The sequence below is a fragment of the Salmo trutta genome, chromosome 2 (assembly GCF_901001165.1).
Source record: "Salmo trutta chromosome 2, fSalTru1.1, whole genome shotgun sequence".
NCBI classification, from domain to species: Eukaryota; Metazoa; Chordata; class Actinopteri; order Salmoniformes; family Salmonidae; genus Salmo; species Salmo trutta.
Window position 1 is genome coordinate 20,918,106 of NC_042958.1, and position 72,089 is coordinate 20,990,194.

The 72,089-nt window shown below is 42.7% G+C and overlaps 1 protein-coding gene and 1 long non-coding RNA gene across 3 annotated transcripts; both read left to right on the forward strand.

Annotated features, from left to right (window-relative positions):
- Positions 1-11,310: 11,310 nt before the first annotated feature.
- Positions 11,311-41,974, forward strand: olfm3a (olfactomedin 3a). Of its 2 annotated transcripts, none has more exons than XM_029698081.1 (6): positions 11,311-11,723; positions 26,826-26,969; positions 34,214-34,369; positions 38,448-38,667; positions 40,109-40,215; positions 40,636-41,974. In XM_029698081.1, exons 1-6 carry the CDS (start codon positions 11,655-11,657, stop codon positions 41,311-41,313), a joined length of 1,374 nt encoding a protein of 457 aa, XP_029553941.1. In that variant the 5' UTR covers positions 11,311-11,654; the 3' UTR covers positions 41,314-41,974. The 2 variants fall into 2 exon arrangements, with proteins under 2 accessions (XP_029553941.1, XP_029553950.1); XM_029698090.1 differs by lacking the exon at positions 11,311-11,723 and adding an exon at positions 12,619-12,649.
- On the forward strand, positions 31,757-34,154 carry LOC115153058 (uncharacterized). The gene is made up of 2 exons (XR_003867630.1): positions 31,757-32,271; positions 32,408-34,154. It is a non-coding gene; the product is annotated as an uncharacterized LOC115153058 (long non-coding RNA).
- Positions 41,975-72,089: the final 30,115 nt, after the last annotated feature.

The window sequence follows — 72,089 nt, forward strand, 5'->3', positions numbered from 1 at the left end:
CCCTGGGGAACCAGTATGGAGGAAAAAAAGAATATTTTTTTTAAATGAAATGTATGCATGCACTACTGTAAGTTGCTCTGGATAAGAGCGTCTACTAAAATGTAAAGGAAGGACGCGTGTCTCTTTGAAGTGACTGGGTGTATTGATACACCATCCAAAGTGTAGCTAATAACTGCACCATGCTTAAAGGGATATTCAATGTCTGCTTTTTTTTTACCCATCTACCAATGGGTGCCATTCTTTGCGAACCACTGGAAAACCTCCCTCGTCTTTGTAGTTATGTCCATGTTTAAAATTCACTGCTCGACCGAGGGACCTTGCAGATAATTGTGTGTGTGGAGTACAGAGATGGGGTGGTCATTTAAAACTAAACGCAACTTATTATGTGACTTGTTAAGCACATTTCTACTTCTGAACTTATTTAGGCTTGACATAACAAAGGGGTTAAATACTTATTGACTTAGATCAGTGACACAAAATCTCAATTTTATCCATTTGAAATGATGTCTGTAACACAACAAAATGTGGAACAAGTCAAGGGTCGTGAATACTTTCTGAAGGTACTGTATTTAACTATCTGAGGGGGAGAATTAGAGTGTCTTCACCGAGAGAACCCCCCCCTCCCTGGACAGAAGACGGAGCACATCTTGCTCACGTTTCAATTTTAATATGACGACAAATTTTCTTATGAAGGCTAGCGGTGAGTGGGTTCATGGCTACCTGATGCCCACAGTAGACATGTATTATTATTATATTATTATTATATCATTATTTCAATTGTACATTTACATTTGAGTCATTTAGCAGATGCTCTTATCCAGAGAGACTTAGAGTCAGTGGATTCATCTTAAGATAGCTAGGGGGGGACAACCACACATCTTAGGCATAGCAAGTACATTTTTCCTCAATAAAGTAGCTATTAGCAAAGTCAGTGTTAGTAGGAATAAAATGTACACATGAAAGAACTGCGAGACACTGGATGCCTCAGCAGTTAAGATGCACAGGAGGTGGAATCAGTGGAATGGTATCAAATACATCAAACATATAATGTACATTCGTTTTGATCCATTCGCTCCGTTTCAGCCATTATTATGAGCCGTCCTCCCTTCAATAGCCTCCACTGTTAAGATGAATTGGCCATTACAGAGTATGTGACCCTAAGCTGGCAAAGTTGACATTTTCATGACATGTTTAAGGGATAATTTGAGCCTTGTGTGGGTGGGTGACAGAAGTGGATGGTCACTTTCCTGCAGAAAGGGCTTTTTGTGAAGAGGAACTGACTTGAACTTCAACACACGCGCACACAGGCATGCACGCACGCACACACACACACACACACACACAGACATGCACACTAACACACACACACAGACACACAGACAGACTCTCTCATGCACTCGCCAAATACACGCACTGCGCGCACACACACACACACACACACACCAGAACTTTGTACGAATGAAAAACACCACAGGTGCAGACTCTCTCATGCACTCGCCAAATGCACACGCACGTACTCACACACTGCGCACACACATACCCACACACACACCAGAACTTTGTACTAATGAGAAACACCACCAGTGCACCTTATCACAGAGAGCTACTATGCATTGTTTGTAGGCCATAGAGAGAAGAAGGAAAGAAGGGAGAGACAGTGAGAAAACAAAAGGAGGATGATGAGTCAGTGTCCCTTACTAAGTTGTGGTGAAGGCCAGTCTCAGTGGGGGAGGTACAGCAGTACTGTTTAACATTAGCCTTTATTGGGACTATAGTACTGGGCGGTATCCCGGTGTTGAGAGAGGGTTGGCCGGTGGACAGTAGATGTATGCCATATGATAGGGGAGAGCGGGGGCATTTGTATCACTTTTAATCTGTACTCTTATTGCTCAGAGACCACTTGAACTAGGCAAGTCATTTTTATATAATACCATTCAAAAGTTAGGGGTCACTTAGAAATGTCCTTGATTTTGAAAGAGAAGAAAAAAAAATGTCCATTAAAATAACATAAAATTGATCTGAAATGCAGTGTAGACATTGTTAATGTTGTAAATGACTATTGTAGCTGGAAACGTCTGATTTTTAATGGAATATCTACATAGGCGTACAGAGGCCCATTATCAGCAACCATCACTCCTGTTTTCCAATGGCACGTTGTGTTAGCTAGTTGATCATTTTAAAAGGCTAATTTATCATTAGAAAACCCTCTTGCAATTATGTTAGCACAGCTGAAAACTGTTGTTCTGATTAAAGAAGCAATAAAACTGGCCTTCTTTAGACTTTGTTGAATATCTGGATCATCAGCATTTGTGGGTTCGATTACAGGCTCAAAATGGCCAGAAACAAATAACTTTCTTCTGAAACTCGTCAGTCTGCTCTTGTTCTGAGAAATGAAGGCTATTCCATGTGAGAAATTGCCAAGAAACTGAAGATCTCGTACAATGCTCTGTACTACTTCCTTCACAGAACAGCGCAAACTGTCTCTACCAGAATAGTAAGAGGACAAGTACATTAGAGTGTCTAGTTTGAGAAACAGACGCCTCACAAGTCCTCAACTGGCAGCTTCAATAAATAGTACCCGCAAAACACCAGTCTCAACGTTAGCAGTGAAGAGGTGACTCCGGGATGCTGGCCTTCTAGGCAGAGTTGCAAAGAAAAGCCATATCTTAGACTGGCCAATAAAAATAAAAGATTAAGATGGGAAAAAGAACACAGACACTGGACAGAGGAACTCTTCCTAGAAGGCTAGCATCCCGGAGTCGCCTCTTCACTGCTAACATTTTAAAATGATAAACTTGGATTAGCTAACACAACGTGCCATTGGAGCACAGGAGTGATGGTTGCTGATAATGGGCCTCTGTACGCCTATGTAGATATTCCATTAAAAACCAGCCGTTTCCTGCTACAATAGTCATTTACAACATTAACATTGTCTACACTGTATTTCTGATCAATTTGATGTTATTTTAATGGACCAAAAAATTGCTTTTCTTTCAAAAACAAGGACATTTCTAAGTGACCCCAAACCCTTGAACGGTGGTGTAAGAAACGATCATCTGTCTCCTATTCATGCACATCATATAAGTCTGTTAAGGAATTAGCATATTATCATAAGCATATGTAATGATTTTGCAGGAAATATACACATTTTTATGAAAGTATGTAACATTTACAGTAACAGCTGTTTGTGCATGGCCAATCGCTTCATTCCAAAACCTCTTGAATAGTCTGAAGGTGCCCGTATTATATATTTTTACAACTTCTATGGCACTCTACACAGGACCCCAATGCTATTTAAAGTTAGTGTTTGTATAATTCATAAAATGTGTATAATTAATGTAAGTTAAAATCACTGGTTTTCATCATTTGACTGCTTGGCTCAGGGTAATTTTAACACTGCGTTACATGTGCCCCCAACCCTAGCAGCCATGACAAAACCCAATTTTCCTAGCAAAATGAAACAATAGTGCCAATCATGACAATGTTTATCCAACATATAGTAATGAAAATGATGCTAGTTTGAATTCTTGTACATTAATGCTCAGAAAAATACAGCTGGTGGGAAAAAAAGACTTTCACACCTAAACAAACATTTGCCTTTAAAGTGTGCAAGTAGTGAGATATTTGGCTTAACAAGCCGGGAGAGAACCTAAATGGACATGTGCTGAGTGATTTTTAATCGTTCTAGCTGGTTTCTGTTTGGAGAAATTCAAGGTGTTACAGTTGCCACCGGTATCCCCTAAGTAATGACATTTCAAACTGCTCATATTATTCTGCTATGTGTAACTGGACAATCAGCATAACCCAGTCTCATTGCCATGTTGGTTCGATACTGACAACATTCTGCCATGCCCCCGTGGAAGCATGGAACGTGACTCGCTGTCTCTTCCTTTCCTTCACAAAGCAGAAACACAAAGACAAACTCACGCTGTTCGTGTTGGCTTCGGGCTGGCACTCCCCATCTGGCCCAATACGTTTAGCTGTCTGGTGCAGACCTGCCCAGCCACCTGCCCCATTACCAGTACCATACTAACAACATGACTGGGCAAGATAATCATCCTTGGCCTCCTAACATTTTCGTCTCCACTCCCTCCCTAGTACAGCGAACGGTTGGTGAAGGCCAAATATACAGCTCTGTCACTCTGTCTCCATGCCTCTGCTGTCCAGGATGATAGAGACGGTTCCAGTGGGGAAAACTGGTTGGAATAACGCAATTACAACCTCATTACTACCATAATGATGTTATTTCAACCAGCTTTGTCTGCTGGCTTCTCTGCAGATGGATGGAGGCATTGGGGTCAGCTGAGGTTCCTGGCATGGGGCATGGCTTGAGGTTGGATGATGCCCTCTAGTTTGTCTTGGCAGGGAATGAAACACACACACACACACACACACACACACACACACACACACACACACACACACACACACTCACACACAGATGTGGGCAAGCATGATGTGAGGTTTAATGATGCCCTCTGGTTTGGCAGGAGATGTGGAGCCTGCCAAGTCTGCTGCCCATCCAGGCAATGTGGCAGCCTCTACCATCTCTACCATCCACACTCCACAACAAATCACCACCCACACTCCACAACAAATCAGATTTTAACAGAGACACTGACAACCGACAGCATCCCGAGACAGTTGAGTGGTCTGGTCAGAAAACCCTGATGACTTCACAGACAAAGAGAGAGAAATTAAGCATTTTTGGGAGATCAAATATTATCGTGATGGAGAGAGTTGAGCAGAGGCATACTGTATGCTTCACATCTGTAGGGTGTGATTTGTATTCAGACTACAGACACTCCAGGAAGGCATTACTTAACTTGAGAGAAGTACTAGAGACTGAGAAGACAATCAGGAGTCTACTGAATGAGGTAATTGACCAGGTACTTTCTGATTGGTCTAGTAGGCTTCTCCATCTTCAAGCAGGACTTGTGTTTCAATGAGAGATGAAGCTGGTGGTCTCTTAAGTATGTATTTTCTCTCATTGCCTTGTCTTTGACTCACCTCTATTCTTCCCCTGTCTCTCTGCCTCTTGCTTTCTCTCGTTCAGCCATGTCTAACTCTTTCTTCCACTGTCTCTCTGCCTCTTGCTTTCTCTTGTTCAGCCATGTCTAACTCTTTCTTCCCCTGTCTCTCTGCCTCTTGCTTTCTCTTGTTCAGTCATGTCTAACTCTTTCTTCCCCTGTCTCTCTGCCTCTTGCTTTCTCTCGTTCAGCCATGTCTAACTCTTTTTTCCCCCTGTCTCTCTGACTCTCCTTCTACCCCACGCTACCCCTTCAATGGCTCCCTCTCTGGCCCTCTCCTGCCCTCCCTCTCTCCCCTGCTCCCTTTAGCTGACTCCTATGCCTCTGCTTTCAATCTCCTTAGCTCCATTGCCTGAGATTAAATATTGAAAGAGATTTAATTTTTTACATTTTAGTCATTTAGCAGACGCTCTTATCCAGAGCGACTTACAGTAGTGAATGCATACATTTCATAAAAAATGTTTTTTCCGTACTGGTCCCCCGTGGGAACAAACAATCCTGGCGTTGCAAACACCATGCTCTACCAACTGAGCCACACGGGACCACTGTTTTCTTTCCATGAGAATGGACAAGTATTGGAAAACTAATTCAAACAACCATAGGAAGCTAATCCCAATGAAACGGAGTTGTCTTTACCTTTTAACCTAGAGTCGATTGTTCGCGCCCGCATGTTAATCTAAATGGCATGATTTACAAAAAATCCGCATCAAAATCCGTCTGTTTAAACCAATGACTGTATATACAGTGTGTGTATGTACAGTGGGGAGAACAAGTATTTGATTCACTGCCGATTTTGCAGGTTTTCCTACTTACAAAGCATGTAGAGGTCTGTAATTTATATCATAGGTACACTTCAACTGTGAGAGACGGAATCAAAAACAAAAATCCAGAAAATCACATTATATGATTTTTAAGTACCGGTAATTCATTTGCATTTTATTGCATGACATAAGTATTTGATCACCTACCAACCAGTAAGAATTCCGGCTCTCACAGACCTGTTACTTTTTCTTTAAGAAGCATTTACATTTACATTTACGCCATTTAGCAGACGCTCTTATCCAGAGCGACTTACAAATTGGTGCATTCACCGTAAGATATCCAGTGGAACAACCACTTTACAATAGTACATCTATATATATTTTTTTGGGGGGGGGGTTAGAAGGATTACTTAATCCTATCCCAGGTATTCCTTAAAGAGGTGGGGTTTCATGTATCTACGGAAGGTGGTGATTGACTCCGCTGTCCTGGCGTCGTGAGGGAGCTTGTTCCACCATTGGGGTGCCAGAGCAGCGAACAGTTTTGACTGGGCTGAATGGGAACTGTGCTTCCGCAGAGGTAGGGGGGCCAGCAGGCCAGAGGTGGATGAACGCAGTGCCCTTGTTTGGGTGTAGGGCCTGATCAGAGCCTGAAGGTACGGAGGTGCCGTTCCCCTCACAGCTCCGTAGGCAAGCACCATGGTCTTGTAGCAGAAGCCCTCCTGTTCTCCACTCATTACCTGTATTAACTGCACCTGTTTGAACTCGTTACCTGTATACAAGACACCTGTCCACACACTCAATCAAACAGACTCCAACCTCTCCACAATGGCCAAGACCAGAGAGCTGTGTAAGGACATCAGGGATAAAATTGTAGACCTGCACAAGGCTGGGATGGGCTACAGGACAATAGGCAAGCATGCTCAAGCCAGCGCATGTCCAGGCCCATCTGAAGTTTGCCAATGACCATCTGGATGATCCAGAGGAGGAATGGGAGAAGGTCATGTGGTCTGATGAGACAAAAATAGAGCTTTTTGGTCTAAACTCCACTCGCCGTGTTTGGAGGAAGAAGAATGATGAGTACAACCCCAAGAACACCATCCCAACCGTGAAGCATGGAGGTGGAAACATCATTCTTTGGGGATGCTTTTCTGCAAAGGGGACAGGACGACTGCACCATATTGAGGGGAGGATGGGGCCATGTATCGCGAGATCTTGGCCAACAACCTCCTTCCCTCAGTAAGAGCATTGAAGATGGGTCGTGGCTGGGTCTTCCAGCATGACAACGACCCGAAACACACAGCCAGGGCAACTAAGGAGTGGCTCCGTAAGAAGCATCTCAAGGTCCTGGAGTGGCCTAGCCAGTCTCCAGACCTGAACCCAATAGAAAATCTTTGGAGGGAGCTGAAAGTCCATATTGGCCATCGACAGCCCCGAAACCTGAAGGATCTGGAGGTCTGTATGGAGGAGTGGGCCAAAATCCTTGCTGCAGTGTGTGTGCAAACCTGGTCAAGAACTACAGGAAACGCATGATCTCTGTAATTGCAAACAAAGGTTTCTGTACCAAATATTAAGTTCTGCTTTTCTGATGTATCAAATACTTATGTCATGCAATAAAATGCAAATTAATTACTTAAAAATCATACAATGTGATTTTCTGGATTTTTGTTTTAGATTCCGTCTCTCACAGTTGAAGTGTACCTATGATATAAATTACAGACCTCTACATGCTTTGTAAGTAGGAAAACCTGCAAAATTGGCAGTGTATCAAATACTTGTTCTCCCCACTGTGTATATATATATATATATATATATATATATATATATATATATAGCTCTCCTAATGTGAGCTATATATATATATAATATATATATTATGACACCATTCATTCCTATGTTAAGACTCAATAGCGCTTTGACTCATGGAGACATTACATGAGCAGTGTGAGCTACTACAGGAAGTGATGTTGCAGGCTAGCTCAGTGCTGCACCCTCTCATTGAGTAACTCAAGTTGATTTGATTTGTAGATTTCATGTTTAATTCCCGTTAGTTGACAATTCAACCAAATGTAAATCACAACTAGACGTTGAACCGAGGTCTGTACCCAGTGGGATCCTGTTTACTGCTAAAATGCCTGCAAGTACCGTGGTCAGCCTTGAACTTCCGGGGCTTCAATGAGAGGGGTTAGTCGTTCTCCCCTGGTTTAAACTATAGAGATCAGTTTTTTTTGGTGTCTGCTGATGTTGGCCCTCCACAGCTGTGGTGGAAGGTGGCAGAGCTACATGTATGAATGTGTTATTCAATGCCTTTCTATGGGCTAATAGAAGTAAGACCTTTTATAAATATATTTTTGGGGGGATACCTACAGGGCTCGTAAGATTTCAAATGGAGTAGCTAAATCATCCATGGTATGACTACTTTAAAACAATATGTTAGCTTAGTAGAACCCCCATCCACCCCATCCCAAAGGCTTAGACGCTTAGTAGAACCCCCATCCATCCCATCCCAAAGGCTTAGACGCTTAGTAGAACCCCCATCCACCCCATCCCAAAGGCTTAGACGCTTAGTAGAACCCCCATCCACCCCATCCCAAAGGCTTAGACGCTTAGTAGAACCCCCATCCACCCCATCCCAAAGGCTTAGACGCTTAGTAGAACCCCCATCCACCCCATCCCAAAGGCTTAGACGCTTAGTAGAACCCCCATCCACCCCATCCCAAAGGCTTAGACGCTTAGTAGAACCCCCATCCACCCCATCCCAAAGGCTTAGACGTTAATGTATCCTGCTGTCCATGATAAAACTCTCAAAGCACAAAGCTGAATGTAATTAGTGGCTGGCTAGATACACATACTCCCACGCTGTAAGATGCAAGTACTGTATGAAAGTACTTTTTGTAGTAAGAAGTGAACAGAGAAAGGACTTCTCAGTCAAAAAGTTATCTGTTCTCCTAATGTGAGCTATCGGACAGAGGGGTGTAATGTTGGGGAGAGGGGAACAGAGAGAGGAATTGGGGAGGGGGAGCGAGAAGGTGGACAGAGACGGGAACAGAGATAGGTCAGATATAAACAGACTGAATGGGGGAGGGGGAGAGAGAGGGTGGACATAGAGGGGAACAGAGAGCGGTCAGATACAGACAGACTGAATGGGGGAGGGGGAGAGAGAGGGTGGACAGAGAGGGGAACAAAGAGAGGTCAGATACAGACTGAATGGGGGAGGGGGAGAGAGAGGGTGGACATAGAGGGGAACAGAGAGAGGTCAGATACAGACAGACTGAATGGGGGAGGGGGAGAGAGAGGGTGGACAGAGAGGGGAACAGAGAGAGGTCAGATACAGACTGAATGGGGTAGGGGGAGAGAGGGTGTACATAGAGGGGAACAAGTTAACGACCAGGTAGTGTGGTCCCTGAAGAGACAGAAGGAAGGTGAAATGGATGACTGTGTGTGTGTGTGTGTGTGTGTGTGTGTGTGTGTGTGTGTGTGTGTGTGTGTGTGTGTGTGTGTGTGTGTGTGTGTGTGTGTGTGTGTGTGTGTGTGTGTGTGTGCATGCGCGCACGGGCGTTTTTGCCCCAGCCAGCTGCTTACTGTGCACTAAGACTGACTCCATGGCAGCTGATCCGCCCTCCCCAGACTGCTCATTAGAACTATGAACCCCCCCCCCCCCCCACCACAACATGCACCTGAGTCACTACCGAGAGAGAGAGAGGTGTTAGCAAAGGCCAATAATACTGCTTTAGCAAAGCCAATACTGTCAGATAAATAGGCAGTAATGGACCTGTGAATTATTCAATAGGTATGTGTATGGGCAAATGGCATCACATCTACAACAACACAGAAGGGAAGGCTCATCTAACACATTTATCTGGGAATGTGGAGGTTGCCCACATGTCTTCAACGCCTCCTCAATATAATTATTTAGTGTGAATCCGTACTCATGTTGCCTTCTGAACCAGGGCTCATAATTAATGGACTCATATCAATGTATTCATTGTAAGTGAGGATGGAAAGGGCATCGTTAAAATACTGATAATAATCAGGAAAAACACAGTTACTGTTCAAATTTGAGGTCGATCAATAACCTTATTCAGTTACGGTTATTGTAGTTATTACGCAGGGAAGAAGCAGTTGGGCCGTTCTGTTGTGCCGTTGTAGTGAGCAGGGGGCCTGCATGGTGGTTCATGGTTGTTCATATAGCCTTTTCTTTTCAAGCGTCACCAAGGACATCAGCTGCCAAGTGTCAATACTATAACAACGCAGAAAAATACTCGAGGAGGCCATTCACATTAGGACACATTCTCTATTATAATGTCTAAAAAGGATACATCTGCTGGTGAACATGAGTCTCTCTCAGGTGTGAGAGGGGGACAGAAGCAGAGCGACGGGAAGAGAGAGAAAAAGGGGAAAGAAGATGGCCATTTAGAGCAGGGGACATGAAGAGAAAGTGAGGAGAGTGAGAGCAAGAGAAACAGGGAGAGATGGAGTGAGAGAGCTGAGAAGAAAGAAATCACGATCTCCCTATATCATATCCATCTGCATATGCAACATAAAAAGATGATTGTGTCCTCCTCTCCTCCCATGTAGGCTATACAATGCATCGTCTCTCAGTCCACTACAGAGCGGCAGGAACCCTTTCATCAAGCCAGCTCAGTACGATGTCTCTCTCCTCCAAGCACCAGATCTTCTCCAGCTGTAACTGTGGTGGTCGCCACTGGCATCTCCCGATCAGCCCTCCCTCCCTCTCTCCTGATGCGCGGCATGCGCAGGCCACATCCCACCTCTCTACCACTGCTCTGACGAATAGATTGAGAAATATCACAGGGAGAGGGAAGAAGGTAACTGTCTGATGTGTGATAGCCCTCCTGCTGCTGCTGCTGCTGTGGTAAACAAACCCCATTGGGCTTCAGCTTCAAACGTCAGTGATTCATGAACACATAATAACACTTCATCTGTTTCAAATGCTACAGTTACACATTTCACCTGCCACACTAAATATGGCTGTTGAAGAAAGAAACTGCTTATCCATTGTAGCATGAGGTATGACCATGGTCTCTCCTCTCATTCTAGTGCCATCCCGCTTCTGGCAGGGGGGGGGGGGCTGACTGGAATTCAAACCAATTTCAGTTTGCTTTCATAGTAGTACTGTAAAGGGAGGTACATGTAGTTTGGTATGTGTGGTATGTGTATGCCTGATTGCACAGTCAATTGATGCACTGCACATTTCCATCTGAAGGTGGTGCGTTCTGAAAATTGGGACACTTGTAATGTATCACTTCATGCTTCATAGGATCGATTCATTTCAATATGGTTTATACCATCCTATACCGTTTGTTATGCACCTGTAATCATTAACAGTCAACGCACATGTTATATTGTCTTGCTACAAGTGGTGTCATGTTTTGGTAGTGAAAGCTCCAACACATACTAGCCTATCACAGAGGAAGGTGTGTGTTTTGTAACTGTTGCCTGTTCTAATCTGTTGCCTATTCTCTGGGCACTGCGTGGGGAGTGGCAGGTCTTGGCACTGATCAACATCAATAAAAATGTCTTCCCAACACCCAGGACACACACCAACTGATGTCATATCCGTTGCGCGACTCCCCTGCAGCCTCGTACATCTGTCTCGTCCCCTGGCATAAACTTTTCTCTGTGGTGTCTCTGGTGTGTGTTGATCAGACCGGCGCGTTGGCTCTGCTTCACACAAGAGTCCTCGGAGCGTTGGGAATGAACGCGGATCTATCCGTCTTGTTCCATTGGAGCGCTCTGAACGGCGGTGGGCACAGCCAATACAGGCAGCGACGCGGACGCATTCCTGCAACCAGGGCTGTGCGTGAATAAAGCGAGAAAAGTGTAACTGTTCCGGATAGACAGAATGCGTGCTCTATTTAGTGTCCTGTACCCGGTGATTTCAATCACGGTCTTCGGATTATATCCGTCAATGGTGAGTTTCCCTCATTATTTTTCGGAATGTCATGCGGTCTTTGCATGTTTCCGTGTCTGTGTTTCAGGATATGCTGTTTTGTTCATAATTGCACCTGTATTAAACATAGCATTGTGTAATTGAGGTAAAGAAAATACATCAAAACAGTTCCAAATGATTTGATGTCCTCAATTATGCATTCTGCGTTTAATGGCATTCGATTTGTTTTGGCTTTGCCTGCAATAACTGGAGAAACAGTGTCGGGAAATATCCAAAATATGTAAACCATTCACAATATGAGTAAGTCGAGAAAATCTTTGTTTTAGAGTGATTGAGAATTAAGGAATAACTCGCATTTGAGTCTCCTGAATGTTTGGGAGAAAACAGTAGGCTCAAGCTGTGCATCCCTTTATGATGTTACGCATCGGAGCGCACCGGAGACAAACTTTACAGTGATTAAAAAAGCTTACTGCGGTATTTAAATACATCTCAAGAATTGAGGCGTATATGCATTATGTGTGCTACATCTAAACCAATCAACGGCCACAGTTTATATATCTAGCTTTCCTTGAATTCCACATTAGGCTGCTGTATTGTCCTCCCTTTCCCAGAGCATTTTGTTAGTAAACAAATACTTGCTTTGATAGTGAATCTGTGTAGTCTATGGAAGCTGTTTTCTTGTTTTATGTCGCATCTAAACCTTCACACACCATTCCCCATGGGGCGTATTCAAGTCTTGGATTTTAGGTAAAAGAGTGACAGTTTGTTTTATCCCCTTCATGGATCATCTCTGTTAAAACTTCCGGCGAAAAAGAAACGCGCTTGTTCTCTCGGGCACATGTTTGCCTGATGCTGTCTGTATGATGATGATAGGTGTGGAACGGTGTGGAGCTGTCCACTACTTCGTGGTGCTGAAACCATTCCCTCGTCAATAGGGGGCGCGGGCGGTGAGTTGTATTTCATGTCGATTCCCTATCTCATTGAAAAATATCAATATTTTCTGCATCTCTAGAGCACCAATTTCATTTTCAACTGAGACACGTCTATGTATTACTCCATACATACATGTATGTTCCCATTAAACTAGCATTTTATTGATAGCCTAATACAAGTGACACTTAACTTTTGGATAGATGAATGAAGGTACTGTATAAGCCTTAGTCAAACAAACGTTTTCTGAAATATGCACCATGAGCCACGTTTTAATATGGGCCTGTATAGTAGTAAAAACATGTCACCATTTACAGCAGGCCTAGTTGAATCATTTGATGGCAATTTTGTGACAGTCAGACCATTCTTAACCAAACCTCTAGCATGATTAAACAACCCAGGGTAATGTGATGATCTTCACCATCAGATGGCACCCCGCAGTGTGCCTAAGTAGATCCCGACACCCACAGAGAATGAAATATAGGCCTAAATGTATTCATTCCCCTCTGATTGTGCGCCAGGCAACTAATTGTAATGTCGCTGATAAGGGTTGGCAGATTCATGATTAAAACGATGCTGGGGAATTTGTGTTTTGATTGCAAATGATATTACCCACCTGGAGGACATATCGATAGCGGGTGATGGGACTTGATTAAAGATTGAAGGGGGCTAATATGCGCACACACACACACACACACACACACACACACACACACACACACACACACACACACACACACACACACACACACACACACACACACACACACACACACACACACACACACACACACACACAGCTGTCAGTGTCTCTCCGTATGTCTCTGTTTTCAAATGTTAATTGACTTATTAGCTGCACAATTTATTGAGACTAGAATACAGCTTATTTAGGTGTAAGGCTGAATGAGATACATGTCTCTCTTGGTACAATAAATCTGTAGATAGGATCAGATGATTGTGTTTTGTCCCTTGAATGTATTTATTAGATATGACATTGGGTTCCTTCATTATACCACAATGTGAGAACATTATTTCATGTGAAAATTGAATGTGCAACTAAGAAGGGACAGAGACTTGCCAACAGATGGTGATATTTTCCACCAAAAAATGGATTATCTTCTGTTCCCTCGTAGACATGAAATATTCATTGTTCAGTTCAGTAGGCTTGGCATGGCAAAGACTTTCATTCAAGCTGAATATGAGATGAGGATGCAGTCGAACAGAGAGGACAGGATACACACACCTTAGGGATGAAAACCCTTGACATGCATCTCTCTCACTCACTTTCTCATGTCTCTCTGTCTCTCTGTATATGTCTTTCTGTCGGTCTGTCTCTCTTGCTCCCCCACTCCTATCTCTCTGTGAGTCAGCACTACAGCTCTCCGTTTTCTTCTGAATTAAATATGACACGCCTAACGATGTGACAACAAAAACAAAACAAACCCACAGCAACACAGTGGCGACAGTGTAAACACAACCATTAGTTATAATACATGTCCGTTTTCTCTGGGTCCTTGTCTTCAAAGCTCAGAGGTATTGGATGGGAAATAAAGAAAATAGTGCATTATTTTGTTACACTGGGGATGGTATGCACTTAGCGTTGTTTACTCTTTCTCCATTTCTTAGCCCTCTCTATATTAGAGTTCTAACAAGATGAGAGTGACAAGCTAGTTGGGAATTTACCCAACATCTTTCACTGTGATGCTTTTTGACAATGTGACAACTGGCCCGAATCACTGCTGTCTTTGTAGTGTGTGATGATGTGTGTGGGGTTGTGTGTGGTGATGTGTGTTGATGTGTGTGATGATGTGTGATGATGTGTGTGGGGTTGTGTGTGGTGATGTGTGTGTTGATGTGTGTGATGATGTGTGATGATGTGTGTGGTGATATGTGTGTGGTGATGTGTGTGGTGATGTGTGTGGTGATGTGTGTGGTGATGTGTGTGATGATGTGTGTGGTGATATGTGTGTGGTGATGTGTGTGGTGATGTGTGTAGTGATGTGTGTGATGATGTGTGTGGTGATGTGTGTGGTGATGTGTGTGATGATGTGTGTGGTGATGTGTGTGGTGATGTGTGTGGTGATATGTGTGTGGTGATGTGTGTGGTGATGTGTGTGGTGATGTGTGTGATGATGTGTGTGGTGATGTGTGTGGTGATGTGTGTGGTGATGTGTGTGATGATGTGTGTAATGATGTGTGTGGTGATGTGTGTGGTGATGTGTGTAATGATGTGTGTGGTGATGTGTGTGATGATGTGTGTGGTGATGTGTGTGATGATGTGTGTAATGATGTGTGTGGTGATGTGTGTGGTGATGTGTGTGGTGATGTGTGTGATGATGTGTGTGGTGATGTGTGTGATGATGTGTGTAATGATGTGTGTGGTGATGTGTGTGATGATGTGTGTGGGGTTGCAGTTGTTGAAAATACAAATCACGCAATGCAGGGGATCAAAGAAAGACATGTAGTATCCCCTCAGTGTCTCCCACTATAGCTCTCCGTATTACTATCCGTATTACTATCTGTATTACTATCCATATTACTATCCGTATTACTATCCGTATTACTATCCGTATTACTATCTGTATTACTATCCGTATTACTATCTGTATTACTATCCGTATTACTATCCGTATTACTATCCGTATTACTATCCGTATTACTATCTGTATTACTATCCATATTACTATCCGTATTACTATCCGTATTACTATCTGTATTACTATCCGTATTACTATCTGTATTACTATCCATATTACTATCCGTATTACTATCCGTATTACAATCCGTATTACTATCCGTATTACTATCCGTATTACAATCCGTATTACTATCCGTATTACTATCCGTATTACTATCCGTATTACTATCCGTATTACAATCTGTATTACTATCCGTATTACTATCCGTATTACTATCCGTATTACTATCCGTATTACTATCCGTATTACTATCCGTATTACTATCAATATTACTATCCGTATTACTATCCGTATTACTATCCGTATTACAATCCGTATTACTATCCGTATTACTATCCGTATTACTATCCGTATTACTATCCGTATTACTATCCGTATTACTATCCATATTACTCACACAATTAAATAGATAAAGACTCCAGTCCATTTACAAATATGAGAAAATTATCCAATTCAAGGAAGTGGTATCACTCTCTAAATTAAAAATGTCACTTCATTCGACATAAGACTTTCTTTAGATTGCAGCTTTACCGACATCTGTGCGATTATGACTCTACAGACAATTCCAGACACAAACAGTCATCACATTATTACGGACACAGGCAGTGTGTTCAGCCCACCACCGACATAGCTATCTTATGTCTCTTTTCTTCCACACCCCCACTGTCAGGCTATCGCAGGCATAGCTCTCCCTCTCTTCTCTCCTCCGTCTCTCCTTCCCTTATTAATTACAGTAATTGTGGCCCTGAGGGGTGATGCAGACAGTCCACATATCAGACACATATCACTGCACACTACCCACAGCCTATAATAACAGAGAAGAATAGATTCAAAGTTTTGGTCTCAGTAGACTTCCACTGTGCAGTCACAGCAAGCAAGATAATTATGTGGCAGGCTTGTCAATAGCTATCACTCAATATCAGTTAGAGGTTCTCTTTTGTCTTTCTTGTTTCCATCGTCATTAAATGCCACTAAATGTTAGTTGATTGTTTCCGGAAGGTGTACGTAGGTTGAACGTCTGTATGTGTGCTGTCTAAATGTACTGTACTGTACCTATTTATCAAGTACTGCATGTATTATGCAAAATGCTAATCCATGCAGACAAGGTCAGTACATAGTTCAACTAGGTAATAGGATAGGAAAATGTCTCCACTTACCTGATGCTAATTTGAAGAGTTGTAACGTATAACTCCAGAGTGTTAATACCATTAGTCAATTTCAGTCCTTTTATTGATTATCTTGCTTGTAACACCATGGATGCAGCAAATCTTGATAATACATTCTTTCACTTTACATAAACCAGCCCTCATAATCAGAACCACATAATGAGCCTGTATGGATGAATGAATGAATGAATCTTTTATTTTAAAGTCAAATCACCTTATTGGCGACCCATCCCTTACGGGATCAATTCACACTTTAAACAAACATTACAATGGTGCGTACAGTGAGACCTCTGGTGTACTGCACAGTGCGCACCGCGTTCAAAGAATAACACATATCAACATGATAACAAGTAATGTTAGCCAAGCCATAACAACAACCTCCAAGCCTTCAAACTAAGAGATCATATTTGATCGCTCGCTCATTATCTTCCATTCGTTGTGATTAAGACAAACACTGTGGCTGGCTGTTTCGTCTAAGTGATCCATTGCAGTACATTCACAGCAGGAAGATGTGAGTGTGTGAAAGATAATGAGGTGGAGTAAAAAGAGGATGTCCGTGGAAGAATGTTTGAGACCGTGTGCTGCAGTATCTCTTGTGCTCTCTCTCTCTCTCTCTCTCTCTCTCTCTCTCTCTCTCTCTCTCTCTCTCTCTCTCTCTCTCTCTCCATATATTCTTCTCTCTCTCTCTCTCTCTCTCTCTCTCTCTCCATATATTCTTCTCTCTCTCTCTCTCTCTCTCTCTCTCTCTCTCTCTCTCTCTCTCTCCATATATTCTTCTCTCTCTCTCTCTCTCTCTCTCTCTCTCTCTCTCTCTCTCTCTCTCTCCATATATTCTTCTCTCTCTCTCTCTCTCTCTCTCTCTCCATATATTCTTCTCTCTCTCTCTCTCTCTCTCTCTCTCTCTCTCTCCATATATTCTTCTCTCTCTCTCTCTCTCTCTCTCTCTCTCTCTCTCTCTCTCCATATATTCTTCTCTCTCTCTCTCTCTCTCTCTCCATATATTCTTCTCTCTCTATCTCCATATATTCTTCTCTCTCTCTCTCTCTCTCTCTCTCTCTCTCTCTATATATATATATATATACTTCTCTCGCTCTTTCTCCCTCTCTCTCTCCATATATTCTTCTCTCTCTCTCTCTCTATATATATATATATATATATTTTCTCTTTTTTTCTCTTTCTCTCCATTTTATTCTCTCTCTCTCCATATATTTTTCTCATTCTCTCTCTTTCTTTCCCTCTTTCTCTCTCTCCATATATGTATCTCTCTCTCTCTTTCTTTCTCTCTGCATATATTTCTCTCTTTCTCTCTCTTTTTCTTTCTCTCATATATGTATCTTTCTCTCTCTCTCTATCTTTCTTTCTCTCCTCTTTCTCTCTCAATATATTTTTCTCTCTTTCTTTCTCTCTCCTTCTCTCTCATACTTCTCTCTCTCTCCATATATTTCTCTCTCTTTCTCTCTCTTTCTCTTTCTTTTTCTCTGTCTCCATATATTTCTCTCTCTCTCTCTCTCTCTCTCTCTCTCTCTCTCTCTCTCTCTCTCTCTCGCTGACTCACACACCTTCTTCCCCGTCAGCACCAACACCAATCAGTCATGAATCAAAGCCTCCCTAACGTCTCTCTTCCCTGTATATCTCTCATGTTCGCAGTGCTACACTGGTTGTTGTTGTTGTTATGTTTGCAGGTCGCCATTTGTCATTTTGAATCATGGCTGACTTAAATGTCTGTCTCTATCTTGTTATGGAGATCTGTGGAGGCACACACACATACACACATACACACACACACACACACACACACACACACACACACACACACACACACACACACACACACACACACACACACACACACACATACAGCAACTCCGACTTCATCTTATCCACCATTAGACCAGAAATGTTAACTCGTTTCAGGAGTATGATCATCAATTCCAAGACAGACATGTGCATTCCACTTCAGTTGCTCACAATATCTCATAGGTTTTATAGAGACAGTTTGATCGATTTAATGTAAATGAATAGCGATGTGGGCTATTTTGTTGGCTTGTTTGTTCAACATCCTTTATACTGATAGGCCAGAGCTAGTTTAATTTGTCATACTGTGTGTGTGATGCAATCAGTCCCAATATCAGACATCTGTGTGTGTGTGCATGTGTGGGTGTGGATGAACGTGTGTGTGTGTGTGTTCAGTCATTTTATCTCGGTTGCATCCCAGGGTTAACTTCAGACCACTACAACTCTAACTGAATGGATCTCAACCTCACTATCAACTGTCTGTGCATTTGTTTTTACCCTGCTGCGGGCGGTTAGGTGTTGAAGTTGGCTCTGCTACAGGACTCATCTTGCATAGTAAAGCTCCATTCAAACTGTACATCAAAGTAACACGGTTATGGGACAGAGTTCACATAAGTTTCATGCACAGAGGATTACAAAACATTAATAGCAACATTTCTGTCTCACATACACACTACAGTACAGTGTACAGTACCTGTCCAGCCAATACACAGTATAATCTAATACAATTTGATTTGTCGCATGCTTCGTAAACAGGTGTGGACTAACTTTGAAATGCTTACTTACGGGTCCTTCCCAACAATGTAGAGAGAAGAAAATAGAGAAATAATATAAATGTAAAACACGTAATAATAAAGTAATAATAGATACACATTGAGTAATGATAACTAGGGGTACCAGTACCGAGTCCATGTGCAGGAGTATGAGGTAATTGAGGTATAAACACTATAAATACAAAGTATGTGGACACCCCTTCAAATGAGTGGATTTTTCTATTTCATCCACACCCGTTGCTGACAGGTGTATAAATTGAAGCACACAGCCATGCAATCTCCATAGACAGACATTGGCAGTAGAATGGCCTTACTGAAGAACTCATTGACTTTTAAAGTGGCACCGTCATAGGATGCCACCTTTCCAACAAGTCAGTTCGTCAGATTTATGCCCTGCTAGAGCTGCCCTGGTCAACTGTAAGTGCTGTTATTGTAAAGTGGAAACATCTAGGTGCAACTACGGCTCAGCCACAAAGTGGTAGGACACACAAGCTCACAGAACTGGACCGGCGAGTGCTGAAGCGCAAAGAGCTTAAAAATCGTCCTTCCTCGGTTGAGACACTCACTACCAAGTTCCAAACTGCCTCTGGAAGCAATGTCAGTTCGTTAGGAGCTTCATACAATGGGTTTCCATGGCCAAGCAGCCGCACACAAGCCTAAGACCACCATGCGCAATGCCAAACGTCGGCTGTAGTGGTGTAAAGCTCGCCGCCATTAGACTCTGGAGCAGTGGAAAAGCGTTCTCTGGATTAATGAATTACGCTTCACCATCTGGCAGTCCGACGGACGGATCTGGGTTTGGCGGATGCCAGGACAACGCTGCCTTTTCATGGCTTAGTGAAGGGAAATCTTAACGCTACAGCATACAATGACATTCCAGACGATTCTGTACTTCTAACTTTGTGGCAGCAGTTTGGGGAAGGCCCTTTCCTGTTTCAGCATGACAATGTCCCCGTGCACAAAGTGAGGTCCATACAGAAATGGTTTGTCGAGATTGGTCTGGAAGGACTTGACTGGCCTGTGGAACCCCGTGGAACACCTTTGGGATGAATTGGAACATTGACTGTGAGCCAGGTCTAATCGCCCAACATCAGTGCCCGACTTCACTAATGCTCTTGTGGCTGAATGGAAGCAAGTCCCCGCAGTAATGTTCCAACATCTAGTGGAAAGCCTTCCCAGAAGAGAGGAGGCTGTTATAGCAGCAAAGTGGGGACCAACTCCATATTAATGTCCATGATTTTGGAATGAGATATTCGAAGAGCAGGTGTCCACATAATTTTGGTCATGTAGTGTATGTACATATAACTAGGAATAAAGTAACAGATAATAAACAGTAGCAGCAGCAGATGTGATTATTTAAAAAAGTGCAAAGAGGGTGACTTTCAGCCTACCGAGGAGGAAGATGCATTGTTGTGCCCTGTTGAACTCTGTGTTGGTGTGTTTGGACCATGATAGATCATTAGTGATTTGGACACCGAGGAACTTGAAGCTTTCGACCTGCTAAACTACAGCCCCATCGATGTGAATGGAGGCATGCTCTGCCCTCCATTTAATGTTGTCCATGATCAGCTGCTTTGTCTTGCTGACGTTGAGGGAGAGGTTGTTGTCCTGGCACCACACTGCCAGGTCTCTGACCTCCTTCTATAGGTGTTCTCGTCGTCGGTGATCAGGCCTACCAACGTTGTGTCTTTGGCAAACTTAATGATGGCCATGCAGTCATGGGTGAACAGGGAGTACAGGAGGGGACTAAGCACTCACTCCTGAGAGGCCCCCATGTTGAGGGTCAGCATGACAGATGTGTTGTTGGCTACTCTCACCACCTGGGGTATCCAGTTGCAGAGGGAGGTGTTTAGTCCCAGGGTCCATAGCTTAGTGATGAGCTTGGAGGGTTCAATGGTGTTGAACGCTGAGCTGTATTCAATGAACAGCATTCTCACGTAGGTGTTCCTTTTGTCCAAGTGGGAAAGGGCAGTGTGGAGTGGAATAGATATTGCGTCCTCTGTGGATCTGTTGGGGCGGTATGCGAATTGGAGTGGGTCCAGGGTGTCTGGGGTGTTTGGTGGTGTTGTGAGCCATGACCAACCTTTCAAAATATTTCGTCGCTACAGAACTGAGTGCTACGGGGCGATAGTCATTTAGACAGGTTACCTAGGTGTTCTTGGGCACAGGGACTATGGTGGTCTGCTTGAAACATGTAGGTATGACGGACTGGGTCAGGGAGAGGTTGGAAATGTCAGTGAATGCATGGTTCAGTGTTGCTTGCCACGAGGGGAGCATAGAGGGCATTTAGCTTGTCTTGTAGGCTCGCGTCACTGGGCATCTCTAGCCTTTAGGTCAGTGCGGATGTTGCCTGTAATCCATGGCTTCTGGTTGGGATATTTAGTACAGTCACTGTGGGGATGACGTTGTCAATGCACTTATTAATGAATCCAGTGACTGATGTGGTAAACTCTTCAATGCCATCGGATGAGTCCCAGAACATATTCCAGTCTGTACTAGCGAAACATTCCTATAGCTTTGCATCCGCTTCATCTGACCACTTTTGTATAGAGCCCATCACTGGTACTTTCTGTTTGAGTTTTTGCTTGTAAGCAGGAATCAGTAGGATAGAGTTATGGTAAAATTTACCAAATGGAGGGCGAGGGAGAGCTTTGTATGCATCTCTCTGTGTGGAGTAAAGGTGATCTAGAGTTTTCTCACAGATGACAAGTTGGTAGAAATTAGATAAAATGGATTTCAGTTTTCCTGCATTAACATTTTCTTGTTAGCGTATGGCCCTATACAGTTTGTTGTGTGTGGTCATAGTGCCAGCATCGGTTTGTCGTGGTAAATAGACAGCTATGAAAAATATGGATGAAAACTCACTTGGTAAATAGTTTGGTATACAGCTTATTATGAGGTATTCTATCTCAGACGAGCAGAACCTCGAGACTTCCTTAATATTGGAGATCGCGAACCAGCTGTTGTTAACAAAGAGACACACACCACCCCCTTTGAGCTTACCCGACGCTGCCATTCTGTCCTTCCGATGCACAGAAAAAACAGCTAGAATATTATCCATGTCCTTGTTCAGCCAAGTTTCCGAGAAACATAGGATATCACAGTTCTCCAGGTCCCATTGATGGGATAGTTTCGAACGGTGCTCGTCCAGTTTGTTCTCCAGTGACTGTACATTCACCAATAGAACAGGTAGTAGAGGTGGATTAGCTACTCCGTAGTTTCATCAGGGTACCCGCACGTCGGCCTCTGTATCGCTGTCTCTTTCTCTTCCGAGTGTTGGGGATTAGGACCTATTGTTCTAGGTCTCTGGAAGTTAGATAGAGAAGCATCTGCTACAAGGCTACATTGGTTTCACACAGAGATGCACTCCAAAGGCTGGTCATTAATCATTCTTACAAAATACCATTCAGTGGAGCCATAGAGCCATCCCCAGTGGACCAGCACTGTTTTACTCCCTGCACAAGCATCTGTGGTTGTGTATTTCTCTCCCCCTTCTCTCTCTCTCTCTCTCCCTCTCTCTCTCTCTCTCTCTCTCTCTCTCTCTCTCTCTCTCTCTCTATTTCTCTTTAACCCCCTCTCTCACATTAGTTCTCACCACACATCTCATGTTTGACACTCTCTCCATTTTCTCTCTCTCTCTCTCTTTAACCCCTCTCTCCCTTACCTTCGCTCTCACCACACATCTCATGTGGTGAAATTTGAAATTGTGTTTTTTACATCGGATAAAAGCAGAGACTCAGAGCTAGAAAAGTATATATCATACACTGCAGTTGAGGAGCAATGGGAAGGTAATTCTGCTTTGAAAGTTAATGAACTTGTAACCCCACTTTTGAGAAAATGGCCCGTGAATGTTTTTAGTATACACCCATCAAGCATCATTCACATCCTCTGAAGTCTTTGCCCCACCCATCTCTTTAAGGATTCACAGTGTAGTAAACAACCAAAGATTAATAATCAAGACTAAAAATGGTAAAGTAGTAGCAAAAGATAGTAATAAAAATAAACTGTATTTAGTCCTTGGCCTATATCCTAATCTGACTTTGGTGCAGGTCATGTTGTTCTTCACATTACTGTCTCTGGTAAACACACACGATATCAAATAAAATCTAAGTTGATTTGTCACATGCACAGGATACAGAAGGTGTAAACGGTAGAGTGAAATGGTTACTTGAATAGTGGAGTCTTTTGTTTAGACATTTAGCTAGCTATCTAAACAATGAACCATAATCCCAACTCTAATGCCACATTCAAAACAACTGGCAACTAGGAAATCTCCAACTTCCGACTTCAATGTGTTCAAAACAACTTGGAACTCAGAAAAAAAACAGCTCCGACTGGGAAAAATCGATTTCAACGGTCATCCTACTCGGAATTCCAACTCGGGAACATGGGCCTCTTTCTAGTGCTCTGACTTTCCGACCTGAAAATCACTGACGTCATGATTTGACCTCGTATTTTTCATTGTTCCCAGTTGTTTTGAACGTGGCAATACACCCATACATGAATCTGCAGGTAGCTAAAGCTAACCAACTAGGTTTTATGTTAACTAGCTAACTAACATTAGGCTATAACTAGCAATGCACATGACTTCCTGAGATACTAATAATATTACTACACAGATCATAAACATAACGTTCGCTAGCGAGCCAGCCAGCTAACATTAGCTAGCTAGCTAACAGTACACTTTTTAACTTGCAATGAAAACTACTTTCTGTCTAAATTATAAATGTATAATACCTGAAAATGTAGCTGGACTCTTACCTGTATACATGGATGAACGCTTCTCCCTCTCTGTCATGGATGCCATGGTTGCCCTTAATATAAAGATGTAATCCAGAGACAGGTGTTTTATACAACAGCCTTCTTTCTGTGTTCTCTTTTTGGACTCTCTCCGCATTTGACAATCATCTCTCCACTTCCACTGGGCATTCCACTGATTTTGAAACTCTGTCAACTTCTTCCGTGACAACAACACCATTTCTTCTCCACCGTTTACATCTGAAGACCCTACAATGTCTGGTTAATTTTTTTTTTTTTACCTAAATCAAGGATTTCCTAATTGTCTGATTCTTTTTCAGAGAATCAGCATTGCACGATCATCCTCCAGAAAGTAGTCCATCACAACTTTTTACCACTAAGCTTTGTCAATAGCGCTATTAACTTCAGCGCAGCAACGTTGAGAGTAGAAGCAAAATATTTTCAGTTCTTCATGATATCTTTTAAAAAAAGCAGTGGTAGAAAGGATTATCCACACTCATTTTATAGAGAGAAGCATGCTACACGGCAGACCAATCCGAACTCATCTCTCGGCATGTCCAGCCCATCCATTATCTCAGCCAATCATAGCTAGCGGGAAGGTACTTGTATTTTTCCATGGATAAACCAACTAGGGTCATAATTTTCTTTGTATGTACAGATGGCATACAAGTTTGTTATTAAGGCACATGAAAGTTCACATGTTCCAGAAGGCATTTCTGCAACAACAAGTTAAAATGCCTCTCCTGTGAAGTAGTGACGTGTGGCATACGCCAAGTTTTTGAAACGGGTCACTCATGTTCGACTCTCCATCTCTCTCCCTTTCATTTTCTCTCTTCCTGGCTCTCTCTCTTTCTATCTCTCTCTCTCTGAAGTGAAACAGCAACATAAATATGAGTTTATAGTTCAGCCTTGAATGGGAAGGTCGTCAGAGAGTTGCACTTTTAAAGGAATGGAGAAAAATAAAACGTAGCGGTGTGATTGGCTGTATTCAAGGCACTGGTTACAGAGGCAGAAAGAACTTGTTTTAATATAGAGTGGCCTTGCCCAATGTCCTTAGTTGCTGTTGGTTGTACATGGCATGAGCATGACTTATATTTCCTATTTTGCGGAAGATATACAGACCATTCAAAAGTTTGGACCCACCTACTCATTCAAGGGTTTTTCTTCATTTGTACTATTTTCTACATTTTATAATAATAGTGATTACATCACAACTATGAAATAACACATATAGAATCATGTAGTAACCAAAAAAGTGTTAAACAAATGAAAATATATGTTATTTTAGATTCTTCAAAGTAGCCACCCTTTGCTTTGACAGCTTTGCACACTCTTGGCATTCTCTCAACCAGCTTCACCTGGAATGCTTTACCAACAGCCTTGAAGGAGTTCCCACATATGCTGAACACTTGTTGGCTGCTTTTCCTTTTCTCTGCAGTCCAACTCATATCATACCATCTCAATTGGTTTGAGGTCGGGTGATTGTGGAGGCCAGATCATCTGATGCAGCACTCCATCACTCTCCTTCTTGGTCAAATAGCCCTTACACAGCCTGTTGGTGTGTTGGGTGATTGTCCTGTTGAAAAATAAATGATAGTCCCACTAAGCGCAAACCAGATGGGATGGTGTATCACTGCAGAATGCTGTGGTAGCCATGCTCGTTAAGTGTGCCTTGAATTCTAAATAAATCACAGAAAGTGTCACCAGCAAAGCACCCCCACACCATCACACCTCCTCTTCAAGTCCTCACGGTGGGAACCACATATGCGGAGATCATCCGTTCACCTACTCTGCATCTCACAAAGACACGGCGGTTAAAACCCAAAATCTCAAATTTGGACTCATCAGACCAAAGGACATATTTCCACCGATCTAATGTCCATTACTCGTGTTTCTTGGACAAAGCAAGTCTCTTCTTCTCATTGGTGTCCTTTAGTAGTGGTTTCTTTGCAGCAATTCTACAATGAAGGCCTGATTCACGCAGTCTCCTCTGAACAGTTGATGTTGAGATGTGTCTGTTCCTTGAACTCTGTGAAGCATTTATTTGGGCTGCAATTTCTGAGGCTGGTAACTCTAATGATCTTATCCTCTGCAGCAGAAGTAACTCTGGGTCTTCCTTTCCTGTGGCGGTCCTCATCAGAGCCAGTTTCATCATAGCGCTTGATGGTTTTTGCGACTGCAGTTAAAATTTTCCGCATTGACTAACCTTCATGTCTTAAAGTAATGATGGACTGTCATTTATCTTTGCTTATTTGAGCTGTTCTTGCCATAATATGGACTTGGTCTTTTACCAAATAGGGCTATCTTCTGTATACCACCCCTACCTTGTCACAACACAACTGTTTGGCTCAAACGCATTAAGAAGGAAAGAAATTCCACAAATTAACTTTTAATAAGGCACACCTGTTCATTGAAATGCATTCCAGGTGACTACTTCATGAAGCTGGTTCAGAGAATGTCAATAGTGTGCAAAGCTGTCATCAAGGCAAAGGGTGGCTACATTGAAAAATCTGAAATATATTTTGATTTGTTTAACACTTTTTTGCGTACTACATGATTCTACAAATGTGTTATTTCATAGTTGTGATGTCTTCACTATTATTCTACAATGTAGAAAATAGTAAAAATAAAGAAAATCCCTTGAATGAGTAGGTGTGTCCAAACTTTTGAATGGTACTGTATATATCTATACAGTGGGTTCTTTATATCAGTGGGTTCTGTCTGGAGTACCCCTGAAGTCCCCGCTCATGTGCATTTTGCCAGTAAGCCTAGGGTCTCATGAGTCTTCTCAAGTACCATCTGTGGATAGGCCAAGTCCCCCCCAGGAGTCCTTGTACCCCTGGTTGGAACCACTGCTTTCTATCACTAGCTATATGATAATCTAGCTACCAGCTCACATTGAAAAATGTTGTCTGTCGTCCAACGGCTTTTACCCAGATCAAGGATTCCCTTCACCAATATTTTTCTGTGTGTGCGTGTGCGCGTGTGTGCGCGTGCGTGTAGACAATTGGGCCTAAGGAGGGTTGGCAGGTGTACAGCTCTGCCCAGGATGCCGATGGTCGGTGTATCTGCACGGTGGTGGCACCTGAACAGAACCTCTGCTCCAGAGATGCCAAGGGAAGACAGCTCCGCCAGCTACTGGAGAAGGTACCCCACAAACATGCATGCACTCTCACACACACACACACACACACACACACACACACACACACACACACACACACACACACTAACACAAACTACCCCTTAGTCTCTCTTTATCGTCTCCCTCCCTCTGTCTCTCTCTCTTTCTCTCTCCCGCCCTTTTTCTCTCTCTCTCCCTTTCTCTCCCTCTCTTTCTCTCTCCCCCCTTTCTCTCCCTCTCTCTTTCTCGTTCTCCCTCCCTCTGTCTCTCTCCCTCTCTCTCTCTTTCTCTCAGTCCTCTGCTTTCACCCTTTTTAGCTCTTTCCAGGAATCAGCTGACCTTCATCGGATGTGTCAGATGAACACACAACACCTACCATAGAATGAACACACAACACCTACCATAGAATGAACACACAACACCTACCATAGAATGAACACACAACACCTACCATAGAATGAACACACAACACCTACCATAGAATGAACACACAACACCTGCCATAGAATGAACACACAACATCTACCATAGAATGAACACACAACACCTACCATAGAACGAACACACAACACCTACCATAGAATAAACACACAACACCTACCATAGAATAAACACACAACACCTACCATAAAATGAACACACAACACCTACCATAGAATAAACACACAACACCTACCATAGAACGAACACACAACACCTACCATAGAACGAACACACAACACCTACTATACAATTAAGCAACTAGCTCTCAGTGTCACATCAGAATTAGACATTCATCCATGTTTTGCAAACGTCAAATTTCTAAGTGTTTAAGGTTAGAGTTAAGTTTAGGCATTAACTCTGAACATTTAAGGTTAGAGTTAAGTTCAGGCATTAACTCTGAAATCCTGAGGTTAACTGTGAATGGTTAAGGTAAGGGTTAGGGTTTGAGATAGGCTTAACCCTTTGACACGTACCAACAAATGGGTGTGATCATTCTACAGTGGTCCCTGCAGCATACGCTCAAACGGGTGTGATCATTCTACAGTGGTCCCTGCAGCGTACGCTCAAACGGGTGTGATCATTCTACAGTGGTCCCTGCAGCGTACGCTCAAACGGGTGTGATCATTCTACAGTGGTCCCTGCAGCGTACGCTCAAACGGGTGTGATCATTCTACAGTGGTCCCTGCAGCGTACGCTCAAACGGGTGTGATCATTCTACAGTGGTCCCTGCAGCGTACGCTCAAACGGGTGTGATCATTCTACAGTGGTCCCTGCAGCGTACGCTCAAACGGGTGTGATTAGTAATGCTTATTTAGAACGTCCAGTTTTCATTGACACAACAGTCAGCGTTTGAGCTGGCCACACTGTTATTTCACAAAAGCATTTTGCACAAACACAGTCCTTACAAAGTTATGTCCTGAATGTGACCAGTTTATTTTTGGATGCAATGTTCAGACATTCACAGAAGTAGCGAGAGCATAGCAGAAACATCCAAACTCTGAAAATGTGGGCTACATTAGTCCTAGCGCTAACTGATGAAAGATTGATGTAACTCAAGCGGTCATATTTAGCTAACTCTTTTGCTGACAGAAACCACAATATGAATTAGCTAATAGCAATTACTATTTACAATTCATCACATCACGGGTGAGCTCACCATTGATACAAATAATTGAGTAAAACAATCCGACGATGGGTAGTTTTTGCACGCCACCATGTTTTTTTTCGCGTCAACCAAAGATATAAGAAGAGGAGATGAGATGGATTTGCGTCTGTTTGCACTATGCATGTTGAAGGCGGTGTGTCATCTACGAACATTCACCTCCCTTCATTCACTTTCAGGAGTTTACTCTAAAGATAAGGGAACCATTCCTTCACCTCATTACAATATCTTTGGTCTGACAGATGTTTACGTACCACCCAGAATGCAGTGTATAATGTCAACAAACATGGCGCCACACATAGCTAGCAAATAGCTAAGCATTAGCTCATCATAATCAGTACAACCTTCAAGAAATGATTTTACACGCATCATAGGTGTCCATTACAATCTATGCGATAATCGGAATGCATTATTTGTCACCAGTACTTGAAAACATGTGAATAAAACTGTAAATACATTATTCTCCATACATACATACTGTATCCTACAGTAGAAACGACAACACTATATACAGAAAATAAGGCACTTACTTTGATAGGAACGCACACATGTCCAAAGTTATTATTTGTAAGGAAAACAACAATGAAGGCAATGCAAGCACCAGCCAGAAAATGTGCAAAACTGCGCAAATGTCTGCATACTTGATATGCGGAAACACTGGGGAAGTGCTTGGGCTCTCCTCGAAGAGAGAAGTTGGTCCGGCTCAGTAAAGCCTCAAACATAAATTGTCTGCAACAGTGATATGGGCTACTTCTATGTGAATTAATGAGGAGGCAGAACACACCTCAATTCTGTTGTTAGAAAATAAAACTTGTTAGAAAATAATTAGAAATTGACAAGTTGAAACATACTGTAGCCTATTGATAATTAGCAAGCAGCGCATGTTAACTGTCCTGTTGCGTAACAATCACATTTCAGTGCATTCTGACATCATGTGCATAAATCAACTGACACTGGGGGTGACCGTTAGAAATATTTGGATCTCACGCATGAAAAGGTTAAAACAAAAACCTCAAAAACGACTTTCTATCGCTGGATTCAAACATGCAATGTTCGGCAAGATGCTTGCCCATCCTCCATCCCCGTCCACAACATCCTAACAAAACCGAAACCTACTTGAAGGTAACAGCGCTCGCTGTTGCCCCTAGTGGACAGTTTCCAACTCGTCTCCAGACATCCTCAGACATGGATGGATGTCGAATACTGACTTGTATCACAGGTGACCTGGCTGCAATTAACATACAACACCTACCATATAATTAACACACAACACCCATCATAGAATCAACACACAACACCTAACATAGAATCACCTAGAAGCAAAGTTAGCACTCTGCAACATCTTAGGAACACCTGTTGTGATAGGGTTAAAAGTCACGGTACACTTCAAAGGGAGTTTTATCTTTTTACAGTGAAAGATCCCTTATAAAAGATGCTGTGTGTATTAAGTGCTGGACCTCAGTATACACAGTTATCTTCACTCTGAAGTGATCTATCATACACATTACTGGACCTCTACGATGCCAGCGCATAAGTAGAGTGATTTAAGAGAATGTCATTTATACCTGTGTGTGTGTGATGAATGGCTAGGTTGTTAATCATATGGGAGGAGAAGCTAATCGTATTATTAATATGCAGATGTAGGCATCATTTTGTATCTGCTGCTGTCTGTTGAGGAGGATTGTGTTGTTAACTTGTGATTCATGTTTTCCAATGCTTCAACACGGTATACATATAAGAAAAGTAAGGCACAGATGGATAATGTCTTGAATAATTGTATTCTTTTTTTTCAACATCCATTTCAGGTGTAGGGATATATGTTTAAATAGAGTTTTCAAACAGGTCTGAATTCCAACTTTTCCTGAGGTGTGTGTATGTAATTCAAACTTTCACATATATGACAGTTTTTTACAATCACTAACATCCTTTTGTCCAATCTGTAGTCACACTTTCAAAACTCTAAACACAATTAGCACAACATCCATCTGTTGTGGACCATCCCATTAACACAATCCATGTTGTTTTCACAGAATATGCAGTCAGTTAACAGGTTTCTAAAATGCTTATATTTTCTTTACATAGAAGCTTACCCAATACCAAAATTATGGATCTTTCTTGTCTTATTTACAAATGCTTGCACACAGTATGCTAGAAATGAAGACCTAATGTTCAAAACCTTAAATATAGTATAAAGCCTCTACTTCTGCAACAACAGCAGCTCAGAAGCCATGTTGAAACAGCTATTAAGCATTTTTTCATGAACAGATCATTGAAACATTGAGAAATATCTGATTTACTGTAAGTTGTGTAAAATAGACCAACCGCAGCTGATTCCAATCTCAATCGGAGACATAGCCAGGTGTTGAAGTTCTTTCAATTACATGGACATACACAGTGAAAAGGGGACTCTTTGGATTGATTTTGTTCAATGTGGATACAGAACAACACAGAGGAGCAGAGAGAGAAAAAATTATGTATGGACAAGGAAGAGGCGTAGTTGGACCAGGGAGAGGAGTAGCTGGACCAGGCAGAGGAGCAGTTGGACCAGAACTAGAGAGAGGAGAGGTAGGGGGAGAGGAGTATGAATGTGTGGTGGTGTTCAAAGGAGAGTAAGAGCTGTTGTCACTGATGAAATAAGAGCCACCATCATAGACCATGAGATTAACCATGGTCAGTCACTGAGAGAGACTGGTGAAAGAGTCCAGCTTAATACCATGGTCTATCACTGAGAGAGACTGGTGAAAGAGTCCAGCCTAATACCATGGTCTATCACTGAGAGAGGCTGGTGAAAGAGTCCAGCCTAATACCATGGTCTATCACTGAGAGAGGCTGGTGAAAGAGTCCAGCCTAATACCATGATCTATCACTGAGAGAGACTGGTGGAAGAGTGTAGTCTAATACCATGGTCTATCACTGAGAGAGGCTGGTGAAAGAGTCCAGCCAAATACCATGGTCTATCACTGAGAGAGACTGGTGAAAGAGTCCATCCTAATACCATGATCTATCACTGAGAGAGACTGGTGGAAGAGTGTAGTCTAATACCATGGTCTATCACTGAGAGAGACTGGTGAAAGAGTCCAGCCAAATACCATGGTCTATCACTGAGAGAGACTGGTGAAAGAGTCTAGTCTAATACCATGGTCTATCACTGAGAGAGGCTGGTGAAAGAGTCCAGCCTAATACCATGGTCTATCACTGAGAGAGGCTGGTGAAAGAGTCCAGCATAATCTCAGACGGTCAACCGTGGCTTCCATTATCTGGAATTTTCAACAAACCAACAGGTAAGTAATGCATTTCACAAAGGCTTGTTCTATCATTACTGTTGCTATGTCCCACAGTAACTGTAGGCCAGCAGTCCCAATGCAATACATATGTTGTATTTTTGTTCCTCTAAAGGACGCAACGTCTTCCTCCCTCTGGGGGAAGAGGAAAGCTCCTCAGTGAAGACCTAGAGCATGCCATTGTAGGATTGGTCATTGCTGACAATGCAATAAAACTGAGAGAAATTCAGACCAGAATTGTAGAGGACAACCTGGTATTTCCCAATGTGGAAAGCATCAGCCTGACTACCATTGGCTCGGACTCTGACCAAACACAGAGTTGGAATGAAACAGTTGTACACAGTTCCTTTTGAAAGGAACAGTGAGCGGGTCAAGGAACTCCGGCACCAATACGTCCAGGTATGGTGTCTATCCAATATGTCTTGTTCTATAGTGAGTTTTACACTATGCTACTCTACATGTTAACATGGGTTACAGTACATACAGTAGGACATACTGAAAAGCATTGACACATACTGTGTTTGATTTCTTTCAGAGAGTCATGGAGTTGGAGGTTAATCACACCCCACATGAAATCATTTATGTAGATGAGGCAGGGTTTAACCTGACAAAAACACGTCGGAGGGGAAGAAACGTCATCGGGAAAAAGGCCACCGTTGATGTGCCGGGTCAGAAAGGAGCAAATATCACAATGTGTGCTGCAATCTTGAGTGCTGGTTTGGCCCTGCAGAAATGTCAGATTGGTCCCTACAACACTGAGTGCTTTCTTTTGTTTTTAGATTACCTCCACCAACAACTGGTGCCAGAAGCAGAAAGGGAACAGGTGGGAGGAAACATGAGGACATTTGTGATTGCATGGGACAATGTAGCATTCCACCATTCACATGCAATCACAAACTGGTTTGCAGCCCATCCAAGAATGCTTTCCCTTTTCCTCCCCCCTACTCGCCTTTCCTCAACCACATTGAGGAATTATTTTCTGCCTGGAGGTGGAAAGTGTAGGATCATCGGCCACATGACCAAATGTCCCTCCTGGATGCAATGGATGCCGGCTGCAGAGACCTCTCAGCTGAAGACTGCCAGGGGTGGATAAGGCATGCCAGGCGTTTCTATCCACGGTGCATAGCGAGAGACGACATAAGATGTGATGTGGACAAGAACATGTGGCCAAATGCTGATGATCGTATAGATTAGAACAGGACTGTGCATTTTAGTGTTTTCTTTCCCTTCTCTGCCTTTTTTACTGTAATTGTGTTTTATTTGTACCCATTTGGAACCACAGGCCATGTATGTTGGATTTTTTTGTTGATCACTGGCAGCAATTTCATGTTGCTAATAAAGCTTTGACTGCAGCAATTCTGTCACTTACTATTATTTTCTATTGTACATTCTATAAAATAAAGATGACTCATTCACTTTTAGATAGTATGTTGCCAAAAATGCACACAATTGACACTCAACCAAAGAATGTAGAGTGGTTTACAGCAAAAGGAAACTGAATTATAAAGAACAATGGATTCCATATTGTCTATTGTATGCAGGTTCTGAAACATGAAAAGCATTGCAGTTTTTGTAATGCCATCAACCGTTAGTATTTTGAAAGTCGTTGTGCTATGATTGACTATATGCTCCTCTTGGATAGAAAACATGTGCTAGTGTTTTGACAGAATGATTAGATATTGAGTCGGGTTTGTCGTGTTTTGATAGAGTTAGTGTACGTAGAGAAAGTTTTTTTGCATTTTGAAATGTAGAGATGGTATTTAATGAACAAAATGTGTTTTTTAGCAGAAAATGAACTGTTTGACTAATTGTGTGACGTAGGTGTGTTATTGTGTTAAGAGTTTATAAAAAGTACCATAAGTATAGGTAAACGCTTGTTAGCAATTGTAAAAAAAAAAACTAAAAAGCTGTAACCCATGCTTTGTTGTCAATGGGAGAATGGGAATGTTACACCTAAATCCGAGTTAACATAACATAAGAATCTCAAGTTAGGAGTCAGTTCAGGAGTCCGTGTTGGTCCAGTGCTGTTTGAGACGGTTATATAGACTTGATTTAGCCTGGTCCCAGATATGTTTGTGCTGACTTGCCAGCTCCTATGGTCATTGACATGCACAACACAAACAGATCTTGGACCAGGCTAGATGTGCTTGTCTTATTTGCTGTGGTCCAGGTGCAGGACATCTTTCAGATGGTTGTTGGACATGTGTTTGTCTTGTTGGTAAAACTTTACGATGATGGTATGTAACATTCATAAAGTATTCATAAAACCTTTATATCCATGACGTGTATGTCTCTACGTCTCTGTTACAACATATACAGTATTTACCCTACTCTGGTCCAGGTGCAGAACATGTCCCAGTCCATTGAGGTGTTGAACCTACGGACTCAGAGGGACTTCCAGTATGTCATGAAGATGGAGAATCAGATGAAAGGGCTCCGGACCAAGTTCAGACAGGTAGAAGATGACAGGAAGACTATTATGGCCAAGAACTTCCAGGTACAGAACATTAAAGCACCAGAATACATTGAAGGAAGAATACATTAAAGTACAGCACATTACAGCACTAGAATACATTGAAGTACAGAACATTACAGCACTAGAATACATTGAAGTACAGAACATTACAGCACTTGAATACAATGAAGTACAGAACATTACAGCAGTGAAATACATTGAAGTAAAGAACATTACAGCACTAGAATACATTGAAGTAAAGAACATTATAGCACTAGAATACATTGATGTACATAACATTACAGCACAAGAATACATTGAAGTACAGAACATTACAGCACTAGAATACATTGAAGTACAGAACATTACAGCAGTGAAATACATTGAAGTACAGAACATTACAGCACTTGAATACAATGAAGTACAGAACATTACAGCAGTGAAATACATTGAAGTAAAGAACATTACAGCACTAGAATACATTGAAGTACAGAACATTACAGCACTAGAATACATTGAAGTACAGAACATTACAGCACAAGAATACATTGAAGTACAGAACATTACAGCACTAGAATACATTGAAGTACAGAACATTACAGCAGTGAAATACATTGAAGTACAGAACATTACAGCACAAGAATACATTGAAGTACAGAACATTACAGCACTAGAATACATTGAAGTACAGAACATTACAGCACAAGAATACATTGAAGTACAGAACATTACAGCACAAGAATACATTGAAGTACAGAACATTACAGTACTAGAATACATTGAAGTACAGAACATTACAGCACAAGAATACATTGAAGTACAGAACATTACAGCACTAGAATACATTGAAGTACAGAACATTGCAGCACTAGAATTACAGCACTAGCATACATTAAAGTACAGCCCATTTTTATAAACAGGCCCAGGTGTTTTTTCTGACCACATGACCTGACCAGAGACATTTACTTACAATGTTAAACACTGTGAGAGACACACATAGGGAAATATGTTAGATCAATTAAACAATATACAGTACCAGTCAAAAGTTTGGACTCACCTATTCATTCATTGGTTTTTCTTTTTCTTTATTTTGTACTATTTTCTACATTGTAGAGTAATAGTAAAGACGTCAAAACCATGAAATAACACATGGAATAATGTAGAAACCAAAAAAGAGTTAAACAAATAAAAATGTTATATTTGCGATTCTTCAAAGTAGCCACCCTTTGCCTTGATGACAGCTTTGCACACTCTTGGCATTCTTTCAACCTGCTTCATGAGGTAGTCACCTGGAATGCATTTAAATTAACTGGTGTGCATTAAGAATTTCTTTCCTTAATGTGTTTGAGTCAGTCAGTTGTGTTGTGACAAGGTAGGAGTGGTATACAGAAGATAGCATATTATGGCAAGAACAGCTGAAGTAAGCAAATAGAAATGACAGTCCATCATTACTTTAAGACATGAAGGTCAGTCAATGCGGAACATTTCAAGAACTTTGAAAGTTTCTTCAACTGCAGTCGCAAAAACAGATAAAGCGCTATGATGAAACTGGCTCTGATGAGGACCGCCACAGGAAAGGAAGACCCAGAGTTACTTCTGCTGCAGAGGATAAGATCATTAGAGTTACCAGCCTCAGAAATTGCAGCCCAAATAAATGCTTCACAGAGTTCAAGGAACAGACACATCTCAACATCAACTGTTCAGAGGAGACTGCGTGAATCAGGCCTTCATTGTAGAATTGCTGCAAAGAAACCACTACTAAAGGACACCAATGAGAAGAAGAGACTTGCTTTGTTCAAGAAACACGAGTAATGGACATTAGATCGGTGGAAATCTGTCCTTTGGTCTGATGAGTCCAAATTTGAGATTTTGGGTTTCAACCGCCGTGTCTTTGTGAGATGCAGAGTAGGTGAACGGATGATCTCCGCATATGTGGTTCCCACCGTGAGGACTTGAAGAGGAGGTGTGATGGTGTGGGGGTGCTTTGCTGGTGACACTTTCTGTGATTTATTTAGAATTCAAGGCACACTTAACCAGCATGGCTACCACAGCATTCTGCAGTGATACACCCAACCTCAACCCAATTGAAATGCTTTGGGATGAGTTGGACAGCAGAGTGAAAGAAAAGCAGCCAACAAGTGCTCAGCATATGTGGGAACTCCTTCAAGACTGTTGGAAAAGCATTCCAGGTGAAGCTGGTTGAGAGAATGCCAAGAGTGTGCAAAGCTCTCAAGGCAAAGCGTGGCTACTTTGAAGAATCTAAAATCTAAACTATATTTGTTTGGATCATCACTTTTTGGTTTCTACAATGTAGAAAATTGTAAAAAAAAAAAATGAATAGGTGGGTCAACATTTTTTACTTGTACTGTATATACACTACTGTTCAAAAGTTTGGGGTCACTTAGAAATGTCCTTGTTTTTTAAAGGAAAGCAAATTCTTTTGTTCATTAAAATAACATCAAATTGATAAAAAATACTGTGTAGACGGTCTCAACGTCGACAGTGAATAGGCGACTCCGGGATGCTGGCCTTCTAGGCAGAGTTCCTTTGTCCAGTGTCTTTGTTCTTTTTCCCATCTTAATCTTTTCTTTTTATTGGCCAGTCTGAGATATGGCTTTTTCTTTGCAACTCTGCCTAGAAGGCCAGCATCCCGGAGTCGCCTCTTCACTGTTGACGTTGATTCTGGTGTTTTGCGGGTACTATTTAATGAAGCTGCCAGTTGAGGACTTGTGAGGCGTCTGTTTCTCAAACTAGACACTCTAATGTACTTGTCCTCTTGCTATTCTGGTTAGAGACAGTTTGCGCTGATCTGGGAAGGGAGAAGTACACAGCATTGTACGAGATCTTGAGTTTCTTGGCAATTTCTCGCATGGAATAGCCTTCATTTCTCAGAACAAGAATAGACTGACGAGTTTCAGAAGAAAGTTATTTGTTTCTGGACATTTTGAGCCTGTAATCGAACCCACAAATGCTGATGCTCCAGATACTCAACTACTCTAAACAAGGCCAGTTTTATTGCTTCTTTAATCAGAACAACAGTTGTCAGCTGTGCTAACATATTTGAAAAAGGGTTTTCTAATGATCAAATTAGCCTGTTGTAAACTTGCATTAGCTAACACAACGTGCCATCGGAACACAGGAGTGATGGTTGCTGATAATGGGCCTCTGTACGCCTACGTAGATATTCCATAAACAATCAGCTGTTTCCAGCTACAATAGTCATTTACAACATTAACAATGTCTACACTGTATTTCTGATCAATTTGATGTTATTTTAATGGACAAATAATGTGCTTTTCTTTCAAAACAAGGAAATGTATAAGTGACCCCAAACTTTTGAACAGTAGTGTATATACTTCTCCATGTACCCATATTTCACTTTATTTTCAACACCCCCTTTTTTCCTCTACTCCACTTTTCCTCTTCCCTCTGGCTCAGCCTGGCCTCAGCCATACAAAGCATACTATATGTATTTATTTAGACCTCCAAGATGTATGATAATGTGCTAATGGTCTAGTTAATTTAACAGAAACGAAAGTAGGGAGGTTTGTCAAGGAGGATGGTTGGGTGCATATTGCGACTGTCTAGCAATACAAATGTTCTGTGTTCGAGAAGCGTAGGGGACAAGTGTAACATCATAGCTAACCCTTCCTTTAACCCTTATTCTAACCTTAACCCATTTCACCTAACCTGCTACTTGAATTATCCTAACCTTTGTCGTTAGTTCTTCTAACCACCAACATAAATTCCCCCCTTAATTCTCCTTTGTCGTTACCACGCAACACGCAACCTGGTCTCAGAAAAAGACATATAATACTATACATCAATAAGTTACATCATCCAATTAGTATGCTATTGTAACACTGGGTAAGACATATGATACTATAAATCCTCTAATTTCGATCTTAATGTAACATAATGTAACGAAATACAGTATATCATACTAAATGGACAAATGTACGTACCAAATCCCACAAATTTCCTTGAGACAAGGTTGCATGGCTTCCTATCACCGCTCAGAAGGTGTGTTAAGTGTGCCTTAAGTGGTTTCTATCTCCCCTCTGGGATTTCTCTTAATCCAGGCCATTCTGCCTCTGTCCTGTGCCTGTCTCTGCTCCAGGAGCTCAAGGAGAAGATGGATGAGCTGCAGCCTCTGATCCCTGTGTTGGAACAGTACAAGACAGACGCCCAGCTCATCTCCTCCTTTAAAGAGGAGATCAGAAACCTGTCCATGGTGCTCACAGCTATCCAGGAGGAGATGGGGGCATACGACTATGACGAGCTCTACCAGAGGGTGCTGAGACTGGACAGCAGGCTCCGCAACTGCATGGGCAAACTCAGTGAGTAGAACCAGATCAATGCATGGGCAAACTCAGTGAGTAGAACCAGATCAATATCAACTGCATGGGCAAACTCAGTGAGTAGGACCAGATCAATATCAACTGCATGGGCAAACTCAGTGAGTAGAACCAGATCAATGCATGGGCAAACTCAGTGAGTAGAACCGGATCAATATCAACTGCATGGGCAAACTCAGTGAGTAGAACCGGATCAATATCAACTGCATGGGCAAACTCAGTGTGTAGAACCAGATCAATATCAACTGCATGGGCAAACTCAGTGAGTAGAACCAGATCAATATCAACTTCATGGGCAAACTCAGTGAGTAGAACCAGATCAATATCAACTGCATGGGCAAACTCAGTGAGTAGAACCAGATCAATATCAACTGCATGGGCAAACTCAGTGTGTAGAACCAGATCAATATCAACTGCATGGGCAAACTCAGTGGGTAGAACCAGATCAATGCATGGGCAAACTCAGTGAGTAGAACCAGATCAATATCAACTGCATGGGCAAACTCAATGAGTAGAACCAGATCAATATCAACTGCATGGGCAAACTCAGTGTGTAGAACCAGATTAATATCAACTGCATGGGCAAACTCAATGAGTAGAACCAGATCAATATCAACTGCATGGGCAAACTCAGTGAATCATCCATTGTGTATTTATGGCTCACTCCACAATAACTGTATATGGAGAAAATCAAGAATTCCTCACATAAAGAATTCCTCACAGTGTTGTATTTCAATGGGTTTGGAGACTCTGAAGAGACAAAATCAGGATGAGATCTTTTAACGAGATCAGTTTTACCTGCTGTATATAATCTACTATTTTACTCTACCTGATCTTAATGGGAAAAGGGATGAAAGGATCTGATTTATAAAAGGTAATGGCATAATGGAGATCAAAGATTGAGTATCTTGATATAAACGTAATATTGAACAACATAAATAAATAACTGAGAGCTAAGCATAGATAATATGATAGAATCTTTTATCGCTGCGGTTTCCATACTCAAGCACAGTTACACTGTAATATCCATAAACAAGAAAATGACTATGTTCTTTCATCTGTGAATTAGTTGGAACCTCAAACACATTACTATGCATGTGCGTTTGCATACGGTGTTATGTGTGTGTTTCCATGTTTCTGCAACTCTGCAATACCATGTGGGATACGACAAGCAGTACTGTAAAGCCCAGTATTAGTAAACAGCTTTCGCATGTAGTCAATACCTACTGCCAATTGATTGAGTCCGATATGATTGCCTTAGGCCTTAGACTTGAGTGTACGTGTTTCTGCCAGCCTGCTTTTAATATGCACAGTGTTGTTGAGTAAACTCTCCGGTGGCACAGGCATGAAATTGGCTTGAGAAATCTATTTAGAAGAGGAGGAAAAAACAGTTCATCTTATCGCTGCATTTCTTTATTAACAGCATGTGGGAAATTAATGAAAATCACTGGACCTGTAACAATAAAGACATCTGGCACCCGGTTTGGGGCATGGATGACTGATCCACAGGCCTCTCAGAGAAACAACAGGGTGAGTTATGGGATGGGAGTGGAGGAGGTGGAAGGTGACTGGGCGTCTATGTTGGTGATAGCTCTTTCTCTGTGCGTGTCTCTGTTGACTACATCTCGGTTTTGTTTTCAGAGTATAGGGCAGGATTTAGAACAATAATCTAATATTGTCATGACCAAACATCATGGTGTTGATTTTCATATAAGGCTGTTTCTGGGGATATTTAATTGCTTCTCTGATGCAGAGTATAATAAAATTTGATTTATAAGGCATGTGAAGTGGTTCATATGTTATATTCATAAGGGAGATGGAGGAAAAGGTGACCTTTTCGTAAAGATATGTTTGCATGTTTGTTGCATGTTTATTCAGTCTGTGTTGAGTGTGATAGACATCAGTTTGTGGTTTTGACTAATTCCTGCTTTTCATCTTTCTTTGACATAGGTCTGGTACATGGACAGCTACACCAACAGTAAGATTGTCCGTGAGTACAAGACCATGGAAGACTTTGTGGCTAATGTGGTGTCTCGAACCTACAACCTTCCATTTAAATGGGAGGGAACCGGTCACGTGGTATACAATGGATCCCTGTACTACAACAAGTATCAGAGTAACATCATCGTGAAGTACAGTTTTGAGACGGGTCGGGTGCTGGCTCAGCGGGCTCTGGAGTACGCCGGCTTCCACAATACCTACCCCTACTCCTGGGGCGGATACTCCGACATCGATGTCATGGCCGACGAACTGGGCATGTGGGTGGTGTACGCAACCAATCAGAACGCGGGAAATATCGTCATTGCCCAGATGGACCCGGACACCCTGGAAGTCCAGAAGACATGGAACACGGAATATTCCAAACGGAATGCGGGGGAATCCTTTATGATCTGCGGAACACTCTACATCACCAACTCTCACCTGACTGGTGCTAAGGTTTACTACTCATATTCCACCAAGACCTCCAGCTATGAGTACACAGACATCCCCTTCCACAACCAGTACTTTCACATGTCCATGTTGGACTATAACGCCAGGGAGAGGGCGCTCTATGCCTGGAACAATGGACACCAGGTGCTGTTCAATGTCACTCTGTTCCACGTCATCAAAACCGAAGATGACTCCTAGAAGAGAAATGAGAACAAATGTCAATGTCCTCATATGGATACCATACAAATGAGAACAACAACTCTCAAAGAGAAAGCACCATCGTTTGTGATATACAAGGGACCTTGTACTAACTCCCTTGTTCATGTTTTTTCTTCTCCGCCCTAAAATGAACTGTGCTGTCTTTACATTGCCATTACTTGAAGAAATCACCTTTTTGTATTTTCTGGGCCAGAACACTTGAACACGGACAGAATGGCATTCCGTTTCCATTCTTCCTTTTTTAACTTCTTACATCGCTGCTGAAAAGACGACTTTTACTGTATGGCCTTACTCACTGCTGTCTTTTGGATCGGTATCAGCCGAAGGCTCTAGATTGCTTTTGTGCATGAATGTCTGACATTTTGTCTGATGTAGTTTCTGATGATGTATTAGCTACGTTTCTGTTCTAGACATGTCCTTTAGTTGTCACAGTGTTTGTGCTGATGTCTATTTAAAGTATTTTAACCGGGGAGGTTGAAGATCATCCCCTCCAGACTATTTGCTGCCATGTATGTAGAGGTCATTTATAACAAAGCAAAATGGACAGTCTTATCAACTTATTAAAAATATTGCAGTAACAATTTTATGTCTCTATGTGAGAGTTAAGTCCATATTTTTTATAAAATACTGTATCATAAAAGCGTATCCATTTTTATTTGACCATGTTTAATAAGGCAGTACATACTCTTATAGTAAAAACTGAAATGAACCAATCCAGCACCAAATAAATCCTATGCTTTTATCTTGGCCTGAAGATGTTGCATTTTGATATCTATTCTGCCTGTAACATTTTTTGAGATGTGTGACCAAAAATATAACTGAAAAAGGAAAATATCAGAGGAAAACATCAACATCTCTATGCCAAGATAAAAATAGCTAAGCTGAAAGAAATCATATTATGAAGGCCCCATTTATGAATGATGATGATGGTGGGGATGAAGGTGATGTCTTGCGAATATTGAAATTGTAATGTTTCCATTTCTAAGGCTTTTTCATTTTTAACATTTAATATTTAAGTCATTTAGCAGACGCTCTTATCCAGAGCGACTTACATCTGATGGGCTGAGTGCTATCCTATGGCATTCCAATCAGGAAGTTCAGGAACAGGCAGAAAAAATCTGGGATGATTCCCCACTAGTCTCCACCCTCTGCATCCACTCATTAACTGTAGCTCGTATTCTGTCACCAATACTGATGGACACACACCATTTCTGACAAAAATCACAAATCTGTCTGGTTTTACAATAGTAGGCTTACCACTTGGCCATGAGACGGACTACATAATTTACCACCTCTCTCCCTCCCCCTGCCCAAACAGTAAAGTGCCTACCACAATCATGAATCCTTATCGATTCCCCATCTAGAGTCCTCCGCTACAAGTGTCACCCAGGGTGAGCATCTCTTCTCCCCGCTGTCCCCGCTCCCACCGCACTCAAAGGAAGAAAAAAAATCCCCACACATCAGCAGGCCTGTATTAAATCAGAAATTGCTCTTCCAGAAAAGTTGATTAGCATAGATTTTCCCACCTTTTCCCCTCTCTATGTGTCTATGTCTGGTTCTGTGGAAGGGAGGGAGGGAGGGATGAATGGATAGAGGGAGGGCTATCGTTCACAGCGTTGGGATCGTAACGTCAAACGCTGTCAGTTTGACTGCTCATGTCTCTATCTGTGCTCATCAAGGTACTCAGTAAAAAATACCACGCATCAAGATGCTCAGTAAAAAAACACCACGCGTCAAGATACTCAGTAAAAAACACCACGCGTCAGGATACTCAGTAAAAAACACCACGCGTCAGGATACTCAGTAAAAAACACCAGCGTCAAGATACTCAGTAAAAAACACCACGCGTCAAGATACTCAGTAAAAAACACCACGCGTCAAGATACTCAGTAAAAAACATTTCAAGATACTCAGTAAAAAACACCACGCGTCAAGATACTCAGTAAAAAACATTTCAAGATACTCAGTAAAAAACACCACGCGTCAAGATACTCAGTAAAAAACACCACGCGTCAAGATACTCAGTAAAAAACACCACGCGTCAATATACTCAGTAAAAAACACCACGCGTCAAGATACTCAGTAAAAAACACCACGTGTCAAGATACTCAGTAAAAAACACCACGCGTCAGGATACTCAGTAAAAAACACCACGTGTCAATATACTCAGTAAAAAACACCACGCGTCAAGATACTCAGTAAAAAACACCACGCGTCAAGATACTCAGTAAAAAACATTTCAAGATACTCAGTAAAAAACACCATGCGTCAAGATACTCAGTAAAAAACATTTCAAGATACTCAGTAAAAAACACCACGCGTCAAGATACTCAGTAAAAAACACCACGCGTCAAGATACTCAGTAAAAAACACCACGCGTCAAGATACTCAGTAAAAAAAAACACGCATCAAGATACTCAGTAAAAAACACCACGTGTCAAGATACTCAGTAAAAAACACCACGCATCAGGATACTCAGTAAAAAACACCACGCGTCAGGATACTCAGTAAAAAACACCACGTGTCAAGATACTCAGTAAAAAACACCACGCGTCAAGATACTCAGTAAAAAACACCACGCGTCAGGATACTCAGTAAAAAACACCACGTGTCAAGATACTCAGTAAAAAACATTTCAAGATACTCAGTAAAAAACATTTCAAGATACTCAGTAAAAAACACCACGCGTCAGGATACTCAGTAAAAAACACCACGCGTCAAGATACTCAGTAAAAAACACCACGCGTCAGGATACTCAGTAAAAAACACCACGCATCAAGATACTCAGTAAAAAACTTGACCGCTCACTGGGTGCTATATCTAGCGGGATCATTGAGTCTTTGTTCTCTATTTTCTCAGAGAGAACAGTAATCTATTACATCTAAAGTTTGTCATTCTGTATGGGGTTGGATGGAAGTCTAAATGACCTATACTATAAGTAAAAGCCATTGTCTGCATTGAGGCAAATACTACAAACCCACACTCACTAAATGGCACTCTGTTCCGCAATCAATTCTGTAATGATAATTCTCCCCAAGTGGAAGAGTTCTATCATTCATCTATGATTAGTTGGATCACATATTGCTTTTCATCTGATACTCGGAAATGAAGTTGAATAGATCCTACTTGGCAGATCAGATGGACACTTTCCATATCCTCAGGTTACCTACCTGACAGACAAGAGACTTTGAAGCACTGTATGATAATGACAGAGCGAGGTAGACATCAAAATAAGATCTCCCCTAGCTGCCTCTCCTGTATCAACAACCCTCATCACAATTCTTGAGGCAACATAAATACATGTAGGTCTATCTGGCATCGGGCCATCTTATTGATGTATGCTGCCTGGCGTATACTCAAGTTGTTGACCACAGGGCAGGGTCTACTCCCGTATAGCCTCTCAATGGACAGACTTGGACTCGTCAGTATGAAAATTGCATGGTTACTGTATCTTATGACATGTCTATATTTTTTTTCTCTCTACATGGACAAACAGTAGTAGTCTAAAGTGGGTCCTTCATTATGATTATGTAGTCCCTCTTCTAAGCCTGATTGGACACACTTCCCGCCAGGACGATGTCGGGTGTGAGGAGAGTGTTGTGGAGAATATCAATTTGCATTTATCCGTTCATTTGGAGGTGCCTTTGCAGACGAGGCTTCGCCTGCTCGCTTGCTGTTCCATTTCAGCTAAATGAATAGTTCTCAGGAAAAAAAGTAATTTTGTTCACCGGCGGTAATGACTATCTGATATCTGTCAATAGTCATACAGGCTTCATAATTCATCTTCAGAAGTCCTGATTCCACATCAGTGAGAGGGAGCAGAAGTCCTGATTCCACATCAGCGAGAGGGAGCAGAAGTCCTGATTCCACATCAGATAGAAGGAGCAAAAGTCCTGATTCCACATCAGCGAGAGGGAGCAGAAGTCCTGATTCCACATCAGCGAGAGGGAGCAGAAGTCCTGATTCCACATCAGATAGAAGGAGCAAAAGTCCTGATTCCACATCAGCGAGAGGGAGCAGAAGTCCTGATTCCACATCAGCGAGAGGGAGCAGAAGTCCTGATTCCACATCAGATAGAGGGAGCAGAAGTCCTGATTCCACATCAGATAGAGGGAGCAGAAGTCCTGATTCTACATCAGTGAGAGGGAGCAGAAGTCCTGATTCCACATCAGATAGAGGGAGCAGAAGTCCTGATTCCACATCAGCGAGAGGGAGCAGAAGTCCTGATTCCACATCAGTGAGAGGGAGCAGAAGTCCTGATTCCACATCAGATAGAGGGAGCAGAAGTCCTGATTCTACATCAGTGAGAGGGAGCTGAAGTCCTGATTCCACATCAGTGAGAGGGAGCAGAAGTCCTGATTCCACATCAGATAGAGGGAGCAGAAGTCCTGATTCTACATCAGTGAGAGGGAGCTGAAGTCCTGATTCCACATCAGTGAGAGGGAGCCCAAGGAGTTGCTCCAGATGCTTCACAAGTTATCTACCACAATCTCTCCACAAAAGTTTGATGATAGATCTAGTAGCTTGAAGGACTCTTTCTGAAAACCCCTAGGAATCTTTTCCACTTTGCTTTATTCTTTTCAGTATGGTGTGCCCCACATTCACTAGCTTTGGGGCCTCGCCTCACAAATTGCTTCAAAAGTAGGGTTGCTAATGCTATTGGGGGAATAGAGTGATTTTATGATCCTGTCATTTTCTTGAAAGGACAGAGGGTATAGTGTGCTGGCCAACCAGCTGGTGGTGGTGAGGTCTGCTTTAATGACAAACCAGCCATTCCCTGATCTATTGAGAATCAAAACGAAAGGAAGAATCGAAAGATTTCTTTGATAAAGGATAATCACATTCTGAATCCTCTTCTCATCTCCAAAGCCCTAACGTAATACACATTTTATTACTGGAACCCAGTACTGAGACACTGTGAGAGACGCCCACGAGTTTTCCCCCCTTTTCAAACTGCAACAACGCTATTAACTGTCTGAGTGCTGTAGTCTAGAGAAATCAAATGCTAAATCCTCTCTTTTTTTATCCAAAATGCCTTCCCTTTCCCCTCCGTAGTAACCTGGGAGTTTCAGAGCTACAGACAACAGCAGGGAAAATTACCCTCGCGGAGAGAAATGACCCGAATAGACGGAGGGTCTTTGTACTGTGTAATTACCATGTCATTTGGTGGAGTTGTGTGTCTGCTCTGACTTGACAGGCTGCTGGCATAATTGAGACGGGATATGAATACTGTCCACCTTTGACAGAAAGATGAGAGAAGAGCTGTTGGGAAGGAGAGGGAACAGAGGGGATTAATGAAATATCTCACTACATATAGGCAAGACATGAGTTACATATCACACTTCAACATACACATGTAAAAGATTCATGACAAGTGTTTGGGTGAGTGTGTGTTGTGTTGTGTTGTGTGCCTGCGTGCGTGCGTGCGTGCGTGCGTGTGTGTGTGTGTGTGTGTGTGTGTGTGTGTGTGTGTGTGTGCGTTATTGTTTTTGCTGTGTTGACTTCACCATTAGCAGTTGAGAGAAACAAAGAGTTATCTCAAATACCCTTTTAGCCGAGGGCACAATCCAACACCCATTATAAAAGTCATTTTTGATTGACCTAACGCTGATTTTCACTCATTCATTTGACCAAATTCAAGGGATGCAGAGAGGCAGAAAGGCCAGTACACCGTCATGATTATTCTCCTGTCAACCCGTGTTCCGTAGCTGTGGTGTTCAGGCAATTGCAGCAATTCAATCACACCAGCTAACCAAAGCAATTCAATCACACCACACCAGCTAGCCACAATCATTCAAAACTAAATCAACAGCAAGGCTGCATTTCATTTCATGTTGAAAAGCGGTTTGAAAATCCAACTCTGATTACCATATCAATCATAGGACCTTGCTAGTTTTCTTTCTGCTATCTAGACTAAGTTCGCTTGGGTTTGTGTTAATGGTATTGTATTCTTTGTGACGCCTTCCTTTCAACCTAGTCTTGGTTAGGGGTGGACTACTGTCTGCAGTACATATCAAGTTATGTTCTTTACTGGCGTGAAGGAAAATACGTCTTCGGAAATGGAGAAAAATAAGTTTTAGTTCAGCAACCAATATGATATGATGAAAGAACTGAGCTTCCACTGTGAGGAAGAAAGACCCCTCACAAGAGGTTTCGCAATCCAAGCAATAACAACAATTCTAATGGCCTATTAGTGTTGTTATTAGTAGTACTGTAGCGCAGCATTCTTTCTATAACTGTCCATTATATCTTTGAGGCCGTTGTCGGTCTTCCTGTTAGCCAAGAGGTGCCTTGCCCTTGAGTGTGTGGTAGAGATACTATGTGATGAGAAGATGAATGTGTGTCCCCTCAGTAGGACAGCCAGGTGATGAGATTTACATCATTAAAGAGCCAGAGGGGAGAATGAATTAACCCAACACACACTGACTGGTCATAAATCACTGTCTATACAGGCCATCTACACGCCAGTCACTCTAAAAATACGCAGACACCTATACCCAGAAGAGTCTTTTCGTTTCAGAGGGACGCTGTTTATCATGTAGGTTTATGGTTTAAAACAGTTATAAGCAGACCCAATAAAGTAGTCACCAATATTGTGAGGGGAAATAACAGTATAGTCTATTCTACCATGGAGTTGACAGTTTCAGTTTAATATGAAACAGCACATTAAAACGCATCTCAATCCCATTATAACAACAGGCCAATGCTGGCTAATTCATCCCATTTAGATGCATTAGATTTAAGAGCCTCTCTATTAAATAGAGTTTTATGAAGTATTTTCTTCCTGCGTTGTATGGCTGTGGAGGGGTTGCTGGTAAGCACCTGGCACCAGTTCAGCAATAGGCTGATGTCAGAGAGGACGGATACTTAGAAATACAATTACTAGAACCGAACATTCCCATTCAAGTCAAACTGTGGTGGTCCGAAGGGCTTTAATATAACCACTCTAGTTAGTATAATTCTATGCATCTAGCCTCTCTTTCTCTCTGTAATATAATTACTGGAAATATAATTACTTTAATTACCATAGTAATAGTAATTAATAAAATTACTAGAACAGACATTACCATGCAAGTCAAATTGCCATGGTCTGAGAGGCCCGTTCTAGAAATTATATTTCTACGGCTGGATGGATGCTGGAGGAGGTCCAGCAGGCAGCGTCCAACGTTGATGATGTCAGGACAATTGCAGCCAGAGGGAAAATCAATGGTGGGTCATGAGAGGTCACTGGTGTCTGTTAAACAAGCTTGGATTCTACTAGCCACATATCTGTTTCTGTCTTGCTGTACATTGTACAACACTGTTAGCTGCTACTTGTTTTAACTTTAAATTTGACTTTCTCCAAACGTACGTTTCCACTTAGTTAATTGGAGGAGAGAAATACAGATATCACTATAATTAATCACAATGTGACTACAAGGCTACGGCTAACCATATTTATCAGTTTTTCTTCTTGCCGTTATGAAGTTGACCACACATGGGCTTTTCTCACCGGTATTTTCCTTACCTCTCTACTGCCTCTTGATGAAGATGTACTGCAGTACAGAGTAGTATCCTGATAATGTAACTAACCAGCAGGTTATAAAAGTATGGCCATATAGATAAGATTACAGTGTGAGTTGATTAACCTTTTGGCCATGGCTTTATCAGCAGAGTAATAGCAGCAGGGAGACAGAGTAATAACAGCTGGGAAATAGAGTAATAACAGCAGGGAGACAGAGTAAAGCAGTAGGGAACCAGATAAATAACAGCAGGGAGGCATAGTAATAGCAGCAGGGAGACAGAGTAATAGCAGCAGGGAGGCACAGTAATAGCAGCAGGGAGGCATAGTAATAGCAGCAGGGAGACATAGTAATAGCAGCAATAAATCAGAGTAATAGCAGCAGGGAGCCAGAGTAATAGCAGCAATAAATCAGAGTAATAGCAGCAGGGAGACAGAGTAATAGCAGCAATAAATCAGAGTAATAGCAGCAGGGAGGCAGAGTAATAGAAGGAAGAAGACAGATCAATAGCAACAGGGAGTCAAAGTAATAGCAGCAAAAGAACAACGTAATAACAACAGGGAGACATAGTTATATCAGCATGGAGACAGAGTAATAACAGTGTCATGACGTGGCCCTTTCTGGGTATAGATAATGGCTTCCCCCTCACTCTCTCCTACACCCAGGTTCTGTTATCTCAAGCCATAAATTCTTGGCGGAGACTCTCTCCCCCTGGTCATGCAGAGAAAGATACACAGAGAGAACAAAAGATTTCACGTGGCGAACTCCTAAATCCCCAAAACCTGTGAGAAGGTGGGAATGGTCCGTAGACACTTAAGGGACGGGTATGACGAGTGTGTTTCTACTGGTGACTTCAGAGAGGACAGGAAACACACATAACTATATCTCTGAATGTGTACATTTCTCAATTATGAGGTTAGCATCTAATTGTTGTATAAAATGACTGAGTAAAGATGAAACTATTTGTGAAATGATGTAATGTGATGTTAAACCTTTAATGTGAGATAATTGTATTCCCTGTAAAGTTTAACTAGTCAGCGGCCACGCCCCCGTGAGCACAGACATGATCTGGCGTCATAGAACCGCCTTTTCTACTGTTACGAATAAAACCCCCTCCTGAGGAAATCCTCTTTACACCACGCATACCTCTGTGTCAGCTGAGGGGGAACAGGTTTGAGTACCAAGACTGAGCAAACCCACAGCGTGAGCTGTGATTCTGAATAGTTTAGACTAAGCAAAGCTGTGATTGCGAATAATTATTGAACTCCTAACCATACCACATGGAGCATTGGCTACACGGCTGGAAATTGTTCAAGTCTGAGACTATCAATCCTAACAGAATAAGAGCAAATCTTACATACTAATGACTAGTCTGCAGCTAGAAATTATGTAAACCTGGGATGCTATTACCGACAACCGCCGAAACATCTATTCTATGAGAACATTTCTGAATGGTACTCTGAAGTATCCATCCTAACCATGATTGATCTTCAGGGAAGCAGAGAGAGAGCGAAAGAGACACGGATGAACTGACTCTCCAGCAGACGGACCGAATTCCAACAGAAAAGATCACGACACATGGGCGTAAATATATATATTGATTGCAATTATTCCCGAATGAGTGAGCGTTCATGTGCAAAGGCCTTTCAATTAATATAATTACAGTAATACAGTGTGTAGGGATCCCTCTGGTCTTTCCCGCTCTTGCTCAGTCCACACCCACTTCCCTTTGTCCACCAAGCCGTCATATCGGCTTAGCCAACTAGGGAATTTTCCCTATCCTTGTTAGTAACATATACAGTTGAAGTCGGAAGTTTACATACACCTTAGCCAAATACATTTCAACTCAGTTTTACAATTCCTGACATTTAATCCATGTAAAAATTCCCTGTCTTAGGTCAGTTAGGATCACCACTTTATTTTAAGAATGTGAAATGTCACAATAATAGTAGAGAGTGATTTATTTCAGCTTTTATTTCTTAAATCACATTTCCAGTGGGTCAGAAGTTTACATCCATTCAATTAGTATTTGGTGGCATTGCCTTTAAATTCTTTAACTTGGATCAAACGTTTTGGGTAGCCTTCCACAAGCTTCCCACATTAAGTTGGGTGAATTTTGGCCCATTCCTCCTGACAGAGCTGGTGTAACTGAGTCAGGTTTGTAGGCCTCCTTGCTCGGACACGCTTTTTCAGTTCTGCCCACAAATTTTCCATAGGTTTGAGGTCAGGGCTTTGTGATGGCCACTTCAATACCTTGACTTTGTTGTCCTTAAGCCATTTTGAAACCAATTTTGAAGTATGCATAGGGTCATTGACAATTTGGAAGACCCATTTGCGACCAAACTTTAACTTCCTGGCTGATGTCTTGAAATGTTGCTTCAATATATCCACATAATTTTACTTCCTCATGATGCCATCTATATGAAATGCACCAGTCTCTCCTTCAGCAAAGCACCCCCACAACATGATGCTACCACCCCCGTGCTTCACGGTTGGGATGGTGTTCTTCAGCTTGCAAGCATCCCCCTTTTTCCTCCAAACATAACGATGGTCATTATGGCCAAACAGTTCTATTTTTGTTTCATCAGACCAGAGGACATTTTTCCAAAAGGTATGATCTTTGTCCCTATGTGCAGTTGCAAACCGTAGTCTGGCTTTTTTATGGCGATTTTGGAGCAGTGGCTTCTTCCTTGCTGAGCGGCCTTTCAGGTTATGTTCATATAGGAGTTGTTTTACAGTGGATATAGATACTTTTGTACCTGTTTCCTCCAGCATCTTTACAAGGTCTTTTGCTGTTGTTCTGGGATTGATTTGCACTTTTCGCACCAAAGTACGTTCATCTCTAGGAGACAGAACGCGTCTCCTTCCTGACCTGTATGACGGCTGCGTGGTCCCATGGTGTTTATATTTGCGTACTACTGTTTGTATAGATGAACGTGGTAACTTCAAGCATTTGGAAATTGCTCCCAAGGATGAACGAGACTTGTGGAGGTCTACAATTGTTTTTCTGACATCTTGGCTGATTTATTTTGATTTCCCAATGATGTCAAGCAAAGAGGCACTGCGTTTGAAGGTAGGCCTTGAAATACATCCACAGGTACACCTCCAATTGACTCAAATGATGTCAATTAGCCTATCAGAAGCTTCTAAAGCCATGACATAATTTTCTGGAATTTTCCAAGCTGTTTAAAGGCACAGTCAAGTTAGTGTATGTAAACTTCTGACCCACTGGAATTGTGATACAGTGAATTATAAGTGAAATTGTCTGTCTGTAATCAATTGTTGGAAAAATTACTTGTGTAATGCACAAAGTAGATGTCTTAAGCGACTTGCCAAAACTATAGTTTGTTAACAAGAAATGTGTGGAGTGGTTGTAAAATGAGTTTTAATGACTCCAACATAAGTGTATGTAAACCTCCGACTTCAACTGTATCTACTGTTGTTTGTTTATGCATTTCTGTGATTATTTAGTTAGTTAGTAGATAAATGATTAGCCAATTGGTGTATGGATGATTCAGTAAAGGCTGGGTTCGTGCAGATAGCCAACAATTTACGATGTTTGGAATGAGACTGACGTGAGGTAAATAATAATTCATTAATAAGAAGACTAATTGATCAGATACTAAAATATCTGAAGAGTTATATTAGAAAAATTATAACTTTGTAATCTGAAGATTTTCCTTGGTGCCCGACTTCCTAGTTAATTACATTTACATAATTTGTTTAATCACGTAATAACAATTACAGAGAATTGATTTGATAAAATAACTGTCTTCACTTTTAATGATGCCAAAGACACAACATATTATGGTGCCTCCTATGAGGACTCTAAGATAGAACTGGACTTTGCTGTTGAATTATATGTTTATCAATTGTGCAAACAGAATTGTACAAACAGACTGCGATGCGTGTTCATATTGGTTGCGTGTGTTTTTCCATTTGAACAAGCTATTTGGATGCGCCTCCAGTCGTGTGTCGATAGTGTCAGAGCAATGGGGCGGCAGGTAGCCTAGTGGTTAGAGCGCTGGACTTGTAACCGAAAGGTTGCAAGATTCGAATCCTTGACCTGACAAGGTCAACATCTGTTGCTCTGCCCCTGAACAAGGCAGCTAACCCACTGTTCCTAGGCCATCATTGAAAATCAGAATATGTTCTTAACTGACTTGCCTAGTTAAATAAAATAAAGGTAAAGAAACTTTTTTAAATGAGTTGTAAATTCCAGATTTAGTCCGTTAGGTCAAACGGTACTATTTCTGTCGGTCAATATAAATTTCTCGACCAAGGGCTATAGAACCAGTAAAATTAGAGAGATCTCTTCGGTGACCGAGCCAAAGTTATCTGTCCGCCTACCGCATTAAGCCAGCGTGGGTAGGCCACAGGCGTATCTGTTTTTATGTACTGTGTGCTACAGTAATATAATGCTAGCAAATAGTATGCCGAATGGGTTAATGTGAGACGTCACTAGTAAACCCCCCTTTCCATGGTGAAGGGGACACTATTTTGTGCTAGGAAGTAAAATTTCCGTACAAAGTAGGATTAGCTTGCACGAGATGCTAAGCTAACCAAGGGAAACAGCATTTTTTTTCCTGTGTCAAGTTGAAATTCCTCCGCCATGCGAGACAGAAGTCCCGCCCTTTGTACTTCTGTTTGATTTCAGCTTTCTGCGATCAGTGACCCCTGGTGGTGAAGAATCACCAGAACCTTTTCTTCAAAAGGAATTAGGTGACACCCAAACGTGGATCACGTTCAGTAAGTGGGTACTTAGGATATCCAGCCAATCAATTGATTGAATATCGACGTCTCATTCAATTTAACTGACAAGTGAAATTGTCAGAATCATTTTTTTCAGGTGGATCTTTTAATAATATCCAAATTAATTGGTTTTCTACAATGTGACAATTTAAACTTTTTACATTAACCTAGATGAAGCAACGCTCTCAGGTTAATTTAAAGTTTTTTTCCCATATGGCTATACAGGTTTGATTTATCATTAAAATTGATCAATCAGTAAAATTTGCTTTTGCAAAGCACATTCAGTAAAACCCAGTACTGACGGAAGTTCCGCCTCCAGCGGGAATCCCATGTGGCTTCTGCCTTAGGGAGAGGTGAACCTAGCAGTGAATGTAACCTAACAGTTAAACTACTGTTTACACCTTTTTGATAGTCCAGACAATCCCAATTACTTGGATATCATTGTCTCATTCAATTTAATAGGTTAAATTGTCGAACATAGGTTCTTCCGATTAAATGAGACATTTTAAACTTTCCAGTAGTAACCTAGATGAACCAATTTACCAGGTTAATTAAAGTGTAATTGCCAGATAGCCTATCCAGGTATGATTCATCATTATCATTGATTAATTCATTCAATTTGCTTTTGCAAATGTATTGACGTCCAACTCCCACAGTACTGGTAAAGCTTGGCTTCTCCTCTTGGCCTTTTGGCCCCAGTTTCCCCACAGGATGAAGCCAACCCTCTTTGAAATTAGAATTCAGTGGTTATGCGACTCGCAAACATGATAGCTCACTGGCTAACACCGTCAAACAAGCTCGGAAGGAACACCCACAAGCTTACTATCATAGGCTTCGTTCAGCTTACTTTGGCCTACTCACTGAAACAGGAATGGAAGAGCTGTTACCATTCAAACAAATGTTTCTGTCGAACATGTATCCCACCTTCATTACCTGCTTGGGCCCTGCAGCCCACGTTGGCTTGCCTATCTTGCAACTCAGAGAGCTTGCAAGCACAGCTTTTGAGGCATCAAAAGTTCACAACACTAAGAGCCCTGACCACTCAGTTTTGAAGTTTGACCAGGAGCACTCACTCCAGTTAGAGAGCGCACTATCAGGTATTGGAGCATTGAGAGATGACGCACAACAGCGGTTTCTACCACGAAACCACGATTCCAATAACCTCCGTGGTCGAAATAACTGTAAAGTACGTCGCCATCAAACAACTACCGCTACAATTGACCTGTTCGCTACGTTCCTGCACCCAACCTACACGAAGTGTCAGAGCACAAAGGTAACAAAGGGTTAAAGGACGATCAAAACGTAGACCAATGTTTTACAGAAGTTTCACTACGTGAAGAACTAAAGTGAGAAAAATTCGAGAAAAGGGTCAAAGATAAGTCAGAAGGACTAGACGGGGAATTACCGGACACCTGGTCCACAGGAATTAACACTCATAGCAAGGACGTTAAAATTAAAATATCTCCCGCTCTCACTCGAGACCCTATCCAGGACCCGCTTGATCAAGAAACAAGCCCACAGGCTCTGTCTCTAAACTCTGATACAAAGGTTGCGAAGAAAAAGGTCAAAAGCTTCGTTAAAGCCAAGCCCACTCAGAACCCGAAAAGTCGATCTGCTTTCTCCTTGAACAGAAATGGCACATCACGTCATTGTGAACAACCACTCCACTTCGTGGGGAATATGTCAACTAACCTGTTTGGGATAGGGGGCAGTATTGAGAATTTTGGAAAAAATATGTGCCCATTTTTAACTGCCTCCTACACCAACTCAGAAGCTAGAATATGCATATTATTGTTCAGGTTTGGATAGAAAACACCCTAAAGTTTCTAAAACTGTTTGAATGGTGTCTGTGAGTATAACAGAACTCCTATGGCAGGCAAAAACCTGACAAGGTTTCATGCAGGAAGTGGCCTGTCTGACAAGGAGTCGTGCGTCTTGCATCTGTTTATTGAAAAGTAAGGATCTTAGCTGTAACGTGACAATTCCTAGGGCTCCAATAGGCTTTCAGAACCCGGGAAAAACCTGAACGATGACGAGGCGGCCTCTGGCTGAAACAGATTATTGCCTTTGGTAATTGGCCGATCAGAGTACCATTGAATGAGGCGCGTGCACGATTCGCCCCCGTGGAGAAATTTCATTCGGCTGTTTAGGCTCATTGCAGATTCCCGGTCGGAATATTATCGCTTTTCTACGAGATAAATGGCATAAAAATTGGTTTTAAACAGCGGTTGACATGCTTCGAAGTACGGTAATGGAATATTTAGACATTTTTTGTCACGCCATGCGCCATGCTCGTGACCGTGATGTAACATTCTGATAGTGTCTAGAACTCACGAACAAAACGTCGCTGTTTGGATATAACGATGGATTATTTGGGACCAAACCTACATTTGTTATTGAAGTAGAAGTCCTGGGAGTGTATTCTGACGAAGAACAGGAAAGGTAAGAACATTTTTCTTATAGGAAATGTGATTTTGGTGAAGGCTGAACTGGGTGTGTGTCTAAATAGCTAGCCCGTGATGGCTGGGCTATGTACTTAGAATATTGCAAAATGTGCTTCATCCGAAAAGCTATTTTAAAATCTGACATATCGAGTGCATAGAGGAGTAATGTATCTATAATTCTTAAAATAATTGTTATGCTTTTTGTGAACGTTTATCGTGAGTAATTTAGCAAACTGTTAGTAAATTCCCCGGAAGTTTGCGGGGGGTATGCTTTTTCTGAACGTCACATGCTAATGTAAAAAGCTGTTTTTTGATATAAATATGAACTTGATTGAACAGACATGCATGTATTGTATAACATAATGTCCTAGGTGTGTCATCTGATGAAGATCATAAAAGGTTAGTGCTGCATTTAGCTGTGGTTTGGATTTATGTGACATTATATGCTAGGTTGAAAAATGGGTGTCTGATTATTTCTGGCTGGGCACTCTCCTGACATAATCTAATGTTTTGCTTTCGTTGTAAAGCCTTTTTGAAATCGGACAGTGTGGTTAGATTAAGGAGAGTCTTGTCTTTAAATAGCTGTAAAATAGTCATATGTTTGAGAAATTGAAGTAATAGTATTTCAAACGATTCAAAAATCGCGCCACTGAATTCAGGTGGCTGTTACGTAGGTGGGACGAATTCGTCCCACATGCGCCAGAGAGGCTAAACAAGAATATAAACCCCCATACCTGGAAACAGTCCTGGAGGACTGTTTAATTTGTAATTGATTCGGGCGCGGCAATATCGCTCATCTCTCAAACATTGTTCGATGATCTCAAAAGGGCTTTGAAGCCAACTATATGTTGGTTAAAAATGGAACGATGCGACACTACACTTTGAGGTTTCACTCAGACTACCTCGGCTCTCACATTGAGAGTCATGCTGAAACTACACTTCTGGGACGTATCGCTCATTCACCCTGTGTATGTTACCAGCCTCAAATCTGAACCCCTGCTACTTGGAGCATACTTGATGGATTGGTTACTCCCAATGATGGATTGGAAAACCAACCATGTATGGTCACAGGCAACAGTGCCTTCTCCACTGACCACACTGTCTTCCCCTAACTCTAGCTGCAACGCAGTCATTCACGACGGGTATCTGTCGAAAGCACCCCTTGAGAAAAATAAGTTTCGAAACCTCTTGGTGCAGAATCCGATCCAAAGAGATATTACGATATCTCGACACATTCCATCAGCAAACCTGATTGACCATTCTTTTCATGATTTTGAGCCAGCTGTCTCTGTGAATGAGCAACTTCCCTCCTCCTTGCAGTTGTGCAATACGGTAGTTGAGATGAACATCTCTTGCCCTTCGGACACTTCCACAAGCACTGCGGTAGTCTCAGCAAGAAAAACATTGTTGCGCAGAGTCTACTCTGCTTCCGATGATACACCTTCCGCTTTGTGGGGGACTGTCACCCCTTACAATGACACTAATGGCGTCAGTCCAGCAACTGATCCGATGACTGCCACTGCTGAAACACTTTGCGATATCACAGTCAGATATCCTCATCTCAGTTCGCAGGTAATGAAGAGGTTTCCACACGCGGAAGCGGTGGTGAATGACAGTCCTCGACAGCCACTGAGCGTTTTAAAGCACAAACACCAGGAGATTTGGTTAAAAGGTTACAGCCATTCACATAACAACGAGGCCGCTGACAACTCGTACATAGGGTCCGACCTTTTTGTTTGTGCTTCGGATACCAACGCCACCCCCTGGTGGGGGGGGCCCGAGACACAAAGGGGGGGAATAGACGCCCAGACCCATGATGAGCCTCATCGAGGCATGTGGGGGGGGTTGAGACTACGTGCAACACCATACAAGGCCGCCAGAGCATAAAACAAAACTAGTTGTAAACCCCTATGATAACAGTGAGGAGCAGACAGGCCCCTAGACGGGGATAATCTTAGAACACATCTAAGATATTACTGAGGTGTACCACACTGGTCGTAGAAGAAGTCCAGTGGACTTCCACCTCAAACAAATGGCAAAAATAGTCATCCCTTGCCATGTGTAGGTTCAACTACAATACAACTAGTAAAATGCTCTAATCATGTGTTCCGGTAGGATAATATTTCAGAATAAATCGGTAGGATAACTGGTCCCCTTGAGTACCAGTACCAATGCCAGCAACAGTCAGACCAGCTAAAATCAGTAAGAAGGTTAGAGACCTAACCAATCAAATTACCCTTGACAACAGCGACATAGTAGTTAGGAGTCACTCGGAGTGCAACACAGGGAAGGGAATCTGCAGAGCACTCTTCCAATGGTTAACACACAAGCCACTACTAAATAGAACCCTCCATTCAGAAGGAAAGTTATTAGAAGTCATGAATCATGATCACACTGCGTATGACTGGCCCAGTGCTTACAGAGTACTTCCGTCGCGAGGTTAGCCACTCGGTGGATAACATAGTTATGAAATAGACTTCCTCATACCTATCGCCACATGCCTATAGCCACTACAATAGTGGAAGATGCAGTGACTTGTAGTAAAACCACTACAGACTCCCTCGACACCAATTCTGACTGACCTTCAGCCATTGACCTGAAAATTACCTGATTACGTCAGACTCATTCTGAACAAGTCGTAGTCTGCCGGGATACTTGGTTTTCTTCCCTTGACATGTGCGCTTGTATAAGCATAAACATACATGTATAACGGAACATACAATTACGATTTATGCTAGGATCACTTAAAACCTGTTGGGGCTAGGGGGCAGTGTTTGCACGGCCGGATAAAAAACGTACCCGATTTAAACTGGTTACTACTCTTGCCCAGAAACGAGAATATGCATAACCAGGGAGGTTAACTTGTTGGTGACAGGGGGCAGTATTCAGAAATTCAGATGAATACGTGCCCAAATTCAACTGCCTGCTTCTCGGGCCCAGAAGGTAGGATATGCATATTATTAGTAGAATTGGATAGAAAACACTCTAAAGTTTCTAAAACTGTTTGAATGGTGTCTGAGTATTTTTGTAAATTGATGTGCTCATTCACTAGGAGTTTTGGTGGGAATACATTTTCTGAACATGACGCGCCAATGTAAAATGGGGTTTATGGATATAAATATGAACTTTATCGAACAAAACACATGTATTTTGTAACATTGAGTCCTGGGAGTGTCATCTGATGAAGATCATCAAAGGTTAGTGATTCATTTTAGCTGTATTTCTGTTTTTTGTGACGCCTCTCCTTGCTGGAAAATGGCTGTGTGGTTTTTCATGTTTAGACGCTAGCGTCCCACATGTCCCAGAGAGGTTAATGCAACCGCTGTGTCAGATTTCAAAAAAGCTTTACGGTGAAAGCACACCAGGCAATAATCTGAGTACAGCGCTCAGCCAACAAAACAAGCCATACAGATACCCGCCATGTTGCGGAGTCAGTAAAAGTCAGAAATTGCATTATAAATATTCACTTACCTTTGATGATCTTCATTGGAATGCACTCCCAGGCATCCCAGTTCCACAATAAATGTTTGTTTTGTTCGATAAAGTTAACCTGTTTAGGATAGGGGGCAGTATTTTCACGGCCGGATAAAAAACGTACCCGATTTAATCTGGTTATTACTCCTGCCCAGAAACTAGAATATGCATATAATTATTTGATTTGGATAGAAAACACCCTAAAGTTTCTAAAACTGTTTGAATGGTGTCTGTGAGTATAACAGAACTCATATGGCAGGCCAAAACCTGAGAAGATTCTATATGGGAAGTACCCTGTCTGACCATTTCTTGTCCTTCTATAGCCTCTTTATCGAAAATAGAGGATCTCTGCTGTAACGTGACATTTTCTAAGGCTCCCATAGGCTCTCAGAAGGCGCCAGAACGGGGAATGATGACTCTGCAGTCCCTGGGCGAAAAACAGTAGGGGTTTTGGAAAGTGGTCGTTCTGAGAACAATGACACTGGTGCGCGCGTGAATGACTCCATTTTCTATTTTCAGTGTTTGAACGAAAACAAGGTCTCCCGGTTGGAATATTATCGCTATTTTACGAGAAAAATTGCATAAAAATTGATTTTAAACAGCGTTTGACATGCTTCGAAGTACGGTACTGGAATATTTTGAATTTTTTTGTCACGATACGCACCGGTGCGTCACCCTTCGTATAGTGTCTTGAACGCAAGAACAAAACGCAGCTATTTGGATATAACTATGGATTATTTGGAACCAAAACAACATTGGGTGTTGAAGTAGAAGGGCTATCTACTCAGAATATTGCAAAATGTGCTTTCACCGAAAAGCTATTTTAAAATCGGACACTGCGATTGCATAAAGGAGTTCTGTATCTATAATTCTTAAAATAATTGTTATTTTTTTGTGAACGTTTATCGTGAGTAATTTAGTAAATTCACCGGAAGTTTTTGGTGGGTATGCTAGTTCTGAACATCACATGCTAATGTAAAAAGCTGGTTTTATATATATAAATATGAAATATGAACTTGATTGAACAAAACATGCATATTGTATAACATAATGTCCTAGGAGTGTCATCTGATGAAGATCATCAAAGGTTAGTGCTGCATTTAGCTGTGGTTTTGGTTTTTGTGACATTATATGCTAGCTTGAAAAATGGGTGTGTGATTATTTCTGGCTGGGTACTCTCCTGACATAATCTAATGTTTTTCTTTCGTTGTAAAGCCTTTTTGAAATTGGACAATGTGGTTAGATAAAGGAGAGTCTTGTCTTTAAAATGGTGTAAAATAGTCATATGTTTGAAAAATTTAAGTTTTTGGATTTCTGAGGTGTTTGTAATTTGCGCCACGCTCTATCATTGGATATTGGCGAGGCGTTCCGCTAGCAGCACATCTAGATGTAAGAGGTTAATCGTTATGTCCAAATACCTCCTTTTTGTTTGCGCGTTTAGTTCACTATTCCAAATGCACAAGTCGCGGGCACTAAGTCCAGACGAATAGTCAAAAAAGTTCCATTACAGTTTGTAGAAACATGTCAAACGATGTATAGAATCAATCTTTAGGATGTTTTTATCATAAATCCTCAATAATATTCCAACCGGACAATTCCTTTGTCTTTAGAAATGAAAGGGAACGGAGCTGGTGCTCACGGCCGCACGCGTGACTAAACTAAAGGCTTTCAGCCAGACCACTGGTTCAAACAGCTCTTATTCGCTCTCCTTTCACAATAGATGCCTGAAACAATGTTCTAAAGACTGTTGACATCTAGTGGAAGCCTTAGGAAGTGCAATCTGACCAAATTTACACTGTATATTGGATAGGCAATCACTTGAAAAACTACAAACCTCAGATTTCCCACTTCCTGGTTGGATTTTTCTCAGGTTTTCACCTGCCATATGAGTTCTGTTATACTCACAGACATCATTCGAACAGTTTTAGGAACTTCAGAGTGTTTTCTATCCAAATTTACTAATAATATGCATATCTTAGCTTCTGGGCCTGAGTAGCAGGCAGTTTACTCTGGGCACGCTTTTCATCCGAACGTGAAATACTGCCCCCCAGCCCAGAGAGGATATAGAATACCGTCAAATTAGATGATTTTGGTGTGAGAACTATATTTTGTATATATTTTGTTTATGCTTTCATTCCTTTTCGGTTCAGTTCCTTTGACACTTAGGAAGTGATAGAGCCATAAACAAAGTCCCCATACAACAATCACTTAGTGCCACAACACCACTCACTGGGGAATTACTGTAATTATAAATATTTCATGAGTGTGTGTGCGTTGTTAAAATCTGTTACTGCCCAGATCTTCCAGTCTGGACGACCAGACGACGGGTCCGGAACGTCAATCCCAAATCGGGACACCTACTGCCCATCCTTTTGGCAGCCTGCCCCGCTGTCAGAGAACCTACCAAGGTAAACCACCAGAGGGGGACTGCAACGATGATCTACAAAGAGGACATCACGTGGTCATTATTTTTATGTGGATTTGTAACTTGCAGGATAATCACAAGAGCCAAACCATCAGGGAGGGACTGTCATGACGTGGCTCTTTCTGGGTAAAGATCATGGCTTCCCCCTCACTCTCTCCTACACCAGGTTCTGTTATCTCAGGCCATAAATTCCTGGCGGAGACTCTCTCCCCTGGTCATGCAGAGAGAGACAAAGGATTTCACATGGCGAACTCCTAAATCCCCAAAATGAAAATTTTAAACAAAATGTCCACTTGTGGGAATGGTCCGTAGACACTTAAGGGACGGGTATGACGAGTGTGTTTCATTTGGTGACTTCAGAGAGGACAGGAAACACACATAACTACAGTTGAAGTCGGAAGTTTACATACACTTAGCTTGGAGTTATTAAAACTTGTTTTTCAACCACTCCACAAATTTCTTGTTAACAAACTATAGTTTTGGCAAGTCGCTTAGGACATCTATTTTGTGCATGACATAAGTCATTTTTCCAACAATCGTTTACAGACAGATTATTTCACTTATAATTCGCTGTATCACAATTCCAGTGGGTCAGAAGTTTACATACACTAAGTTGACTGTGCCTTTAAACAGCTTGGAAAATTCCAGAAAATGACGTCATTAAATCAAATCAAATTTATTTATATAGCCCTTCTTACATCAGCTGATATCGTAAAGTGCTGTACAGAGAACCCAGCCTAAAACCCCAAACAGCAAGTAATGCAGGTGTAGAAGCACAGTGGGTAGGAAAATCTCCCGAGAAAGGCCAAAACCTAGGAAGAAACCTAGAGAGGAACCAGGCTATGAGGGGTGGCCAGTCCTCTTCTGGCTGTGCCGGGTGGAGATTATAACAGAACATGGCCAAGATGTTAAAATGTTCATAAATGACCAGCATGGTCAAATAATAATAATCACAGTAGTTGTCTAGGGTGCAACAAGTCAGCACCTCAAGAGTAAATGTCATAGCCGATCATTGAGAGTATCTCTACCGCTCTTGCTGTCTCTAAATTGTTGAAAACAGCAGGTCTGGGACAGGTAGCACGTCCAGTGAACAGGTCGGGGTTCCATAGCCGCAGGCAGAAGAGTTGAAACTGGAGCAGAAGCACGGCCAGGAGAACTGGGGACAGCAAGGAGTCATCATGTCAGGTAGTCCTGAGGCATGGTCATAGGGCTCAGGTCCTCTGAGAGAGAGAAAGAAAGAGAGAAAGAAAGAAAGAAAGAAAGAAAGAAAGAAAGAAAGAAAGAAAGAAAGAAAGAAAGAAAGAAAGAAAGAAAGAAAGAGAGAAAGAGAGAATTAGAGAGAGCATACTTAAATTCACACAGGACACCGGATAAGACAGGAGAAATACTCCAGATATAACAGACTGACCCTAGCCCCCCGACACATAAACTACTGCAGCAGAAATACTGGAGGCTGAGACAGGAGGGGTCAGTCTTAAGAAGCCTCTGATTGGCTAATTGACATCATTTGAGTCAATTGAAGGTGTACCTGTGGATGTATTTCAAGGCCTACCTTCAAACTCAGTGCCTCTTTGCTTGACATCATTGGGAAAATCAAAAGATAATCAGCCAAGACCTCAGAAAAGAAATTGTAGACCTCCACAAGTCTGGTTCATCCTTGGGAGCAATTTCCAAACGCCTGAAGTTACCACGTTCATCTGTACAAACAGTAGTACGCAAGTATAAACAACATCGGACCACGCAGCTGTCATACCGCTCAGGAAGGAGATGCGTTCTGTCTCCTAGAGATAAACGTAATTTGGTGCGAAAAGTGCAAATCAATCCCAGAACAACAGCAAAAGACCTTGTTAAGATGCTGGAGGAAACAGGTACAAAAGTATCTATATCCACAGTAAATCGAGTCCTATATGGACATAACCTGAAAGGCCGCTCAGCAAGGAAGAAGCCACTGCTCCAAAACCACCATAAAAAAGCCAGACTACGGGTTGCAACTGCACATGGGGACAAAGATCGTACTTTTTGGAGAAATGCCCTCTTGTCTGATGAAACAAAAATATAACTATTTGGCCATAAAGACCATCGTTATGTTTGGAGGAAAAAGGGGGAGGCTTGCAAGCCGAAGAACACCATCCCAACCGTGAAGCACGGGGGTGGCAGCATAATGTTGTGGGGGTGCTTTGCTGCAGGAGTGACTGGTGCCCTTCACAAAATAGATGGCATCATGAGGATGTAAAATTATGTGGATGTATATTGAAGCAACATCTCAAGACATCAGTCAGGAAGTTAAAGCTTGGTCGCAAATGGGTCTTCCAAATGGACAATGACCCCAAGCATACCTGGGGTCATTGTGGCTTAAATGTGACAAAATGACTTAAGGACAACAAAGTCAAGGTATTGGAGTGAATGGTACTCTGAAGTATACATTCTAACCACGAAATACTTTGATATTCAGGGAAGCAGAGAGAGAGAGGGAAAGATGAACTGACTCTCCAGCAGACGGATTGGATTCCAACAGAAAAGATCACGACACATGGGCGTATATATATATATTGCATGCAATTATTCCCGAATTATTCCCGTTCATGTGCAAAGAATTAGCATTTCAATTAATATAAATATAGTAGTACAGTTTGTAGTGATCCCTCTGGTCTTTCCCGCTCTATCTCAGTCCACACCCACTTCCCTTTGTCGACCAAGCCGTCATATCGGCTTAGCCAAATAGGGAATATTCCCTATCCTTGTTAGTAACATATATCTACTGTTGTTTGTTTATGCACTTATGTGATTATTTAGTTTGTTAGTAAATAAATGATTAAGCCAATTAGTGTATGGATGATTCATAGTAAATGCTGGGTTAATGCAGATAACCAACAATTTACGAGTTTTGGAATTAGACTGATGTGAGGTAAATAATAATTCATTAATAAGAAGACTAATTGATCTGATATTAAAATATCTGAAGAGTTATATTAGGAAAATTACAATTTTGTAATCTGAAGATATTCCTTGGTGCCCTGACTTCCTAGTTAATTACATTTACATGATTAGTTTAATCACGTAATAATAATTACAGAGAATAGATTTGATTAAAAAACAGTATTTACTTTTAATGATGCCAAAGACACGACAACAGCAAGGGGACACAATAACAGCAGGGAGACAGAGCAATAACAACAGGCAGACAGAATAATAGCAGCAGGGAGACAGAGTAACAACAGCAAGGAGACACAGTAACAACAGCAGGCAGAGTAATAACAACAGGCAGACAGAGTAATAACAGCAAGGAGACAGTGGAATATTTGCAGGGAGACAGAGTAATAGCAGCAAGGAGTCAGAATAATAGAAGCAAGAAGACACATCAATAGCAGCAGGGAGATGGGGTAATAGCAGAAGGGAGAAAGAGTAATAACAGCAGGGAGTCAAAGTAACAGCAGCAGGGAGACAAAGTAATACCTGCAATAAATCAGAGTAATAGCAGCAGGGAGACAGAGTAACAACAGCAAGGAGATATAGTAACAACAGCAGGGAGACAGAGTAATAACAACAGGGAGACAGACTAATATTTGCAGGGAGACAGAGTAATATTTGCAAGGAGACAGAGTAATATTTGCAGGGAGTATTTGAACACCGGGGCCTCACTGCGGTGACGGTCGACGATCGCCTTCTGCTGCCTCACGGCCCATTGCAGGTGCACATGGGCAGCGTCCCAGGTCTCCTCCGAGCGCTTAAACCATTCGTCCACCGCAGGAGCTTCGATGTGGCTCTGCTGCCACTGTGCCAGAACCAGCTGATACCCCAGTACGCACTGGAAAGGAGAGAGGTTAGTGGAGGAGTGGCGGAGTGAGTTTTGGGCCATCTCTGCCCAGGGGATGAACGCCGCCCACTCCCCCATCCATTCCTGGCAATATGACCGCAGAAACCTACCCACATCCTGGTTACTCTCTCCACCTGCCCGTTACTTTCGGGGTGAAAGCCTGAGGTGAGGCTGACCGAGACCCCCAGACATTCCATGAACGCTCTCCAGACCCTGGACGTGAACTGGGGAACCCGATCCGAAACTATGTCCTTAGGCACCCGGTAGTGCCGGAAGATGTGTGTAAACAGGGCCTCCGCAGTCTGTAGGGCCGTAGGGAGACCGGGCAAAGGGAGGAGACGGCAGGACTTAGAAAACCGATCCACAACGACCAGGATCGTGGTGTTGCCCTGTGAGGGAGGAAGATCCGTCAGGAAGTCCACTGACAGGTGCGACCACGGCCGTTATGGAACAGGTAGGGGTTGTAACTTCCCTCTGGGCAGGTGCCTGGGAGCCTTGCACTGGGCGCACACCAAGCAGGAGGAAACATAAACCCTCACATCCTTGGCCAAGGTGGACCACCAGTACTTCCCACTAAGGCAATGCACCGTCCGACCGATGCCAGGGTGACCAGAGGAGGGTGACGTGTGGGCCCAATAGATCCGGTCACGGACAGCAGACGGAACGTACAGGCGCCCAGCTGGACACTGAGGGGGAGTGGGCTCTGTGCATAACGCCCGCTCGATGTCCGCGTCCAGCTCCCACACCACCGGTGCCACCAGGCAAGAGGCTGGAAGGATGGGAGTATGATCCATGGACCGCTCCTCTGTGTCATACATCTGGGACAGTGTGTCTGCCTTAGCGTTCTGGGAACCTGGTCTGTAGGATAGAGTGAAAACAAAATGTGTAAAAAACATGACCCACCTTGCCTGGCGAGGGTTCAGTCTCCTCGCTGCCCGGATATACTCCAGATTGCGGTGGTCAGTCCAGATGAGAAAAGGGTGTTTAGCTCCCTCAAGCCAATGTCCCCACGCCTTCAGAGCCTTGACAACAGCCAAAAGCTCTCGGTCCCCCACATCATAGTTTCGCTCCGCCGGGCTGAGCTTCTTCGAAAAGAAAGCACAGGGGCAGAGCTTTGGTGGTGTGCCCGAGCACTGAGAGAACACAGCTCCTATCCCAGCCTCGGACGCGTCCACCTCCACTATGAACGCCAAAGAGGGATCCGGATGAGCCAGCACGGGAGCCGAGGTAAACAGAGCCTTCAGGTGACCAAAAGCCTTGTCCGCCTCAGCCGACCACTGCAGCCGCACCGGTCCCCCCTTCAGCAGTGAGGTAATGGGAGCTGCTACCTGACCAAAACCCCGGATAAACCTCCGGTAGTAGTTGGCACACCCTAGAAACTGTTGCACTTCCTATACCGTGGTGGGAGTTGGCCAAATACGCACAGCTGAAATGCGGTCACACTCCATCTCCACCCCTGAAGTGGAAATGCGGTACCCTAGGAAGGAGACGGACTGTTGGAAGAACAGACATTTCTCAGCCTTGACATACAGGTCATGCTCCAACAGTCGACCAAGCACCCTGCGCACCAGGGACACATGCTCGGCGCATGTAGCGGAGTATATCAGAATGTTGTCGATATACACCACTACACCCTGCCTGTGCAGGTCCCGGAAAATCTCATCAACAAAGGCCTGGAAGACTGATGGAGCATTCATCAACCCGTACGGCATGACGAGGTACTCATAGTGCCCTGAGGTGGTACTGAATGCCGTCTTCCACTCATCCCCCTCCCGGATACGCACCAGGTTGTAAGCACTCCTGAGATCCAATTTTGTGAAGAAGTGTGCCCCGTGCATTGACTCGATCGTACTGGCGATGAGAGGCAGCTGTGACCTCACTGTGATCTGATTGATCCCTCGATAGTCAATACACGGGCGCAGACCCCCATCCTTCTTCTTCACAAAAAACAAACTTGAGGAGGCAGGTGAAGTGGAGGGCCGAATGTATCCCTGCCCCAGAGATTCAGAGACATATGTTTCCATAGCCGCCGTCTCCTCCTGTGACAGAGGATACACATGATTCCTGGGAAGTGCTGCGTCTACCAGGAGATTTATCGCACAATCCCCCCGTCGATGGGGTGGTAATTTTGTCGCCCTCTTCTTACAGAAGGCGAGAGCCAAATCGGCATATTCTGAGGGGATGCACACGGTGGAGACCTGGTCTGGACTTTCCACCGTTGTGGCACCGATGGAAACCCCTACACACCTCCTTGAGCACTCTCGTGACCACCCCTTGAGAGCCCTCTGTTGTCACGAAATAGTGGGGTTATGACAGGCAAACCAGGGTAGGCCCAGCACCACGGGAAACGCAGGAGAATCAATGAGGAAGAAACTGATTCTCTCCTTGTGACCCTCCTGCGTAACCATGTCAAGTAGAGCGGTGGCTCCCTAATCAGCTCTGACCCTAATGGTTGACTATCTAGGGCATGCACAGGGAAGGGTATATCCACAGGAACAAGGGGAATCCCTAAACTACGAGCAAATGAACGGTCAATAAAATGCCCAGCTGCACCTGAATCTACTAGCTCCTTATGCTGGGAAAACTCAGGAAATTAAATAAACACATACATGTGAGCAACAGCAGGCTCTGGGTGAGCCTGGTGCCGACTCACCTGGGGTGACACGATAGTGCCCTGCCTGCTGCCTCGACTCCCTGAGGAACCCCCCCAGCACCGACCAGTAGTGTGCCCTCTGCGGCAACAGATGGTGAAGTGAATGGCCCCTCCTCCGGTCGCCCTAAGTGCAGCACCTCCCAACTCCATGGGCGTCGGAGCGGAGGTGCTGGGGGATGGAACGGACAGGTCCCGATCCGGACGTCCGCGGGCAGTCAGCAGGTTGTTCAGCCGGATGGACATGTCCACCAGCTGGTCAAATGTGAGGGTGGTGTCTCGGCAGGCCAACTCCCGACGGACGTCCTCGCGCAGACTGCACCTGTAGGTAGTGATTGATCAGGGCCCTGTTGTTCCATCCCGCGCTGGCGGCCAGGGTCCGGAAGTCCAAGGCGAAATCCTGCGCGCTCCTTGTCCCCTGCCTCAGGTGGAACAGACCCTCAGGCGGGTGGTCGAACACTGCCCGAAAGCGGCGGGTGAACTCTGCGTAATGGTCCAACGCCACGTCTCCCTCACTCCATACGGCGTTGGCTCACTCCAGGGCTTTGCCTATGAGGCAGGAGACGAGGGCGGACACACTCTCACGCCCCGAAGGAGCCGGGTAGACGGTCGCCAGGGAGAGCTCCAGCTGTCGTAGAAACCCCTGGCATCCGGCAGCCGTCCCATCATACTCCCTCGGGAGCGCGAGTCAAATCCCGCTGGGACCAGGTAGAAGAGGGGTGGACAGTGGGACCTGTTGTAATGGGACTGGTGGAGGCGCTGGAAAATCTCCTCCTCTCTCCCAACGAACCATCGTCTGCAGCATGCAATCCATGGCTGTGCCCAGATGTTGCAACTTGGTCGCGTGCTGCTGAACGCGCTCCTCCACTGCAACTGGGAGGGCGTCTGCTCCTGCTGACTCCATTTTTCGGGTGAGTTATTCTGTAAGGATCCATGTGTAGCTGGTGCAGAGGAGTCAGGCGCAGGACAGCAGAGATGAGTAAATAAAAGTAACTTTACACAAAGTCATCAAAATACAAGAGAATTTCCAAGCCCACAATACGGACCACAATACAACAAACAATCACTCACAAACAAACATGGGGAACAGAGGGTTAAATAATAAACAGGTAATTGGGTGAGTGAAACCAGGTGTGTAAGACTAAGACAAAACAAATGGAAAATGAAAAGTGGATCAGCGGTGGCCAGAAGGCTGGTGATGTCGACTGCCGAACGCCGCCCAAACAAGGAGAGGGACCGACTTCGGCGGAAGTCGTGACAGTCAAAGAAATAGCAGCAGGAGACAGAGCATTAACAGCAAGAAGATAGAGTATTAACAACAGGGAGGCAGAGTAATAGCAGCAGGGAAACAAAGTGAAAACTGCAAGGAGCCAAATTAATAACATTAGGCAGACAGAGTAATAACAGTAGGCAGACAGAGTAATAACAGCAAGGAGACACATTAATAACAGCAGGGAGGCCGAGTAATAAAAACAGGCAGACAGAGTAATAACAGCAGGGAGATAGAGTAATATTTGCAGGGAGACAGAGTAATATTTGCAGGGAGACAGAGGAATAGCAGCAGGGAGTCAGAGTAATAGAAGCAAGAAGACATCAATAGCAGCAGGGAGATGGAGTAATAGCAGCGTTGAGAAAGAGTAGTAGCAGCAGGGAGTCAGAGTAATAGCAGCAGGAAGATAGAGTATTAACAGCAGGGAAGCAGAGTGGTAGCAGCAGGGAGACAGTGTAATAACAGCAAGGAGCCACATTAGTAACAGCAGGGAGACAGAGTAATAACAACAGGCAGACAAAGTAATAACAGCAGGGAGACAGACTGATAACAGCAGGGAGTCAGAGTGATAACAGCAGGGAGTCAAAGTAATAGCAGCAGGAGACAGACTAATAACAGCAGGGAGACAGAGTAGTAACAGCAGGCATACAGAGATAACAGCAGGGAGTCAAAGTAATAGCAGCAGGAAGATAGAGTATTAACAGCAGGGAAGCAGAGTGGTAGCAGCAGGGAGACAGTGTAATAACAGCAAGGAGCCACATTAGTAACAGCAGGGAGACAGAGTAATAACAACCGGCAGACAAAGTAATAACAACAGGGAGACAGACTGATAACAGCAGGGAGTCAGAGTGATAACAGCAGGGAGTCAAAGTAATAGCAGCAGGAGACAGAGTAATAACAGCAATAAATCAGAGTAATAGCAGCAGGGAGCCAGAGTAATAGCAGCAGGAGCCAGAGTAATAACAGCAATAAATCAGAGTAATAGCACAGGGAAACAGAGTAATAGCAGCAATAAATCAGAGTAATAGCAGCAGGGAGACAGAGTAATAACAGCAGGGAGACAGAGTAATAACAGCAGGGAGACAGAGTAATAGCAGCAGGAGACAGAGTAATAACAGCAGGGAGACAGAGTAATAACAGCAATAAATCAGAGTAATAGCAGCAGGGAGACAGAGTAATAACAGCAGGGAGACAGAGTAATAACAGCAGGGAGACAGAGTAATAGCAGCAATAAATCAGAGTAATAGCAGCAGGGAGACAGAGTAATAGCAGCAGGGAGACAGAGTAATAACAGCAATAAATCAGAGTAATAGCACAGGGAGACAGAGTATTAACAGCAGGGAGACAGAGTAATAGCAGCAGGGAGACAGAGTAATAGCAGCAATAAATCAGAGTAATAGCACAGGGAGACAGAGTAATAACAGCAGGGAGACAGAGTAATAGCAGCAATAAATCAGAGTAATAGCAGCAGGGAGACAGAGTAATAACAGCAGGGAGACAGAGTAATAACAGCAGGGAGACAGAGTAATAGCAGCAATAAATCAGAGTAATAGCAGCAGGGAGACAGAGTAATAGCAGCAGGGAGACAGAGTAATAACAGCAATAAATCAGAGTAATAGCACAGGGAGACAGAGTATTAACAGCAGGGAGACAGAGTAATAGCAGCAGGGAGACAGAGTAATAGCAGCAATAAATCAGAGTAATAGCAGCAGGGAGACAGAGTAATAGCAGCAGGGAGACAGAGTAATAACAGCAATAAATCAGAGTAATAGCACAGGGAGACAGAGTATTAACAACAGGCAGGCAAAGTAATAACAGCAAGGAGCCACATTAATAACAGCAAGGAGCCACATTAGTAACAGCAGGGAGACAGACTAATTACAGCAGGGAGACAGAGTGATAACAGCAGGGAGACAGAGTGATAACAGCAGGGAGACAAAGTAATAACATTAGGGAGTCAAAGTAATAGCAGCAGGAGACAGAGTAATAACAGCAAGGAGCCACATTAGTAACAGCAGGGAGACAGAGTAATAGCAACAGGCAGACAAAGTAATAACAGCAGGCAGACAGAGTGATAACAGCAGGCGGGACAGAGTGATAACAGCAGGGAGACACATTAATAACAATAGGGAGGCAGAGTAATAGTAGCAGGGAAACAAATTAATGTATGCAGAGAGACAAATTAATAACAGCAGGCATACAGAGAAATAACAGCAGGGAGACAAATTAATAACAGCAGGCATACAGAGAAATAACAGCAGGGAGACAGAGTAATAACAGCAGGCATACGAAGAAATAGCAGCAGGGAGCCAGAGAAATAGCAGCAGGGAGACAGAGTAATAGCAGCAGGGAGACAGAGTAATAGCAGCAGGGAGACAGAGTAATAGCAGCAGGGAGACAGAGTAATAGCAGCAGGGAGACAGA

Excerpts from the sequence above, each read along its gene's own strand:
- olfm3a (XM_029698081.1), top strand. The coding sequence starts at position 11,655 with ATGCGTGCTCTATTTAGTGTCCTGTACCCGGTGATTTCAATCACGGTC. Across the intron at positions 26,970-34,213 it reads TCCGCCAGCTACTGGAGAAG|GTGCAGAACATGTCCCAGTC; the intron begins GTACCCCACAAA and ends ACTCTGGTCCAG. Across the intron at positions 40,216-40,635 it reads CCTCTCAGAGAAACAACAGG|GTCTGGTACATGGACAGCTA; the intron begins GTGAGTTATGGG and ends TCTTTGACATAG.